Raw genomic sequence first — 72,089 nt, 5'->3', positions numbered from 1 at the left:
TTTTTATTTAACATTATCAACATATTTTAATGTAATGTATTTAATAACATTTATCAATATATTTTAATATAATGTATTTAATAACATTATAAATAAATAATCTGTTCTTACAAAAAAAAAATTAATCAAATTGTATAATTTGTAAACAAAGATTGATTACATGTTTGCTATGATAAAAAAAAGTAAAATTAAATTTACTTGCATATTATATTAAAGGATAATAATTATTGCCGACACAACTAAAAAATATACTTTTTGTTATAAATAAATTACATCTATTTAGCTATACACTATTTTGAAAATATTGAGGTTGAAGATTTTAACAGATATATTAATACGAGAATTATTAATACAATTAATAAATAGAATAAAAATACATAAGATTATTATGAATCATAAAAATGTAATTATATAATATAATTATATAGATTAAATACTTTAAAATAAACATAGAAATATAATCTGTCACTTGATTTGTATATAAGTATATATATATATATATATATATATATATATATATGTTTGATAAGATATTGAAAAATATTCTAAAATACATATCACGTAATAATAAAAGATTCATACTTTTTTTATATAATTAAATATCATTTAGTATATATTAATATATAGATATATATAAATAATTATTATAAAATAATTTAAATATTGTTTTTAAAAGTGAAAAATGAAACGGAAATTTACAGTATAAACTTCAATTTATTATCGAATAAAATAGATATTTTGAGAAATAAATTAACTCATTAATAGTAAGCGATTGAATTATATAGCACTAATAAAATTGTTTTTAATTTTATTTAAGTTTCAATGTATTTTTTAACTTATATTTAGAGAAAAATTTAGAGATAAAATATTAGTACATATGTAACTAATATACATAATTTAAATATTCTGCTAATTATATGATAAATAAAAAATATAATAAAATTTCAATAACTATTATGTGTCTATTAATATAATATAGAATAAAATATGTACTATGTTTAATATTAAGTTTACATTCATTCAGTATATTGATTAAACAGAAACTTTTTAACATTTTTAAAACTGAAGTTGAAGTACGATTTACCTTTTCGTTATAAAAGTAATAGGAATACTTATACATTCAAGTAGAATTAACCCGGCGCGGTAAGACTTGGAAACACGTGATAACACGTGGACGTACTCATACGCGTCCACTGGCACTGAGCTATTTCAAAATATTTTCCTTTCATACTTACCCACAATAAACAGGATACATTCTTTGTATACAGCTATTATAGAACACTTGCATGCATAACAACAGTTATATGTCAATTTTATTCTTACTTTCGAATGCACGCACTGAGTACACACATATACATTAGGTAACAAGCAAGAGTCTCTGATGGATAATACACTATAAAACAAACTGTTTTACTTGAACTGTTATCTAATTCCATGCACTATAAAAAATTTCAACCAATATTTAAAGATATAGGATGTCAAAAGTATAGTCTTAGCGATTTATTTCGATGTGGATGCACATGTGGTACAGTTACCTACGTCGCGCGCACCTCTTTAATTATCAGACATTGACGTGAACGATGGCGAAGCGGAGTAATAACTAGCACTGGAAGTGGAATCCTAACTCGAAATCATGTTCTCCCCGTACACCTCTCTTTACGTCTCTTTCGCAACGTCGTCTATCCCTACTCTGGTACCCAGTGAGAACACAATCCTCTCTCTTCCCGTTATATCTTTAAGAGTCTACTCGTTTTGTCAGTATATCTGCATTCTACAATTATTTTATTGTAATTTTTTAAAAACAATTAATATTAATAAAATAATAAATATCGTTTCATAATTACTATGTATAGTCTCTCGCATCACCTACACTTATTTCTTATAAGAATAATGTATAAACAATAAATATAAATAATAATATATTGAAAATCTAATATGTTAAAAGAGTCACATAAAACAAGTAATAAATTTTAAGAAAAAAGATCATTTTTACGAATACATGATAATTAGAAAGATATCAATACAATAATTTCCTACTATAGTATATGAAGTTCGTTAAAGAAAAAAAAAATTTTATATATATATATATATATATATATATATATATAAATTTTATTTATTCTTTATTTTAAAAAATTAATAAATAAACAATTTGTTTAAAACTATTTGAAACATCTATTCAATCAAAAGCAAATTTATTTGAAAAAATATTTTTAATAAATAAAAATATGAAAATATACAATGAAATTCTTATAAAATTCATAGAATAAACGATTTAGTATTTTATTTCAAACATAAAAGTAGTAAAATTCAATATTATGAATACTTTTCGTAAAGTCCAAATTGAGAGAGATTGGAGATTTTGTTCACTATAGTTTTTCTTTCAAACATAACATTAAGACATTATATAAAAACAAAAAATGAATTTATTTTATAGACTAAACTATAGGCCAATTATGTAATTAGGAATGTCTATGTTATTCATCTGTTACGCGTAATATATGGGCACATAATTTCAGAGAAAAGGAGAAATATCATTCGATTGTTGGTAAGATTCCACGCACTTTATCTACATAAATTCGATTAAGTCTCTGTTGTATTTTTATCATTGATAGCTAGGAAATTAAATAATATTTACATAGCTAGTTAACTCTGTCAGAAAAACGTCTATAATGACAGACATGGACTTGAATTTTTTATAAAAAAATTTGACCGCTTATTATTCTGATCATTTTGAAAATGTAATAATATAAATTAATATACTCATGTAATATTATATTAATTCATAAAATTATTTCATATATACCAAGAAAATAAATGAGACAATCAATTATAACATTTATTATTTTTTTTATTTTATTTTCTCGCTAATAATAAAAAAATGATAAAAAGGGTAAAAGTAGTTTAAAAAAATGTATGTCACCAAAATTTTACTAATTATCGAATTATCATTTATTACTTTTAAAGAAATGAAATTTTATATAAATTTTATTCAAAATTTTAACGAAATTTTTAATACATAAAAATTATTATTTTAATTTGTATGCTAATGTCGTTGGGAAATATATAAATTTCATTAGGTTTTCAAACTATTAATCTTTTTGATCATTAAATTCATTAATTAATTAAAATATTATAGAGTTAATGCGCGTTATTTAAGCTACTTTTAAAAATCAACTAATTTTTCTTGAAATGATCTTCGTAAAAAAATTTAACTTTTAAGAATATTTTAGGAAATAATGAAAAATCAAATCTTATTTAAAAATAATAAATATAAAAATTATAATAAAAATTCATTATTTTATATAATAATTAGAATTAATTATTCATTTTATATCTTTGGAAACTTTCACACAATAAAAAGAAAATATATTTTCTATATTAGTTTTATTATACATATAATTCAAATAATATCTTTCTAAGATAAAAATTAAATTGGCTGAATTCAATTTTTCTTCGTGAGATAATATTAAAATTCTTAGGGATTATGAGTGTATTTAATAGATTTTATGTACAATTAATTACTTGAGTAATTTTATCTGAAATTAACTAAATTCTTATCTTATTCTTATCCTTAATATCAATTTGAATGAAAGTATCGTTACTGGAATTAAGATATATTTAATTATATTTGAAGAAAAAATCAAATATCTTGTATCGTATTACATGTAATGTAATGAAAAATATGTGACAATTAAATATTAAAAATTTGAAAACATTCTTCAGTATAAAATTGATTATATTTCAAACCACTTTTATCGTTGATGCATATCTATAATTATATTTTACATTATTTGTACGTAATAAAATTTTTCGTTTAAAACGTAATTATCACTTTAATATAATGAAAAAAAAAAACAAAGAAAATAATGTAAAGTAATTGGACTGTTCAAAATGATACCGAAAAATTAAACGTAATCTGATAATTATTTGCAGTGAATTCAATAGTTACTGTGGCACATATGCGACCTAATCAGGATACGCAGACAGAATTTGATTTCTTGTCAGTTAAGCTAGAGAGTTAAGACATATCAGAAATGTAAAATACTTCTGTTACATCATATTTCGTTTGACCTTCTCGCAGTAACCTCGTTTATATGCTTGCACGATGAATAATGAACTGATACGAATGAGTAAGAATAAGGACGGATAACTATTTTTTCCGTGTAATTGTGACTGACACTGGAAAATTGCAGGGCTTGTATATTTCTACTTGCACCATGAGCATTAAACTAAGACGGAATTATCACCTTGAATACTCTAATAGATCAAATATTTTACAAGAATGTTAAGTATAACATTCTGTTTACATATGAATTTGTATTTCCATCAGTTCGTATAACATTATATCTATCATTTCAACAAAAAGCACACTTTAACACTAAAATAATTGAATAAAATTAATATTTAAAAAATTCTAAGAAAAATATTGTACATAGGATCAATTATCACTTAATTACTTAATTAATTAACCATGTATTATTAGAAAAACAATGTATTTTAACCAAAAAAAGAAAAAGGCTATTAAACTAATAAACTTCAACTGTACAACTATATACATCGTAGAAGCAATGTATATTAAGTGCAAAAATGAAAAATAAGCCGAATGAGTATAGAGTACAGTTATAATTTTAAAACATTGATACTTTGATTGAAATATATGCATATGCCAGTGAATTACATGAATAAAGGCAACTTTAACTATTTAAGAACCGGGTAAAATAGCACACCACAAAATATTTTTTTTATTTAACCGGAGTTTCCATAGTAGCGACAATTTTGAGTGAAAAATGCGCACCTCTAATTTACACTCAAAGGATTCGAGAAACTTGAGAGAAACTCATAAGATAGGGCAAGAGTTAAATAAACGTCGAGAACCCATCTGCTGTCAAAAAAAAAACGCAGATTATACGCTTTTTTTCAAGCACCGTACTTTCCATAAAAATTTCCAACCTGAAAATTAGACGAATGTACTACGACGAGCTGCTTCTTATGTAAAATTTGTTATGTAATAGTTATATAATAAATAACAATAAATATAATACAAAACAAAGATTTAATAATTCATTGTCTACAAGAGAAATTTGGATATGCTTACACAAATAATCTAACATCTTCAAGAAATATTTTATTCAGATAATTATTTTATCAGAAAAAGAACATATAATACATACATTATTAGATTTTGTTATAAATTATGGTTTGGTTTAATATTAATTTAAAAAACAATAACATTAACAATCTAATATAAGCTTAAGTATTATATAGTAAATGTAAATAAAACGAATTGCCACATTAAACATGAGAGTAGTGAGGTTTATTCGAATAATTTATTTGTGAATAAAAAAAAACAAATCTTGAACAAGGCACTAAAAATATTAATAATAAAAATTTTTAAGTTTATCAGTAAAATATGAGCAAAGGTATAAATAAAATTTTCTTCAATTGACTATTTGTCGTGCAATATTTAAAATTAATCATAATATATTATTACAGACTTTAAAAACTTGCACTTTATGTTTTCTTCAACGAAGCATGAATTAAAAGAAAAAATGAATATAATTTTTTCAAATAATAGTTATTGTAGTCGTATTTTAATTGCTTCAAGAATTAAAGAAGACATCAACTAATATTGGTATTTATAATATATAAACAAAATTTCTATATGAAGTAATAATTTTACTTTAATGACATTTAAACTCAATCAAAGCTTTAATACTCCAGTCATACAATATAAAAAACAAGTGTGGAAATTTTTAGAACCAATATTTATTTAAAATTGAAGTTTATAAAGTTTTTAAAGGAGTACATTGTTAATTTATCATTTTTATATTAAACTTTTCCTACTAAGATTTCAATTAAAATTCAAATTAATTCCATTAACAAAAGTCTTCGTATCATAACAAATGTATCCGTATTATCCTTTTAATAGTGAATAAAATTTGTATAAAATTTTATTCTCAATATCAGAGATTTAATATCAATTTAATAATTAATTCTGTTGTTAATTATCTATAAATCTATAATTCTCCATAAGTTTCTTTATTGAAACTAAATTAATTATTAAAATAATTAATTTTAATTTGTCAGAATATTTTAAGATCTATTACAATTTTATTGAATAACAGTAAGAATATAAAGATAATTAGTAATAAATTGGTAATCAACATTACAGCATTCTCTAAGCTGTTCAAAGAAAAATAATGATAAATTAAATGAAATTGTAGCTCAATAGGTTAATCACAAAGATATATGTCAGTGGATGAGCAAATACGCGCGCGCATATTACGTGAGATTAACTCTCAAGAGGAATCCTATTGTTGCATGTATTACTCATACATATATATGACTGCGCAAATATAATTCGATATATTTTACGATATACTTCGCATACGAATTCCCGAACATTAAAAGCATATTTTGTAGAAAATTAAGACAAACTTATGGAAAATTCACACTGATAGCCATAAATCATACTCATCTAAAAATAGTATAATATTAAATCAATTTATTTTTTAATTGGCTCAAAAATCTTTTTTACATTCTCTTACAATATATTAAGCTTATAAATATTAAGCTAATTCACATAGAGTTTTAATTACATTTTGAATTTCACAAATACTCACAATTTCATTAAATTTGATTCAAGTTTATTTTAGTTCATTAAATAACAGTAACCCTTTGATTTTTTTTAAATTTTTGAATTATTTTATATTACTTTATTAAATAAATTAAAAATAATACTAATACTAATTCAAAAGTTCACCTAATACAATTGTCGACCTAATAAAATGAATCGTTTATTTTCTAAAATGAAAATTATATAAATTCAAATAAAGTGTTGAATCGTTATTGCAATATAAAATAAAATTAGATTAAAACTTAGGTTACGTTAAGCAGATAGTTAGTAACATAAAGTATTAAAAGTGTAGCAAAGTAACGATACGTGTAAAAAATTAATTCAACTACCAATGCATTTATTTTAAAAATTAATTTTAAAAACAAAAACTAATAAATGAATGAACTGATAATGATAATATTTTTGTATTGAATAATAAATTATGATCGAATAATTTATAACAGAGAAATTATCTACTATAAATTATTAATTATACTATAATTAATAAAATCAAACTTTTGACTCTTACCGTTACAAATAAATACAATAATGCATACAATGATATATATATATATACATGCCATGACTCGGATATCTTGTTAGTTTTATTAATTTCATAAAACTGTTGCTATACACATACAAAATATTTATAACATTTACATTTTTCTTCTTTTGCATATATACCTAAATCGACATACTACAATTTTAAATTGATAATATTGCTATATTCGTATTTACTTTATTCTATATATATATATATATATATATTAATGATTATTGTTTCAAATTATTACTGAAATAATACGCTATAAGAATTGTTTAATGTTATTTAATCAACTATGTAAAACGAAAACAAATGCTTACAAAATGTGAATTAACCTTACATTTTGAGATTTTAGAATGAGAAGTTAATTATTTTGTGTCGGTATATAATTTCTTCAGTCCTTTACTAAATACTTTCGAACCTATATAAACAGTTACATTAAGAAAGCGTAATATTCTAAATATTCAGAACTTCTCGAATTATTAAATTATATATCTAGTGTGCAAATTATTTAATATATTATTTTATTATATCACTGTTACTTATCAATTGATACTTATGCTATTAATATAAAAAATCATTTTAATCTAAAGAAAAGTACATTGATGATTTGCATTTTTTAATTATAACATTAATTTTTCTATTACACTTTATATATAGATTTGAACATTATTTTTTTTAAAATATTAATCTTAACTTTATGAAAAGTAAATGGAGATAATTAAAATAATAATATTTTCAAACTGCATAGAGAATAAATAATATAATGATTTACTATTGAGTACTTTTAAAATTAAATGAAACTATTAAACTCACGATTATTATTATCATTATTTTTTTACCTTACTCGTACAACAAAGGCAATTTAATCATTTAGTTTTATAGAATAATTTTTACTAATTATTTAATGAAACATAAATTTATCTAATCAAATGTTTTAAACATTTTATTAACACATTGATTTTAGTAAATTACCAAATTTTAGTAATTCAAATAGTACTTATTTCAATTTATTTAAAATTAAAAAATATTTCTTATATAAATTTTAATTTTAACTAATTAAAATGTTATTAGTAAAGACATATCATTTAATAATTTATAAAAGTTTAATTCTGTTTTAAAAATTAATTCTTTTGTGCCATATATATATATATATATATATATATATATAATGCTTAGTTATATGAATTAAAATATAATTATTTTTATGTATTCTTTTCATGATTAATAATAATACCTTCCGTTAGGATAAATATAAATAGTAAATATTGGATACTATACTTTTCACTTTTAAAAACAAAGAATTACAGAAGAATAGAACACAGTTCAGCATCGAAAATATATAAATATTTTTATATGCATGTAAAAGGTATTAATGATACGAAATGATATTTCAATTTTCATAAATCCTAAAATTTTGTTAACAATAATTAAATATGTAAATAATTATATTTAAATTGTTATAAGTTAAAAATTCACACCTAATTCATAAGTATAAATATAAAACATTATTCAAACAGACTTAGTATTTAATTTCTTGTCGAGTACTGCGTAAACTCCTACCTACATACAAGTCATATACATAATAGAATGTCATTGAATATCGGTTTAGTAAGAAACATTTAAAAAAAATATTAAGTCTAGTTTAGAAATTGAAAAACATAAATCGATGATTATTCTTGTACCATTGATTGCTATACACTTTTCATTAAATATAATAAATGTTTTGAATTTTTAGAAATATATTTTTTACCTTTTTACTTAAAAGCCATTATTTAAAACATTCATAAAAATATTATTTAAAATATAACTGACTAATTATTATTCACTATTATTAATCAAATAATTTAATAAATTATACTAAAGTGCATTTTAATATATTTTCAATTAAAATCCACCTCTGCTTTAAAATATCTTCAACTTTCTATATTATTTTAATTTATAAAAATAATATAAAATTTCAAGAAAACATCATATATTACGTATTAATAATTTATATTCTAAATATAAAAATATTAGTATAAAATTTTAAATATTCATTAATTTCATTTTTCATTATTATATTCAAATAAAATAGAGAAGTATAATATATAACTTATTTAGTCATTTATCAGAAATTAAAATATAATTACCGGCAAAATTATTACAAAATATTATTTGTAAATAATAAAAATTAAAAATTATTAAATTATTAAATAAATAGCAACATAAAATTGTGTTTCTATAATTTAATAAACAAAATGAAATAATTATTATATTATTTTCTGCATCTTGAAAATTTTTAGAAATATACTTGAACTATAATCAAATTCAATGAATAATTTATTTTCAGAGTTAACACTATTATTAAATTATTCTAAATTTGTATGCATATATTCTGTACTTCAAATTTAAGTCTGTTTACATTAATAAATAAAGCCGAATATTTTAAACAAATAGTAAATGTAAAATTTAAATAGAAAAAAATTTTAAATGAAACCAAAAATGCCGTATTCGTAAATTTACTGATCGACGCAATGGACAAAATAAATGATTGAATAAAATATCTGATTTAAGTCATTTATAACCAATAATTTGTGATTGTATTAATTTTTTTATTAGGATTCTATGTTACGTATAAGGTCGATACCTTAAAAAAAACTCGACTGATAAATAACTACTCTTATTAATAAAAGAGTATCTATTTGCGCAAATATTTTCTATACACTTCTAGTTCTTTCTATTATCATCAATTTCTTTTCCAGAAATTTTTCGTGCCATTGTATATTTTAATTTTTTTCTTGTATTAATTCGATGCGGTTAAAACTTGGGCAGTTAAAATCTGCGAAGTGAGGCAATGCCTTTACTATTATTTAATATTTAGAATATAATCCGCCACTTAATTTTAATTTTTATTAGTACCGATAGATGTACATTGATATGGAATAGATAGATACCTGCACATATCAGAAAGGAAAGATTAAATTTCCCTTGTGGATTTTTAGACATCGACCTAATAGACTTTTCTTGTAGAACTTGTATTTTAAAGAATGTTTAAAAGATAATGACATAAAATTTTAACTGAAAACAATTAAATATGTTCGTTAAATTTGATGTCCCTTAGACAAATAATCTCTTTCACATGCGGTAAATTTTATTTATTTATATATTTGCGTCTTATTAATATCATTGTAATAACTATTTGTTGCTTTATTTTACATACTAGAAAATATTATATATAGAATTAAATACTGATCATAGAGACTCAATTTTCTGCTTCAACAGCTTAACATTAATTTTTATAATTTCTCTTTTTCTACCTAATCTACAAACTAATAAGCTTAATGTACCTAATTTATTTATATTTATCTTTTAAGATTATAAATGTTTAATTAAATAAAACAATTTGTATTCCTATATCATCATGCAAACCAATGATTATTTCATTAATTTTGTTTTCATTTAGTATGATATATAATAACTCATCATTGTATACAAATCATTCAAAACCTGTTGCAATTAAATCGTAGCTCTTATATGCCTGTGCATTTTATTAAATATTAAAATTAATTTTTATATTATCAATCACTAATTAAGTATTAATACTAATCAACTAGTTAATTACAAGAAAAATTGTATAAATAATATAGTAATTTAGATTGCATTAGTTTGTAGAGTAATAAATTATAATTCAAATTATGCTTCATCATAAAATTACTGAATTTTTTCTATTTATGATACTTATAACATGACAATGATTTTTTGAAAGATTAAGGGCAATTCTTCTTTCTTTGTCAGTTTTACTTTTAGTGCATGCTTAGTTTATGCACTTTTCTACTTACAAACCATTACTACATACAAACATTTTATAACTTATTACTCCTACTTATTCTAACATATTCGATTTTCATTAATTTTATAAAAAATATAAGAAAAAAATTAACTAAAATAATCAAACTTATGTTCTGGATAATACAAAATAATTAAATATATATAAAAATATAAATATATATAATTTAAATATAAATATATATAATTTAAATATAAATATAAATAAAATATAATATAAATAAAAAAATAATATAAATATAAAAAAAAATTATAAGTATTAAATGATGTGATTATAAAAAGTATACAATAAAAGCTTGCATTTTATATTTATAAGAATAGCTTTAAATTATTCTTACATACTTTACTTATAAATGGGAATGTAATATAATAGGACATATGAAATAATAAAATCAACCATTATAATTAAAAAAGTCTTCGTGTAAATACATAAAGTATATTAAAACCTATTAATTTCCATATTTAAGTGTAGGTGAATTTGATAGTTTTTAATTGAGCTTATTTCACTTCACACTTCCAACTACATTTAAACGTGAATTTAATATATTAAATTTAATTCAATTATTTATTTTCATTATCTTCAATTAATCCTTGAATAATAATAAATGTTATAATAGTTTTTAAAAATATTTATTCCATTATTTGACTCTTCATAAAGATAAATATTAAAAATTAATTGAATATTAGTCATTTATATGGAACATTATAAATATATATATATATATATATTCATTTATTTATTTATGTCAGTTCATATTTATTAAAATGTATAGTCAAAACCGTTATTACATTTAATATTTTTCATGAAATTATTAGCATTGTTATTTAGTGTGCATTAATTTAAATAATGAAAGGTTTTTTTATTACATATAATTTCTATGTTAATGCCAAGCTAAAATGTCATTAAATAAAACTATGCATCAATCAAATTTATTACAAGTTGGAAAATTCATTTATATGTTTTGATATCTCTGTCGCGAATATATTTATAATACAGAGAGGCTTATATCTTCAGCATAATTGAAAAGGTTGTAACATCTTCTATTCTACTGTTATAATAATCTTCATATTTCAAGTATTGATCTTGGTTAAGAGAAATACTTATATATATATATATTGTATATCATAAAACTTTTAAAATTACATAAATAATTCAATTTATTAATACATTATTAATAAAGTAGATACAAGAAGAAGAAAAAAATAGATTTGTATTGAAAATTTTTGTTATTACTGTAAAGAAACAAATTAATATCAAATACTAAATTATTTTTATTAATTAAAATATAATTTATCAATTTTCACATTGAATTTAATAAAATATGATTTTAATTTATTGGCCATTAAATTTTACAATTTATTTATGCCAAATCTGAAAAATAGTTCGATTATAAACAAGTGTCATACTTCAAGGCATAGTAAATATAAAAACATGCCTTTAAAACAAATTGCAAAATATAGAATGTTGTAACGAAAAATAAATTACATGCTAATCATTTAGTTTAATATTATATATTTTTTTATTATAATAGGAAAATATTTGATCATAGTTTTAACGACAAATTTTCATTAATTTCTTGTAATTAACTATCTATATAAAAATGTAATACGCTTTTTTAAATTATAAATTAGGTAATAACAATATATATTTAAAATATAATTTAATATTGATAAACAATGTATTATTAATATAACATTAAATTGTTAAAGAAAGTTATCGCAGAATAAAGACTAAGTTCTAAATACATATGCGTGTGTACATGTCCAGATTTATATATATATATATATATATATATATATATATATATATACACGCAATTAATAATAAATGCTCAAAATTATCTGTAAATAATTATTAACGATGTATATAAAGTTATTACATAAGCCTTATCTGGATTTATTTTATGAAAATTTTAGTCTGTTAAAATGAATGAAATTTTAATTACAAACAATTCCAACATTACAGAATCTTCAAAAATAAAAATATGGGAAATTTAGGATTTTCATTATCAATAAAAGAATAATTTCAATATATATCATTTACACAATATCTACAGCAATAAAATTTATTGATTTGGACTAAACAAAATATAAAATCATAAAACAGTAATAACATCTAGTCCAGTAATTCTTTTAAATAGGTTTTAATTTTAAATAATGAAATATATTACAAGCTTCCAATGTATATGTTTGAAAAATCAATCTTAAAAATTTGTATTAAATTAAATTTAAGGCCAGTATTTATTTCAATAACTATTAAGATTAAAGTATTAAATAACTATCAAATAACTATTAAGATACATGATATTAAATTAAAGTACCTTATATTAATAATTTTTAATTTATAAAATCAGTCGCTTAATACACAATAATAAGATACAAAATTTATAATTTCTACAAAAAACTTGAAAAAAGAACCATATATTGCATTTTAAAGCAACCAATTTTATATTTATTTATAAAACGTAAGATGCTAATTTAAATTATCGAATTTCTTTTTTGATATAATAGATATAATATATAATTATCTTTATATAGAATCATATAAATACAGAAATTATAATGCATTATATGTGAAACGATATTCTATGGTTTCTCTTATTTATGTAATTTATATGATTATTATTTTTTTTTTTATTGTTTATATTATATTTTATTAGATTAATATTATTTATACAGCTTATTGATTAACAAAGTACATGACTTCAAAATGATTTATAAGGTCATTACTCTTTGAGTTGAGTTGCATATATTTAAAAAATATTATCTGTTTATTTATTAGCTGGTATATTTAACTTCATAAAATATTATAATTAAACTATATTACATTATATACAGCCGTATATAAGTAAACTTGTTCAACTACTTATGAATTATTTAATATATATTATAAAATTGATGTTATATGATTCAATTCAATACTATATTTTTCATTTATAATTTGAAGATGGTTCAGAAAGTATTATTATAACGTTTTATTAACCTATTAGAAAGCACGAAATAAGATGAAAAAAGAAAAGGTTAATTCAATATTTTATTAAATATATATTATGGTTACTTTAATTGATTTTCATAAACTATAATTTATAAAAATAATGTGTTAATAAAATAAGTATAAATAAGTAAATACTTGAGCAATTTATATAATACAAATGTGTTTAAAAGTATGGTATTTTTATTGATTAGATTTTTAAATCAAATTGAATGTTTTCAGAATGAATTTGGTAATTTCTGAGATGATAAAAATTATGAAAGTTATATATTTTAATTAATTAATTTTGGAAAATTATATAAAAAATAAATTGAGTTTCTGTAGAATTTAATAATATAACTTATTTTCAAATTACGAGAATTAAAAATATAAAGCTTTTATTATATTAGCTATGAAATTTTATTATTTTATTTATATTAATAATTTCAAAGTATGCAAATAATTATACTTGTGATAAATTTTATATGAATTGCTATTGTGAATTGTATTTGTTTATATCATTGTAAAAGCTATAAAAAATCTATAAAAACATTAATTTTATATGTCGAATTAATGAGCATAAAATTAAGTTAATAATAAAGTACCGAATATAAAATTGAGAAAGTAATAAAAGTATTTAATATTATTTAAATAAATAAAAATTCAATTTACAGGAAAGTTTATATAAACAATAAAATCCTTGTATTTTAATAAAAAATTAACTAAAGCAAAATAATCACTATAATTTTACATCTATATTTATCAGATGCTTATTCTAAAAATAATTAATCGTACTATTTCTATTTCTACTATTCTATACGAGTTCTAAATAATATAATGAATTTTGCTTAATATATTCAAAAAATGAGTTTATGAAACATTGTAAATTTAAAGCTTTATAAGGATCTGAATTTTCATTTCCCATTACGGTATCAATTCAATAGCAACCATTAATTATGTTTTTTATCAATATTTTATGTATCAGTTTCAAACTAACTTTTACAATATTTATTATTCATTTACAAATCGGATTTTACAACCATTACTAATTAGATCATTACTACATACAATGTTCTTAAAACACTTCTGCCACTTTGAGAAATATATACACAATTTATTTAAAACAATCAACTCTTCTTAACTTCAATTATTTTATTTGATTTATCCCTGTACGTTACGTTTTTGGAAATGTATTTCCCTAAACCATAATTCTAATTAGTAATAGACATTTGTTCATCATGTTTATATATTATTATTATATTTTTTAAATAAATGAGTATAATATATTAATTTTTTTTCAATAATAGCAATAAATAATAATCAGTATTAAAGTTTCTATATTTAATATGAAATATTAAGATTTTCAAAAATGTTGATATTATTTCAATTAAAAATAAATCTTTTGTAATCCTCTTATATGCATTAATAATGAAAATTAATATTCAATAATTATTTTGAATATAACAGTATTTAAAAATCTAATTATTAATTGGTTTATTTAAATCACTACTGTTTACTGTTTAATTATTAATAACGTCAGTAAAATATGTTTCGTATTTATACTTACACATATAATAAGAGAAATATATAATTTAATATTAATTATTAGTCATTTTTAATAAAAATAGATAAATATATATTTAGTTTAAAAGTGAGGATAATGATTTTCATAATAAATAAAGAGTTATAACTTAAATTATTAATTAATAATTATTTGATTTACACTTCACTTAATGGCACTTAATTTTTCACGTAAATACTTAAAATAACTCCTCGATATTTTTCAAAGAAAACAAATCTTTGCTCCCTTTTCCTACATATGTAACAAAATTTTCGTTTCACATAAGTACTATTGCGCATGCAATCCCCCCTCTCCATTCCTCTCTTTTTCGATCCTTCTTTCCCATACTACAATCCTCTATTAATGCAGATACAGTCAGTCGCTAGAGTTTCATAAATCTTTCATTATCATTTGTTTTATATATTTTTAATATAATTTTTCTTACCTTAATACAGAATACACCTTTGCTTTTAATAAAAATTTGAAATTATATAATACTTGAAACATACAATATTGTTATGATTTTATTACATGATATAAGTTGAATAATATATATATATATATATATATATATATATAAATGAATGATTTATGTATTCATGAGTACTTGTGTAGAAAAGGATCACAGGTTACATTGGATTTAATAATTCTGAAAATCTATATCAGAAAAGCAGTTTCACAATGTAAATATATTTGTATGCGCGCGCATATGCGTGTCTATGTACTGTACATTTAAAGGACCGAAGGATTAAGTGACAATGTTTGCCTTGTGGAAAATATGATTATAAATTTTATAAACAAACTTTAAAGCGTTTTTATAGAATTATATAGCTATATAAATACGATTATTCAATAAATGAACGAAATTTAATCATGTAATAAATATTTTCAAATTCAAAATGTTCATCTAGTTAGTTCAATTTGCTTGTCAACGCGATTTTATTCATACTATTAGTAGATAGCAATAAATTTCCAATGCTCGTCAAAATTCTCCGTACGATATACATTTATTTTAAGCTAAAAAAAGTCCATCATATTGTTCATTTATATTTGTAATTGTAAAATCTATCAATAGGATTCAGATTTAGAAGACATATTGAAGAAATCATTTTTCTTAAATTAAATACACCTTGCACATTAATTCGCAAAATCTAATAATTATTACTTAGGATGTAAAAATACTTTTCAGCTTTTTCCATAGTTTTAGTCAGCCTTGCACAAGATTCTTAGTAAAAATCTTTATCGTGAACTTATTTTTATAATACAATAAGTATAATACAATAAGATTATTCGTTATAATAACTTATATAACATATATCTGCATACTGTTGAAGTCGTGTACTGCACTATAAAAATGTGTATTCCGACTATTAATTACTTTATTTTTTATATTAATGACATTTTCGTTCTTGCTTCAGTTCATAATACAGTCAAGGTATCATGTCGAAGCAATATTTTTAGCCTTAATTTTTCTCTCTATAGCTCGTTTATGTAATTATTTTCTTTGACTATTGGTTGGTTTTCGACAATTCATTGTTTTATTCTTTAGTTGAGGGCGAACTGTACATGCATTTTCTTTTCTTGCCTCTAATATTACCACCAAGTTATATGACTTGATCAATAATTTTACGAACTGTCTTGATATTTTTAATACCTTGTAGTGAATTAATCAAATGCACATATTAAATTCCACAGCAACTTTAATTGATGCATATCGAGATAATAATTAAAACTTTAATATTTTCGATGCATCCCGCCAATCATTTTCAAATAGCATGTCTCATTACTTCATATATGTTTATAGTGCACGACGTGTCTTATAACCAGTTCATGTTTCAATTGTTATATTTTACATCTTAAATATATATACATATAAATACAAATAAATTAAATATTTTAAATATTTGCTAAATTTATTACTATCAATGAATATCATTATTCATTGCATCTTCTTTTATTTCATTCTTAATATAACGTACCCTTACCCTCATATATTTATTCTGTATATATTATTACGTAATTCGAACCTTAGTCAATTTTAAGAGTTTATAAAAATATAGGTTCCATATTATTTATAATAAAACATCAAAAAAAGAATCATGTTTTAACATTCACAATTAACTATTATATTCAGTAAATTATATAAATTATATGAATTTTTCTAAGTATAAAAAATTTAAATGGTGAAAAATGAGTCGGTTTTATGAATAAATTATACTGAATGACTTATGCATCAATAACTAAATTATAAATTTTGTATCTGATAAAGTATGTTTCTCATAATTATCCAAAAATATTAAGAAATATAAAATACATATTTTTAAATTATATCTAAAGAAATATTAAAAAACCGTAGATCTACTTGATAGATCTGGAAAATTCATAATTTTCCTGAATCACAATATATTTAATTCTTAAATTATCTTCTTTCAAAATGATGAAAGCTTAATCAATAAATTTAATATTAAAAAAAATTAAGCAAAGTTTATTCATGATTTCTGATTAAGGATCAATAATAAAATAATATTTTGAAGGTGAAAATATTGATTCGCAAAACCTCTATTTGAAATTAATTTTTTATGTAAAAACTAATTGATTTGAAATAAATTAAAATAGATTTTCTCCTTTTTCTATCATTCTATCTCTGCTATCTTACTTCCCTTCCTTGATAGCGTCAGACCGTTAGACGAACATCGTGACATGGTCTTTTCCTTACTCATTCATACATATAAACACTTATGTATATATGTGCATACATTCCCATTCCAATCTCTCTTGTGCGGGCAAAAACAATCATATTCTTTCTCTTATCTCTCTCTCTCTCTCTCTCTCTCTCTCTATATATATATATATATATATATATACGCCTATATGAGTTTGAAATCTGATGCACTACTTTGACCTATTTAAATATAAAAAAAGAAACATGGCAAGGGAAAGAATAGAAAGAAAAAAACAAAAAATATATATAGGCCCTATATTGTTTATATAGTAATTAGAGATGGTAAAGGCATAAAGATAGGCAAGTTGATTTTACCGTCCACTTCTTAATATTCATCAATTAAACTCTTCATTTGAGAGTAGGCAACATTTAGATCTTTATATTGCAATTAAGTCTTATGCAAATATTATAAAATAATTAATTTTATTTAATTCTTTGTACTATAATTTAAAATTTTTACGCATCACAATCAATAGTGGTTTAAATAAAGAAATACAAAATAATATGTTGCACAATGATAATAAAATGAGTCGATTTACATATAAAAGATTCAAATCAAGATTAATTTCAGAAAATCTAGATTACAAGTTTCATTCACAGGTTCGGATATTAAATACAGTATTTTACAAATCAATAATATTTGTAAAGTAGCTATCAAATAAATATATAAATATATATTAAAAAAAAAAAAAAAAAAACAATTATAAGTTCGATTTTTACATATATTATTCCAAAGACTACAAAACAATATAAATAAGAATATTAGAATAATAATTTATAATATCTAAAAACATGAAATGATCATAAAAAATATTTAATATTAATTATTGAGTTATAAATATTATTAAAAAGAATCAGTGTCTATGTATTTTTTATACTATTTTTTAATAGGTAATATGGTAATAGGTATTTCATATTCAATTAAATACTTTAAATTACGACAAAATTTTTTTGGATTGAATAGTATTTTCAACACCAACTCAAAATAATTTCAACAAAGAAGTAACAGCAAAAAATTTTAAACGTAAAATAACTTATTTATTACAATAGTTTTACAATAAAAATTTTAAAATAACATTTTTAGAAGTAAATATATATAAATTAATCTTTTTTAATGTAATTAATAAACAATGTGTCAAGTTTTGTATTTTATAACTTTCTTTTGTAATATATAAGTAAAAAAAAAAAATAAAAAATGTATAGTCATTTAGTGAAAATGTTTAAAAGCCCATATAATCGATTTTTATGAAAGTAATGCAGTATGAAATATTAGAATAAATTATAATGAACACAACTCCAGTAATTTATTTTAAACCATATAAATTCAAGTTTCATAATCAATGATTGTAAGTACACGGTCAATAGGAATATATTCAGCCTCGTTTATACTATTCTGCTAGAACACTGAAAGGTTGTACTTTGGTAAATATTGCATGCTACTGTACTTTGATATATACATTCATATTCATATTTAAGCTTTAAAAAATGTTTGTTCTATTCTTTACGTTATTCTTCCACTTTATTAATATTTAATTATAATAAGAATATATTTACTAAATTACAGTCATTTAAAGAATTATAATACTTTTAAATAAAAGACTAAAATAAATTCTATGCTGCAGATATGTGCATGTAGATAAAATCATAAAATATACTGTAATCAGCAATATTAAAATATTAAATACAATTGTTTATAAAATAATAAATGCCCATTATTATTCAAGATATAGAAAAATAAATATGACTCTGAGAGTTTAATTGATTTTGCTGTCGATTACGTTTGATTTTTAATAAACAATTATTGTAATAATTTTTTTTTTGTATTTATTTACATTATTTTTTTTTATTAAATTATTTATATATAAATATTATTTACATTATTAAATACAAACTATGATAGTATTATAAAATAAATAATTAAAATCCTTAATTAATGAACAATAAATAAAATAGAATATTACAAATTATTATTAAGTGTTTGTTATAATTATTGGAATTATTATTGTTGTTTTTTTTCTTATAATTTTTAATATTATTATGCGTAGTATATCTTATACCTATATTCATATACATACACCTATACTGTATATAACTTTTATCAAACTCTTTGAACTAACTTTATGAATTAAATTATTTAACATCAAAAGTCATATTCTTAAATTTGAAAACGTGAAATACTATTTACTCTGTATTGAACATTATTTAACATACATGAGCGCGTGCGCACAGGTAGATATATACTAAAAGCATCTGTACTATACATTTATAATTTCAGAAAAAGATGTAGTCAATATTGCAGATTTATCTTTGCAATTACAGGACTGATACTGCTAACTGATTCTTTAAAAAATCATAATTAATTTTACATCTTAAAAATTTGATTTAATTTCTTATTAAAAAGCTGTAACACGCTCACACATGCACAAACATATACATACACGCGCGCGCACTCGCACATACTATTTGAGTTTTTCGCTCGATTTAAAAAGAAATTTATAGGATATATCAATATTGATAATTATTTTATAATATGTTACTTAATTAAAAAACAATGAAACATTAGGTGTAAATAAATTTAGAAAGATTTTTTTATATTCACTAAAATTGTATAATTCTAATAATATGATGAATTAATTAATGTCGATTTCATTATATAGAAGATGTCTTAACTTTCTTTATTCAACATATACGAGACTTTGTAACGACAAAAATCTTGCACACATACAACGCAAAATAAAATGAAAAATGCAGGGCTATTAATTTCTACATCGCTAATACAGGTACACTTATTCCAACTGTATCATTAAAATACCGAATACACAAATGCATGCTCGCATAGATACACAGCAAACTCACCGAATTTTACCTTAGCGCTTTAAGGTCAGGAATTCCTGAATAACGTTCCGCCTCCCTTCTCTTGTTTCTCTATCTATATATCTCGTGTCATGCAGGACTCATATATGCACCGGCCCAGAACTGATTTCTACTACTGCCTTCAACACTGGCTCGATAAATAATCAAGATTATCAAATAACTCATTTTGTGCTCATTTCTTTGACTTTTATATACCTTTAGGCAGCATAAATCGAAATATATAATATCCTTCCACTTGAGAATAAATATTAGTGGCACTCCAAACTTTATCACACTTTTTCGCGCGAACTCATAGGCAGTGCTATTGAAAGACAGTCCTATTCATTTAACTCACACAGACAAGTGGAAAAAAATAACTAACGAAGCTAGGAAGGTAGAAAGGGAAGAAGAATGGATTGAAGGATGGAAGGAAGGTAGAAAAGAAAGAAAGAAGGAAGGAAGAAAGAAAGAAAGAAAGAAAGAAAGAAAGAAAGAAAGAAAGAAGGAAAGAAAGAAAGAAAGAAAGAAAGGAAGGAAGGAAGGATGGAAGGAAGGAAGGAAGGAAGGAAGGAAGGAAGGAAGGAAGGAAGGAAGGAAGGAAGGAAGGAAGGAAGGAAGGAAGGAAGGAAGGAAGGAAGGAAGGAAGGAAGGAAGGAAGGAAGGAAGGAAGGAAGGAAGGAAGGAAGGAAGGAAGGAAGGAAGGAAGGAAGGAAGGAAGGAAGGAAGGAAGGAAGGAAGGAAGGAAGGAAGGAAGGAAGGAAGGAAGGAAGGAAGGAAGGAAGGAAGGAAGGAAGGAAGGAAGGAAGGAAGGAAGGAAGGAAGGAAGGAAGGAAGGAAGGAAGGAAGGAAGGAAGGAAGGAAGGAAGGAAGGAAGGAAGGAAGGAAGGAAGGAAGGAAGGAAGGAAGGAAGGAAGGAAGGAAGGAAGGAAGGAAGGAAGGAAGGAAGGAAGGAAGGAAGGAAGGAAGGAAGGAAGGAAGGAAGGAAGGAAGGAAGGAAGGAAGGAAGGAAGGAAGGAAGGAAGGAAGGAAGGAAGGAAGGAAGGAAGGAAGGAAGGAAGGAAGGAAGGAAGGAAGGAAGGAAGGAAGGAAGGAAGGAAGGAAGGAAGGAAGGAAGGAAGGAAGGAAGGAAAGAAGGAAGGAAGGGAGGAAAAAAGGAAGAAAGAAAAGAAGGAAAGTGGTAAATTTTGAAGTTTCACACACAGAACTCTTTGTATACATAAAAAAATTAAATGCAATGAACGAATCAGTAGCAATAATAACGGCAGCAATAACAGCAGTAGCAACACCTCTGAACGACGTCCTCGAGGCTCGTCGATCGAGTCTTCCTCACGAACATCGAGGCTCTCCAAAGGCGGTGGTCCTCTCCCCGTTACTTTCTCTCTCTTTCTTACACACGTCTGTCCGTGCGCTCTCTTCTTTATCTACTAGTCGCAAAACGCAGAAGCGCCTGCGCGCATACGAGTATATCCTCGTCGTCTGCCGTTACCCGTCCTCGTTCTACTCGTCAGCGATCATGCAAGGGAGTGTATTGCCCCAGTGCTGCTGCAGCGCAGCGTCGCCGCGGGCTCGTTCAGAATGTAGCAAAGCGCGTGTGCGCGCAGGGGATACATAGGAGACGCCCCTCAACGGAATAGCCGCCAACTCCGTCACTGCTCCTGTAAGCGTATACGTACGTACGGATGACGTAAGCCGCACGTAAAAGTGCTTAAAAAGTGTAAATGAACACGCGTGCTTAGATGAGTATGAGCGTGCGTTTTTCTTGTAAATCTGTACGAATTTTCGTACATGCACGTGCGCATAATTATGTGATGGTGCATAGGCAAGTATACGTGTGCGAAACCCTGTGCCAATACATGTATATATAAAAGGTAGTACGAAAGCAAGTTACCCAGTGCCGTGTTAAGGCTCGATTTTTATTTTTATTTGCTTTTTAGGATGCATCATTAACGACTCAAATTGTCGAATATAAAAATAATAAATTAAACTGTTAAACTCTTATGTTATTATTTGTGTGTTTTCTAATACTAAATTGGTACTGTCAATACTAATAGTCTTGCTGCGCTGTATTAACTTTTTCCTATTTAAAAAATGTAGTTGGCTCGTCTAGCTCGCAATTTTAAAACATAAATTATTATTTTTCTTCTATTAAAGTAAAGGGAAGTACTAACCCTGATAAATACAAATTTGTGATAATACACATTGCAACAAATGATTGTTATGTGCGTACGTTAATGTAGTACGTGTATACATGTATATATTTAAATGTATATCCTTTCAATCATACTAAAATCATAATATTCCTTTAATATAAAGAAATATTTCTTTTACATATTTTGAGTATTGATTTTTAAAATATTCCATATAATATTAAATATATTAAAAACGCAAATTATTTGTTAATTGTGACATTAATATTATTGTAATCATAGCATTCATAAACAATCTCGAATAAATAATTTTATTATAAAATGACTCACTGATATTTGCGATCTCAAGTTCATGCTAATAATAATTCGAATGATACATTTATATCATTTAAAAATTTTAATTTACAATAATTTTTTAGATGTTGGATAAAGTAATGTAATTAATTATCCTTCGGGCTACCGAAAATATTATTTCACAAAAAAAATCAAGCGTAATTATCGTTTACAAAACAAAATATTTTCATAAAAAATATAACACGATGACGTCACCAGTAACTATATAGTCAAATTTATTCGATAGTTCTTCCTTTCTCTGGAATTATTCTTTATTTTTTTACTTTTTTTTTCTTTCTAATCCATACTCTTAAATACCCCTGCATTTTATGAATAAGCTAAACTTACTTTTTATTTGTGAAAGCATTAAGTAAATTAAGACCCTCCAAATAGAATCACTTATTTATATGTATCTGGCTAATTTGCATATTAAAATTTTGCTTTCACTTTAACTCGAAACTACTGATCAGGCTATACTGCGAATAGTTTGTCGACAGAAAGTAATTAAAGGAAATTAGAAAAATTAATAAGACAAACATTTAACGTGAATAAAAACTGAATACAGTTCGTTTCTCAATGACAAAGCAGTATGAACTTGTTCCATATGTTAACGATATAATAGATAAATTATGACGCCTAAGGCAGAAATCTTAACTTAATTTAATGAATTGCAGATTAAGTAGACCAAAAGAAATGTAATATTATAAAATAGAAAAGGAAAATGATATAGACGGAGAGTGCTGCTGAGGCACTGAAAACCCTTTAGGATGACCTGGAGACGACGGCTGATGCAGTGGAAAGGCGGAGTACAGTGGCAACACATGAAGAGGGGTAAAAGACTAAGAAAGCCCTTGAAATCAATAGCCAGCCGCTACTGCCACCGCCAATGCCACCGCTTGCTTGCCTATTTGCTTCTTCCCCTCTCCTCGTCGACCAAATCCCACTTCTCTCCAACTCTCTTTTACATTTATTATTCCTAGATAATAAAATTTTCTTTTTATACTATTATCACGTATTTCTGTGCTTCGTTTTTGTAATTTTCAATTGATCTTATATAGGAATATAAGCTAAAGTTATCGTTAATTCTACACTTCTCTTTATCTGTCTACCATCTAATTTTTCTCCGTAGATATTAACATGTTCACATTAATCTTGAAATGATTTAGAAGTCATAATTAGATAAATCATTCATTCTAAAGGGTTAATATAGGCTTCTTATCTATTTTCACTGTTGTAACATATAATAGACAATATATGAAAACTTATTATTGCCAAATAACGAAAATAATACATCAATTTGATGATATATACACAGTCGGTTGATGAAAATTATTAAATACCGAGCGTCATTAAACTAATATCAAATTAACAAATCAAAATTGACCATAAACTATAGTTTACCACTAGCAACATTGAAACTCTGATATTTAATATTCGAGTTCACAATATAAATATTAAATATATTTTTAATATACATATTTTTATATTTAAAAAAAAATAGGTTAACTTATTCATAAGAAGTAATTTATTAATTAAATTAAAATTATAATAAAAGAAATTGCTTCAGTCTTCAATGTCAACATTTTTATTAGTACGGATTCATTTGATTTTAATCATTTAATTAAAAAATCTTGATCTTTAATTTCAATTTTAGTAACCTAGTCAACTATAAAAATATAAGATACTTACATAGTCAATTATAAAAATATAGTAAATATAGATGGGATCATATTTTGATCGCACCTGATAAGTTTTCCAATAAACACAACAGTTTTATTTCACGATTCATGCGTTGATTGTAAGATTTGTGTTTCTATGAAACTTTCACAATGCGGATAATTTGGAATTGAAATCAGTGGCGTTTATGAAGATTTTAACTCATTAGCGTGCCCGTGTTTGTCTGTATAGTAGAGAACTTTTAAATTTATTAAAATTATAATAATATATTTATTTATTTGTAGATAACCATTTTTGATTGTTTGCAATTATTCTCCATGAATACATGTCTAAAAAATATATAATCGTATTTATAGAAAAAATCTGTTATTAAATTTTGAATTGAATGATTTATAGTAAATATTTTCAAACAAACTGTTTTAATTATTTTTTAACTGACTCACTGGATATTTTAATTAAAAAAAATGTATTCCAAAAATTTTATTTAGAGTTCGTAATTTTTATTCGGTTTCAATAATACTTTAATTTCAAAACTATTTAAAAAAAAATACTTATTAAAAATATTTATTCACAAATTGTCATTAGCGTAAACTATACATCCTTCATCAAGTTATTTCATCAGTTTCAAGAAATCAAAAATTTATCGTATAATATAAAATAAAATAATTAAAGTGAATAATTAGAATAATTATAAAAGTATTAAAAAGTGTAATTTTTGTGATTAATGAGATAAAAAATAGAATTAATACTGATTATGCGAAATTTCATAAAAAAATTAATATTTCAAGATTACGCATAAAATTACCCTAGAAATTTTTAATAAAAGTGTTCAAACAAGACATTATTTTATTATTGAAAGAAATATATAAAAAATGTAGACGTAAAATCGAATTCTTATACAATTTTATACAATACTTTATTATTTTTATAAAATGTATTTTATTATAAAATATAATTTATTATATTTATAAAAAATATAATAAAAAATATAATAAATTTGAGAAATGCTGAACTTTTATATTGAATATTATGAATTTAATAGATCAGAATACAACATTTTGTATAATCTACTAAATATTGAATAAAAATATATGAAAAAATAAAATTTTTTATCAAATTTAAAAACCAACTTCCAATTTCGATAATCCAATTAAAATAAAATAAAATTAAATTAAAGAAAACATTAATACACCAATTTTGAAAGATATTTATCCGTTAAACAAATGTTTTTATAATGTAAATCATGACGAAAATATACGCATTATATATATATGGAATTCATATTTATAATCACTACCGAATTATTCTACAATCATTATTAAATGTAAGATGGAGAAGTAATTATCAATGAAATAAGAAAAGGTATCATAGATAACTAAACAAAGAATTATTCAATAAAAAATTTCAGGAAAAAAGCACTAATAGTGAATTAACAAAAAAGTCGCGATAAGCTTCACTATTGACCAAAAAGATTATAAGTCGTTAGACCGGTTCATTAAGCAGTATAAACCTTCAATATTATTCAATTAACTAATGAATATTGCATTGTGTTAAAAGTAATTCATAAATAAACAAGTTTATTAGTAAAATATTACGAATAGCGTGGACTACGAATATACATTGAATTAACATTATATTTAGATATAATAAACACTCATTAATGAATTAACCATTTTGATAAAAATAAGTATATTTAATCTTGAAAATTTCAATAAAACTAAGAGTCGAAGTAAATAAAAATAACGGGAATAACAATTTCATATTGATCTGAGACATTAATTATACTTATTCTGAACTATTAATAGAGTAAATCGTTAAATAAAATCAAATGGTCTATTATACTTCATATAATAAACATATAAAAATATAATCAAGATATGGCAATATTAATAATTAGTGTAAATAAATAAATACTAAAATAAGAATAATGCAAAGTACTCGTGCCTCATATTTCCTAAACAAACTCAATATATTTGAAGAATTAAATTATTTAAAATAAATATTGTAAATTCGGATGCTGCATCCAAGCTAAGTTTCATTGGTGTTTAGTTTAACAGCGATCATTGACTAACATCGATTAATAACATTCAGTGCATTATGGTTGTAACATAAACTTGCATGATTTATTATTTGCACTCTTTCATTAAAAGCTCTGAATAACTCAAAAACTACATGAATCCTATTCCTGTTCGTTAACTTTAATATTAAAAGAAAAGTATTGTATGACTATAATTTTTAATTACGATACACAATGTTTTGCAATATTTTATTCTAAAATATAAGTTAAAATTTTACATAAGTCACAAATAACTCAAATATCATAGAAATATAATCATAAAAATTCTAAAATATTATAAAAGATGCAAAATAGAAAATAGATATCACTGAGTTTTAAGTTATAAATATTACTTTCTTAAAAGACGACATTCCATTATTTTATAATTATTCTAGTCTGCTTAAAAAATATTCATTTTTGAAATTATAAAAATTTAAGTCAATATTTACTATAAAAAAAAAAAAAAAAAAAAATGTTAAATGAAAATATAATTTAATAAAAGATTAGAACTTAATATAAATGTTGACAAAAATTTCAAAATAAATTTAAATGAATAATTAATTATATATAGTCGATAGTACTTTATAATTACATCATTAACAATACATAAATACTCTTACTTTAATTATAAAATGACTTTATTTTATTAATTGTATGAATAAGAGATTTCCACCACTACTTGTATTCATTTATACAATTTTAATTCCAGTGGTTCAAATTTTCACTCAAGACTTCACATAAGAAGTATTTAAAGGATATCTTCTATTGATTTTTTCATTTATAACGATCAAAATAACTCTCAACTTGATATTGTTTTTATTAATAAATATCATGTTTATCGTCTTATTAAATAGATATATAAAATCAATTACTCAGCACTGAACAAACAAATGTAATAAGTAGTAAGTGTACATACATGAAGCTCACTAAATTAATTATTTTAAACATTTTCTTCATGATTACTTGTTATATCGTTTTTTTAATAATACTTGCACAAACTTTTTCTTTTTATAATACAACATAAATTAAAAGTACATTGAAAAGCATTGATTCGTAAAATCAAGCTGTTAATTGCAATGAAACAGTGTCATGTTATGGCGAAACAGTTGGAGATATTTATTCATGAATAATCAATTAAAACTTTACTGAACTTTTACCCTCCCTTCTATAAATGTATGTGTACAAATAAACTAATTTTAATTATTACTTCAAAAGTTTTTTTATTCGCTCTCTTATTCTATCACTCTCATTTGCTGTTCTTCCCGTTCTTTCTCCATGTACCCTTCCTTCTTCTCTTTTATTTTCATATTCATTCTCTATCTCTTTCTATTTTATCCTTTTTATCATTACTAAAAAATTATTCACATTTCCAAAGCTCTTCATGTGTTCAATAAAAAAAACTTACGGCAAGACAATGCATAAAACAAAGAAAAATAATATAAAGGTAGACTACTTATCGTTCTCCTTTCCGCTCCTTCCCTTATCTCTCTATTCTACAACCTATCCAGCCACTATAGCAAGCTTCAATCGATATCATATGCCTTTGAATTACACTTTGCACGCTCGTACAAACTAATCACAAGAACGTAAGTGAGTAAAATCACCATATCCGCTTTTACTGTTGTTGATATACATGTTATCAGTTTTTACGTATACAGTATGATCAAGCCCATATTTATGGAGCTGCAGTTCATTTTATCACTTTGGTCTATGAACTTCATTTTTGCATGCGTGATGTAGTATGGTTCGATTCTACATCCAGGTACGATCAAATTGCGATCAAGGTCAAAGTTGTCATTGGAGTTGTTACATGTATATTCTTTGTAAAACTGCCCAGTAGTAAAAGAATAACTACATAGCTCTTGCACTCACTTGTCAAATCAACGTCTCAATTATATTCTCATTAAGTTTTTACATTATTTGCATCTCATCGACCAATATATAATAAACAAAAATTTAATAATTTGAATCATATTTTTATGTACATTATTGATTCATAAAAATTAGAAATTTACCAGATTCAATTATCAGATTTGACTTAAGGTCTATCCTAAATATAAAACAGTTTAAAATATAAAAACTTCTATAATAAAAAATAATAATTAAGAAACATCTTAAAATTTTTTAGTACTAATTTTCAACTCAGTGATAATTGTACGAGGACTAAATGTTAATCCAAGAGCAATTTATAATATTAGAGGCATTGTCGTTCAAAATCTACTTCCAAAGAAATTGAATAAGCCTTATTGCACACTAATAGCGACCAGACAGATTCCATTTAGTCAAGTCTAGTTTATTTAATTCTAAATTACCGATGAAATATATCGTTTTCATTTTTATATAGTGATGAATTACTGGATTTGAGACAAACTCAAGACAAATCAACATCTTTTGAAATAATACAATTTAAATTTTTGAAATTAAAGTCATTTTAATAAGCCTAATATATTAATGACACGATTTATTATTATTTTTTTATTTTTAAAATCTTTTTCATTAAAGACACTGACGCGTGGCACAACACAAAAATCCTTTCGTAAGAAAACGAAGCCAATGAAAATATACAGAAAAACATTATTATAAAATAAGGGTAAAAATAATCATAGGAAGTGCAACCGTGAATTCGTACACCCAGGTTTTTGCTCTTTTCAAAATTATATTACAATGGAAAGTGATATTTACACCTCTAACCAAAATCATTTACAACTATTCAATCTGATAAAATGAGAAAACTAATAAAATAAATTAAATTATAACGACTTTATGATGCTTCAAGATTCTTAAAAAAGGATTTTACTTCCGCTTGCCTTTATTCCATTAAGCACACTGGCCTAATAAACGACTCTAATTATTTTTATGGGCTGTACTACAAGTTGATAATAACTATTTATTATAAACAACGGAGTGACTGATTCCGTAAATTGTTTTTGCTGTCTCTTTTCGCATTTATAATAGTAGTAATAGTAGTAATAATAGTAATAATAGGAGTAGTAGTAGTGTCAATGACATATCAAGTGGCAGGAAGGGTAGGCTAAGAAAAGAGGGAGTGGTGTACCAAAAGTGGTTACAACAAGACGAAATCTCTTCAAATGAATTTCCCCAAGATATAACCAATTACAACCATAATCACGGCGATGATAATGCTGTTGGTAGACATAACCAATGGATTACGGGGATGCGAAGTCAGACCTGGTATTGAAGTCAGGAGTGTGTCATTATCCATTGCTGCATGTTTCCACTTCATTACATCTTCCTAATTTAAAAAATATGTGTTCATATATCTAAGTCGATTTTTCAATTTCAAGATTAAATTAAACACCAATAAATTACTTCTATAGTTATATAAAATAAAGGCATATTACATATTCTGCAAGCTATTAGAATTATTTGTCTATTTTATTCTATTCAAATCATTATTAAAGTGTATCATACATACTTTATTTATATAAAATATAAATACAAATATTTATTTACCTTGTTAGTTAAAAAAAATTGCAAATTAATAAAATTGTTACTTAATAACATTAATATACTTAAATTATTAAACTTTATAAATTTTTTGTCAAATAGCTTTCTCTAAATTTCTATTGATTTTTCTTTTAATTATAATAATTTTATATCCAATAAAAAATTCTTTCAAAATAATACAATTATTTTTTGTATTTAAATTAGCTTTAAATACTTATATAAAATAAAAATAAATTACAGCAAAATTTTAAAACTTTTTATATTAAAACTAGATATTATATACAAATTTCATTTGATATCCAATAAAATTATAAATTGGAAATTAAAAATATAAATAGTTGTTATAACACTATTTTGAAATATTTACAATTGTCCATTATTCTTGCTTACAGTCAATGTGTTATAATATGATTATATCTACATTTCAGTATAGACAACATATACAACTAATATGAAAATATATTCAAACAAACATAGATTCATATACCCTGAAAATATTCTATTTATATGAATCACACGTAACTAATAGATTTGTTCAAATACGTGTAAAAATGTATAGAAATTAATAATAAATATATGTTTGTATATACTAATAATATATGAGAAATTAATAATTATTATTTATTATTTATTTAAAAAACATAAATTGATTCAATATAACATTTTACCTTTAAAAACAGATTTTCCTCCCTAAGATTGTTTTCTTCCAACCTTAATCGATTAACTTCTTGTGATGCTTGCAAGAACTTTTCTTCAACTTCATTCATAGCCTAAAAAATAATCAACATTCAGTTACAATCACAAGGAATGTGGTTTTTAGAATATAAAAACAATTTTATACCTTTGGTGATGATTTCAAACCATCGTCGTTAATCTTACTTTTACCATCAGTAGAATTCAAATCAGGTTTACTTGTTCTTTTAGCTTTAGATATAGTAGAAGTACTACCAGAATTTTCAAAAATACATTTAAGTTTTGTATCCACAAATTTGTCAGATTTAATATCTTTCCACTATAAATAAAAATAATGCATATTATTTTATCATCAATGATTTCTTAAACCTTAAACAATTATCCATACAATAAAATTATTTAGCATAATTTGGCAACTGCCTAGTTAAGCATTAGTTTTAAAGTAAATGTGAAAGTAATTTTAAAAAGGCATTGGATATTTGCCCAAACTTTTTGAACTAATATATATTTTTGGTATTTCGAATCTCCAAGGTTTCTTTCAATTTTAACGTATTTTCAAAGTTTGATTTAATACTTATGTATTTTCATAACCTAAATAGTACTCATTTCTAAATACCTAATATATACAAATGTAATCTAATTAGTATATTTAAAAATTGTATGCATACTATTTCTTGTACATTCTCATCTGGATCATCTTCTGGAACAGTATAAGTTTGAACCATGAACTTATGCTTACTCTTTTCTTTTGGATCAAAGTTGTATGGTTGTAAACAAACTACAGGATCAAACAATTTGTTAGTTATTATTTCAATAGATGTATTAACTAGTAATTTAATAAAATGTATTTTAGTATAATAATTATATTTTATACCTGCAACTTCACATTCTTCTTTTGCTTTTATCAGACCAGAATTTGGTCTAACACAATATTTTCTAGGAACAGTAGTTTTTATTTTAAAATAAATTTTTTGATCGCTTGTTTGATTTTTAAGCTTCAAATATGAAGCTATTGGAGTTCCTGTAAATGGACCTAAAAATAAAATTTTTTTAAATAAATACATTCAATAAAAATAATTATTTGTTAAACATAATTTTTAATATCACAATAATATTTCATTGGTCACAAAATTAATTCTTATTTTTCTAAATAACATTTTTAACTCCCTATTTTAGAAGATTAATAAAATTCTTCAAAATTGCATGTTGAAAAAATATTGTAATGAAAATAGTCAATTATACATATGGGTGTTACATATGTCTATTTATACGAGGAGATATATAAAGTAAGATATATAAACCAAAATAAATAAAAAATTTTAAATTATGCATAAATGAATGTATACCAGTACAATTCGAAAATATAATACACTAATTCAAAATCCTATTAAAAATTTTTCAAAAAGTGCTGAGTCATAGATGATTATTTCCTGTTCATAAAAAAAATTATTGTAATTAATCCACAGACATGTATAGATTATCTAATAATTTAAAATACAATATAAGTCCTTTATTTGTATTTTATAGTTATAATTTCGAAATAATAATAATCAAATTAAACCTAAAATAAAATAATGACTATATATTTAAAGATTATCTTATTCACTTTATTATGAATTTATTAAATATTTAATAAATTATTTAACTTTAAATTAATTATTGTAATATATCAGAAATATATCTAATAAACCATCTTCTTTAAAAGATATACTACAAATAAAAATGCAAATTAAAACAGTATCAACAAAAAATTAATTATTGATCTAAAATATATTAAAAAAAAGTTTTTTGATTGCGTTTAAATAAACTAAACTGTTCCTTTCCGAAATTCATATTTCTGAGAAAAAGTAATTACAATATCAACAAAATAGCACATATTTTTTTTAAATATATAAAACTTTTTTATTGGAACACTCATGAATTTTGAAAGGGCACACATGAGAATTATCGTTATTGCTGTGCATGGCGCAATATATACATTTCCATGCACATAAGTATAGGTCTACACAATATATACATACATATATATATATATATATATATATATATTATACGTGGTCTTCTATATACATATGCATATATATTTGTCCATACATTTGTCTCCACACATTCATATGCACAAAGCCAAGAAAAAGTTCGAAGTAACTTATAAAGAATAAATAAAAGCATGTATAGAAATACATCGAATAATTAAAATAGCAAATATATTATCTATAATGCATCCATTAATTTTATACAAAGTACAAATGAAATGATCAATTAACCATCTAGGCTTATGCATATAGAACTCTTGTATATTAGCCACATCTTATTTGTACTCACCCCGAAATCGTAGCTCATTTTGCGGTTCTATAATTAAGACTTGTTTTGGCTTATTCGACATCCTGACCTATGATGTAGAGCTGCTGCAATGGCAAACGGCTTTTCAAAAGAGCTACTAAGTATTACAGGATATATAAGGAGTGATTTACTGATGTAGTGCAAGAGCACGCGCCTTCAAAAAACACTCATCGTCGTCGAGACACACACACACGTCATACACGTAAGCATAAAAATGAGACAATCAACGTAGTCCGATGTCACAGTGTACGTCGTCTTCGTTGCTATCGCTTTATATTTCTAGGTTCCTACGTATGTCAATTCGCCTTGGTTTTTTACACGCTGACGAGTTCGCGCGAACACACTTCAGGTGGTTCGTACCTATGGCCGTTAAATTATAAAAAATTCAAAAAATGGAGTAACAATTCTTCTTTCGGCATGTACTTATAATACTATACTATCTCTGACTTCGTCTCTAGAAGACTCTTCGTGAATCCGTTGGACTAAATTTTACGATTTTCGATAGTAAGTATGTAAATGTGTCGCCGTAGTCGCAAAAGCCTCAAATACGCATGCGTTACAGCGGAAATTATAAAGCAATATAAGTAACTACGTGTTCTATACAATCTATTGCAGCCTTATTAAATATATATATATATATATATATATATACAACATAAGAAATAGAGAAAGAGTAGAGAGAGAGAGAGAGAGAGAGAGAGAGAGAGAGAGAGAATGAATGAGCATAGGTAACTTTGTACGTTATCATACATATGCGTGTACACAAATAACAAAACTATTTTTAAAATTGCATTACTCCATACCCCTCGTGTATGTGTATGAATGATTATTTTAAAGGTGTGAACATTTAAAGTGTTACGTCATGATACTACGGTAATCAAGTTAAAGATTATATTTCTTAAATGACATACAATATTATAATGTATACTAAATTATAATGTAAAATTGTAATGAAAATTTAAATTCTACTTTATTTGATTCAAGCAAAATGTATTTTATTATATATATATATATATATATATATATATATTTATATATATAAGGATATATAATAATATATAAAGGATATATAATTTATATATAATTATAAATTTATAGATATATATATATATATATATATATATATATATATATATATATACATATATACAAATACTATCTATTAAATTTTTTTTTTAATTGCCTGTAATTTTTTTTTAATTTAATTTTTTTTTTAATCAAAGAAAGAGTATAAATTATTCGAAAATAGATAGAATTTTATATTCTTAAAAAAAACATCATTAATAATGCCCTAGTAAATCAAGAATTCAAATAAAAATTATTTAAATTTTTTTCTTTACGCGAACATTTATTTTATATAGTCAATTTTTTCATTTTTTGTAAACAATCACTTATTTTATAGTGTTTCAGATAAAACTGAATTCGCCACTATTTTTTTTTTGGTTTGGTTAAAGCTTGAAGTTCCTATTAAATCTTATTATATGAATTACAATACCGTATTATTTTTGTATGTCAATTATATAAAATTAAAAAATTATATGTTTTAACAAATTATGTGTTTTATATTTATTATATTATATACTTATAATATTTACGTGTGAACAAAGAAGGCACCACAACTTTTTTGAATTCTTAGGTAAATAAATACCATTGATTTACATAAACTGCTTAAGCAGGGTCATTTATGACCGTGACCTTCATCAACAAATTGATGAATATATCACATCGTAGATTGAAACAGATGTCTGTCAAGTGTAAGCCTTGGAAAACTTTAGCTAATTATGCTAGTTATTGGCTCAATAATTGGAAAAATTGTTCTATTTTATACATTCATAAAGTAAACTCTTCGTTTACTACAGTAACTAACTCAATATATTGTCTTTCTCCAGTGCTCAAAAATTACTATTATTTTGATATTCTTTATAAGAATCTTTAAAAAATCCCGCACTTACGTATTCTGATTATAGCGAGAAATAAATCGTGAAACACGAATCCTAACTGGACTTCCGTCATTATATATAATACTTATTGTTCAAATTAAGGAGTACAATACAAGTTAGGGAATACAATACAAATTAAGGAGTACAATATAAGTTATGGAGTACAACACCTAAACATGAAAATATCAAAACAGATAATATATTTACCTTAATTGGTCAATTTATACAAAATTATTTTTCCTTGGGTATAAGGTATTCTTCCTAATTCAAACTTGAGGAATAAGTCTTAAGAGGATTAAAAAAAGTGATACTAATTGATTATATTAATATATATATATATATATATATATATATATATATATATGTTCATGCATTATAAGTAAATTTTTCTTAAAAAATTTGGAATAATTATAGTATCTATTATATCTAATTTCAAGTTTTATAATAATATTGAATAATATATTATTTAATTATATAGTTGACAAGAACAATAGTTAAATTATCAAATTACTTTCAAATATACATGAAATTCAATTAAATTTTTTGACGTCTTTTTTCATTTTTATTTCCTGATTTTTATATAAATAAATTCTATAAATAATTTTTACTTTATTTTATGAGTAACTATATTTCAATAAATATGTATCGCTTTATTTTACTATCAACTGTATATTGTAATATATCAAATTATTTACATTACTATTTACTACTTAAGAAAAAAATTTCTACTAAATGACTTATGTATTTATTAGATAATTAATATATAATAAAATATATAATTCATAACATAATAAGCATTAAAATAAATTATTATAAATATTGATAACTATAATTCATTTTAAAATTGTTGTTAATTCATTGTACGATATATTTACCATTTCAATCATTAAATTCAATCCATTTTATAGGTTAAAACAATACTACTGACAAATTTTGAAATCAATTTTCTATATATTTCAAATTACTTAAAGTAAAAAATTAAATGATAAATTATATTATCTTGTTATTAATTTAATTCGTTGCAATATTTAATTCTATATAATTTATTTCTATCTTTATGATTTTTAAAATTTTTATTTATGCTAAAATTTATATTTACCAAACCATTCGAAGTTACAAATTCAGTAATTAATAGTGAAAATATAGATTATTTATTTAATTTGACTATAGAAAAAATCAATTTGATGCTGAGAATCTACAAATTTATAAAAATAAAATATTGCACGTACGGTTAACCAATCATAAAACAATGGTATTTAATGATGTAAATATCATTTCTTAACTTGTAAAATAATATCAATGCTAATAATATTGTACAGAGAAGTTAGTATTTCGTACATTTTTATCATTTTTAAAATTCTGGTTCTTCTAAATTTCCTAGTTTTTAATAGAAAAGCAAAAATAATCTTTTCAAAATAATCTAGGCAAGATATCTTTAATCAGAGAAAAGATTAAAAATATTAAATTTGAAGTGTATTAGGTGAGATGTTAAAAAAATCGATAATTATAAGATATGTTAGAAAAATTCATCCAAGATGTTAAACAAAAGATGTTTATGCAATATTATAAAAGTAGTGCCAAATATGTAAAAAGATCATACATTCTTTAGTTCGTTTATCATAAATTGATTAAAATGCAATAATCAAATAGTGTTACTATTTTAACAAAATTGTACTTTTCTTAATTTAAAGATCAATATAGTTTTTCAGTCGCTGTTATATAATAATCTCCGCTGAAACAATTTTAATAAATTAAAAAGTTATTTTGGTATGTTCGATATACGTTTAGACAATACAATAAGTTTTATGCCTAATTAGAATGATTATAATTACCATTAGGTAACTAATAATAATTTAAAAGCATAAATTGAAAAAGTATTCATGCGCACTTGTATTATTGCCTGTCATTCTAAAAGCTGTGTTATTTTGAAATCAGGTAGCATCATTCAAAACATTAACTGTCGGCATTATAATAAGGAACTCTTTTATTTTTATGCTTATTAAGAATATTGCTAAAAAAAGTATAGTGTTGATAAAGGATGACGATATATTTTTCTCAACTCGCCACTATATATATAGAGAATATCACTATTGAATTTTATAATATCCTTTAGAATATCATTGATAGATTTTGAAGCATTTTTTTTTTTTTTTTTTTGAGGTCTATGCACCTACACGCGGTTGATTTTTTAATTACTTTTTTAACAATTATAATGACGATTACAATAATTAACTAATCTTTTATTTATCCTCTTACCAATTACAAAGTAATTTTAATCACGATTCCTACATTTCTCACCTTCCTCGAATCTTACCTTCTTTTTCTTTTAGATTCTCTTTCCTTCATCTTATGTATAGCTTCATTTAATTTTACTATCTTCTTTTTAGTAACATTATCGGACTTCAGTCTATTAATTAAGTATCAGCCATATTTTTTCAATCTTGGCAAAAATAAAAAAAAATGAAATCTATTGTACAAAATAATGTATAAAGCATTGAAATATTCAAAGCCAAATAAATACCGAATAAGTTAAAATTTAAACAGAAAAATTCTTATAGTAAAAGATATAAAATCGTAAAAGAAGGTAAAAAAAACTGAAATAATACAAGTTAAATATATCATGAATAAAGTATTTGACTAAGTAAAGAAAAAAATGTATAAGGTAAATATTAATATATAAAATTTGAATGACAGATATAAAACACAATTAGCCGAATTCTAGAACATATTATATTATAAAAAAATTTCTTTAGATACAAAAAAAAAAACAGAAATTTTATTAGTGAAAAAATGAAAATTTTCATTTTCAGTGATTCAGTGATCAATTCAATGATGAAATTTTTGTATTGGATAATCAATATATAATATTAATATTGATAAAAATTAATATGTACATTAATTTGAAATTCATTTTAAAAATTTAAGTAGGTTAATAATGCACAAAATTAGAAATGCTTAAATAAAAAAAGAATAAAAGGAGATCATGATGAAATGAAACAATTATCAAAGATACAAAATCGTAAATAATAAGTCAATCTAATAAGCTTTATACATGTAATCAATTGAAAATCAGCAATCTTGTAATAATTAATCTTCATAAGAAAGCATAGCTTTTCCATGTATAGTTCCGATATTTTATATAATCGAACGTAGAGCGTAATTGACAAGTTTAAATTTGGAGTGAGCAATAAAAGGAAGAATCTAACATGAAGAATATACTAGTGTGCAAAGGCACGTGCCTTATATTTTATTAATTTGAATATGAAACAAACGAAAAAAAAAAAATATCATAGCAGATTTCTTAATGTTCACTACCTAATGATAAGGTAAATATGGATAACTAATTGTAGCGATTTAAGAAATGCGAAATGGGTGTTTTTTTTTTTTTTTTTTTTTTTTTTTTTTTTTTTTTTTTTTTTTTTTTTTTGTTAAATTAGGTACTTAAAGATTATTAGATAACAACAAAAAGTATCAAATATAATATATTTTTCAATAATTCTTTTTTATAATTATATGTTGAATGCTGCATAATTTGCACAATACCTTGTTTAATTTAACATTATTATTAAACATCATTATAACTTACAATTAAAAATCATTTTTTATCTGCATATAATCGAAAAGAACCGGCACGCACACGTGACTTGTTTACTTTATCAATGAATATACATTAGTGTTTTTTCACGTTCATGCGTCACACCGCAAGCGCGCGTGTGCCTTTGAACAAGTACCGTTCGCCAATGCGTTTTATGAAATTCTGATAATTTTTAAAAATTAATTTTTATATTTATGCAGTAATAATTAATAATGGAATTGCAAGATGAACAAATTGATCCAAACTTAAATGCAGATGTTTATAGAAATATGACAGCATCAAATCGACCAATGATTCAGGATAAGCAATTGGAGGTTGTACTCGTTTATAAAGGTAAATTTTAAAAATACTATTAGAAATTATTTCATTCTTTTTAAATTTCTAGTTTTGGTTATTTTTCTAAAATTTAATCAATATAATTTTTTCATTTTTACAATCCATAATTCTTCTAAATGACCATTCTATTAAATTAAAATACTTATATAGAAATAATGAATTCATTTAAGTGAAAACTGTTAGCAATTTGAATAATATTTCTTAAGTGTAATGCATAATAAATTTCTAAATATATTTAATGGTAAATAAATAATAAAGACAAATTATATCAATTTTCATATTTTATTATAGATGACAGCTTAATATTGGGAGCTAGTAATATGGTAGATCGATATTGGAATGGTACAGTTTGGTTTTATAGCGAAATTAATAATTTTGATCGTAATCAGTATATCGCAGCCACACGAACTGAAAGTGGCGTACGTGTAGCTACTTATTTAGGAAAATATGATAGGTTTGTTATTGGAGAAGACAGTGGTCTTATTCAGATTTTTGAATTAGTTTTAAAATCAGAATTAAAATGTATGGGTTATACGTGTCAACACGACGACAGTTTAACATCTATGTCAACGTTTAATAATAATACTCATATTGTAACTGCTGGAATGGATTCATGGTAATAATTTTTGAATCTACAAAATAATAGTAATTAAAATAATTATATCTCTATTTTTAGTATAAAAGTATGGGATATGACTGAAATAATAGCAATATACTCATTTAATCAGGCTCAAACAGATATAATAACAAGCACTGAAGTTCAAGTGGATAGTGATGCAGTATTTTTATCTACATCCATGGATTGTGAAGCTTTACTTTGGGACATTAGAAAATCAAAGCCTGCTCTTGGTTAGTAAATAACACTACATTTTATGAGAAAATATATAATTTTTTTCAACAATATATACAATATTATATTTGTATTATACGCCTATATGATGACTGAAAATATAAAATCGACTTATCATATAATTCTAAATTTGTTGTCAAAATAAAACAATTGTTATTAAATAATATATTTATTTCAATCAATTAATTTACTAAGAAAGCCATCAATATGTTATTTTTTTATAAAAATATACAAAATTTCAAAAATTATTTTACACAATGTTATTATTTTATTTAAGGATTGTGGAAAAATGAATGTGGTTTAACAGCTTCATCATGGCAACCTAATAATGAGAATATAGTTGCAGTAGGAGGTCTTGATGGAATCATTTCAATTCTTGATATTCGTAGAATTGGTGAAACCCCTCTTTATGAAACCCCAGAAAGTTCCCGTGGAATACGTAATTTGTTATTTGATCCTGATCAGCCATCTAAACTGGCGAGTTGTTATGATAATACAGAAGTTAAGATTTTTGATATATCCAATGATTGTAAAAATATATTTACTAATGATGAACATGCAGACTTTGTCAGAGGTTTAGCATGGCACAAAAGTGATTTAATAACATGTTCATGGGATAATACAGTTGTAAGACATATAGTATCTGATATATGTACGTAATACTTAATAGAAACAACATTATATTACTTATAATTCATATAAAAGTTACATTCTGTAATAAAATATGAGAATGATACATTCCATATTTTTTCATTATTGTACTTAGTCATATTATACCATATTTACATAATCAAAAATACAGCTTTTAATGCTTTTTGGAACTTCTTTTCATCTGCTTTCATCAGTTAAATAAACAGTATTAATTTATTTAATATTTTTCCACTATAAATATGAATAAATATTATTTTATAATCAATGAATTTATAATATGAAATAATTATATCCATTTAATAAAATTTAGAATAGTTTGGCAACTGCCCAGTTAAGCGTTAGTTTTAAAGTAAATGTGACAATAATTGTAGATAGGCATTAGATATTTGCCCAAATGATTGAACTAATATATATTTTTGGTATTTCGAATATCCGGGGTTTCCTTTAAGTATAACGTATTTTCCAAAGTTGATTTAATATGTATGTTTTTTCATACACCTGATACTGATTTCTTAAATATACAAATCTAATCTAATTAGTATGTTTAAAAATTATATGCATACTATTTCTTGCATATTTTCATCTGGATCATTTTCTGGAATAGTTTAAGTTTGAACCATGAACTTATGCTTATGCTTTTCTTTTTGATCAAAGTTGTATGGTTGTAACCAATCTATAAGATCAAACAATTTATGTTAGTTATTACCTCAATACATGTATAAACTAATAATTTGTTAAAATATATTTTAGTATAATAATTATATTTTATATCTGCAATTTTACATTCTTCCTTTGCATTTCTTAGACCAGCATTCGATTTCACACAATCTTTTCTAGGAACAGTAGTTTTTAGTAGTAGTATTTAGTTCCATTAAAAGATCTTATAAATACAAATTTTTCTAATAAATACTTTCAATAAAAATAAGTAATATTTTGTAAGCAGCATTAATAATATAATAAAATTTCATTGATCACAAAATTAATTTTTATCTTTTTAAAAATAACATTTTTAATTCCCTATTTATGAAAATTGATGAAATTATTAAAAATTGCACATCAAAAATTTATACTAATATAATACATAAGCCTTTATGTACTTTATACAATTTTTAAAAATTCATTTTCAATTCATTATATATAAAGAATAATTTTATACATAATCAACTTAATTTAAATAAACAATTAATTAAAATTAGTTTCTATAAAATCTGTAGTTTAATTACAAAAAAATGAGTTGTACACTTAAAACTTGTAAAGTAAAAATATACAGTTATGTTAAAAATGATTTTATGAGATTTACAATAAAAATTTATAAAAACTTTACTACACTTATACTACTTTTCGAAATGTTCATAATCATTGAAGTTAAAATTTCAATAACAAAGCAAAATATATTTTCATTTTTTTTTTATTAGAACTATATTAAAAAAATACATTTATTAAAATATACTTAGATTATGAAATTTGCATTTCTCTAGGTTTTTGAAAAGTAGCGACAAGAGAATTCAACTGTACAGCTTCATTACATCCGCTAATAACTCTTTTTTCAATTTCAGCCATTTTTATTATGAGATCAATCAATATATCATCCGGAAATTCAACTGAGATATACAAAAATATTTAATTATAATAAATTTATTTAATACTTTAATATATATTATTGAATAAAAATTATTATTTACTTTTATTGACGAAAACTTGAATTTCTGTTAATATATCCTGCAATGCTAATCCTTTTTTTGTTTTTAGGTCTTGAATTTCTAATTATTTGTATAGAAAATAATATGAACATTTTATAATATAAATTTAAAATGAACATTAAAAAGGATACTATTATAAGCAAATTCATAACTTTCGTTTAATAACCAATTGATTATATTTTTGATATCTATTGGCAGTGGATGAGCAACGCAAGAATATACATTCACTTCATTGACACATCCAAATGCTAACCATGTGCTTTGTAAAACATTTATTACTCTTCTCATATCACCACCACTTAATGTTATTAATGCTTGTTTACCATCTTCAGTTACAGTAACACTAGAAATTATTGTTTACTTAAAATTTCGAATATAATCTTATAAATTAAGAAAAAATGAATGTTGTTTTCACTAACTTTTCTTCTTTAATAACATATTCTAAACGTGGTAAAATTTGTAATGAAGCAAGAGGGCCAAACCTAAACTTAGTGCAACGTGATTGAAGAGCAGGTATAATTTTACTTAAATAATTACATATGATACAAAATCGTGCATTATCTGTATATTTTTCAATAACTGTAATAAATAAAGGCATATTAAAACTTTTATATAAAAAAAACAGCTATTGTCTATTTTATAAAAAAACACTAACTCCTTCTAAGTGCATTTTGTGCATCTGTAGTCATGGCATCGGCTTCATCTAGTATGATTAATTTAAATCCTGATTTATAAATAGTTTTTGTACTAGCAAAACTTAATATTTGCCCTCTGACAATGCCAATTCCTCTATCATCCGAAGCATTAAGTTCTAAAACCTATTAAGTTTCAATAATTTTTTATTATATTTATTTTATAAATATTCCTACAATGTAAAATGGTGTCAAATTTTTACCATAGAATTAAATTGCTGTGGAGTATAGAGTTTTTTGGCACATGCAAGTATTGTAGTCGTTTTTCCAGTACCTGGTGGTCCATATAGCAATAAATGTGGAAACTGATCTTCATCAATAAATTTATTAACTAAAATATACATTTAATAAAATATTTTGAGTTAATTGAATGTGTAAGATTAATTTTTTTTAAGACTATACAAAACTTACTCGTTTGTAAAATTTCTTCATGAGAAATTAAGTCACATAACTTACTTGGACGATACTTTTCAACCCTACAATCATTGAAAATTTGTTATTACTTGAAAAAAAAGCCAGATGAGATTTAAAAAAATTATACAAAATTATTTACCAAGGTAAATTAGACGTAACTTGCATCGCATCTGAAGACATTATTATTTTTTAAAAGTTACAATTTAGGATAAAGAAAGCGCGCGAATAGCATAATACCTAATGAATACTCAGTACCTATCAACACTTCTGTTACGAACTATACGACGACTCCGATTACGAATGGTTATTACTCTTAAAATTTTTTTTTTTTTCTGAAAAAATTTACATCATACGAACGATCACCAGGTGGCTGCTTCTGTATTTCCGGATCCCCGGAACTGCATGGTTCATCATATTTATCACTTGTGCGCTTAGTACTTTCTATGTAACCCGATTGTCCAACCACAGTCAACTTAGCCGTTATCTTGACTCCTCGTAATGTAGTCAATTTTGTCGATTAACCGCCAACCTTGATTATACTGTATAGAAGGATTTTATCCGACCCGGGACGAAATCCATTCAAAATAAGAAAAACATTCGTTTCGTATACCTCGACAATCACATGGAGTCTGAGAGTGGAGCACATTTTTAAAAAGTTATAGTTAAGCTGCACAAAATGTATTATTACACTCGCTTAAATAGAATTTATTCTCAGTAAGAAAATCGTATTATCATTAAATTTAATTTATTAGACAGATGTATTTTTATTTTTATAATTGCGAAAATGTCCACTTTCGTGGATCGACTTTCACAAATTTTCTCATTAGCAAAAAGTAAAAAAGTTACTGACTATAAGGTATAAATAAAATTTTTTATTAAAATATATTAATTATAAAAATTTATTATATTTATATGTTTATATATATATATATATATATATATTCTGGTTTTTTTTTTTTTTTTATAGAAAGCAATAAAACTCTTATTAGAATTTTTGGATGATAATTCAGAGATAGCTTTTGAACAAATAACTGAATATTCTAAAAATCCTGGATCAAATGTTAAATACAATTCATATTCCTGGAATAACATTTTTAACATTGTACACGAACTATTTATAATTGTAATTTTTACATATTATTAATATTTTTTTTTCAATTTAATTAATATTATAATTATACTTTAATTTTTCTTTAATAAAGGAAATCGATCGAATTAGTAAACTTAGTGGAAATTCTGGAAAACTTGACAAAGACAGAATTATAAAACTTATTTATTCAATCACAGATAAAGCCAACTATTATTTAAAGGCTAAAGATGTCATTCTATCAAATTTACAAGTATTAGAAATTAAAAAGACCCATATTTATTCTGAGTTTTATGAATTGTATTTAGGAATTTTGAGAAAACATGTACTTCAAGAGAGATCACAGAGAATATTAGTTGATCCTAATCTATGGCAAGACTTATTAAATGCTTGTATTTCTATTTTAAAAAATATTATTCCAAATATTGATTATGTAAAACTTCTTCAAGTTGTAGAACTCATTGTTCAATATGGATGTTCTTTGTCTACTTTATTATTTGAAATAAGAAATCTACTACCAATAATTGGTATATGGGATTATTTTTATATTTTATCAAATAAGTTATATTAAACAGATCAATAATAATAATGCGTTGTTGTTTTAGCTAATCTTTTAGAAAACTATGAATTATATCATATTAAATCGACTGATATTTTATTTAAATTAACTTACACAGTATGTCAACAAATTGCAATAGATAGTAGATATATTTTGTCTAGATTTTCAGAGAATATGCCATTAACACTAATAAATCTTAAGGGACCAGAAGAAAAATATAAATTATATCTTCTATTAATACAAATTCATCATCCTAATGGTGCTACTTTAGGTGATGATGTCTGTTATATTCATGATCAAGATAAATGGAAAGCAATTTTGAATCTATTATACAAAATGATAATAAACGATATAAGATCTACAATGTTAACAAAGAGTTTTATTGCTTTGTCTTGTGAAGGTAAATATTTTTCAATATTTATTACTTTTTTTCTATTTTACTTTCTTATTGATAACTATTGATTTTTCATTAAAATTTTAATAAAAAAGATATTTTTATAAAAGAAAGATTATTATAAACTATTTTTAAAAAAGTTTATAAAATAGAAAGATAATTAAAAATTAACTTCTAAATGAATACATTTATTATAAATTAAGCTGAGAGATAGTTGATAAAAATAAAATTGTAATTCTACATTCATAGAGAGTTGATAACAATTATTGTATTATTTTATATATTATACATTTTTGTGTAAAATTATTGATTTCGTATTTAAATCGATAAAAAATAAATTAACATAAAATTTAAATAATATTATTCAGTATGAGTAATAAAATATTAACTTAAAGTATTTTATTTATAAATATTTTTATAATATAAGTATACTATTTTTAGTTCTAAATATTTTTTAGTTTTCAGACAAAAAATTTTTATGAAATTACCAAATTTATCTCAATCAAGTACCCTTCATGACAGTATATACATTCAACCAAAAAAAAGAAGACGTACATCAGATAATATAGAAAGATTAGTTGATTTTATTAATGGGAATGATCCTGAAAGAGCATGGCCTATAATTCAAATAGCCGCAATGTTATACAAAAAATATCCTGACTGTTTAAAATTTGATGAATATATGGAATTTTTAGATGTTATAATTAAACTATTGAGACAAGCATGTAAAAATTTTTATATCATGGAAAATCTTTGTAACCTTGCTACAGTATTTCTTCAAAATGAAAAAAGATACAAAGAAATTGTTTTAATAACTTACTGGAATAAAGTGTGGGATAGTGTATTAAGGTAATGCATTTAAATTATATCTTCTTACATTTTAATTTTTATATAATATTTTAATAAAAGTTGTTTTATAACTTGTTTTAAGTTGAATTTAAAAATTAATTTAAAATCTTTATCTTGGATTACTTATTCAGAAATTATATTTATTTTATATAAAATAATAATCAATAAATATAAAACATAGTCGATTACATTTTCTTGTGTAATTGAAATTATTATTGTTATTCACATGTATATACACAGTTTAAAATATCATTTTTAATATGGTTTTTGATTATTTTAGATATTTAAGTATGAATCATCAAGAAATTATAAAAGAAGGATATATTTTAGTCCAAAATCTTATTATTTATGAAAAAATATCCAACCCAAACACATTTTTAAAATTGTATTTAACAAAATCAATTCAGTGGTCAAATTTTAGTATACAGACTTTAAGAATATTTTGTGAAAATATTGTTTTACCAAATGAGATTGAAGATTTCAATAAGAATTTCACATTATCAACAAATAATTCTTTAAAAATACAGTTATTAGAGTGGACTTTAAATATGACAATTAGAAGATTAACAATACCTTTACCAATTGAAGCATATAGTAAAATTTTAATTGGTTTTACATTAAAAAGTTGGTATAAGATACTTAAGAATGATTCCCAAAATAATTTTTACAATAGTTGCAATATGAATTTCAAGCATAAATTTGATAATGTTGAAACAATAGCTACAGAAGATATTGAACGCTGTTATCTATCACTTAAATTTCAAACGGGCTTATTTGTTGTTCAAACTAATAATGAGGATATGCAAATATTAAATGAAAATAATACAGAAAATCCATACATTATAGAAGATTTAAATTTTTTAATCAAAAGCTTAATACAAAGTGTTCAAGTAAATGATCGAGATAAAGATTTTAATTCATTTATAACGAAAACTACATTAATGGCTAAAGTTATTTCAGATTTGAAGGCAATGAAAATGATCGAATGTAATTTTGATGAATTTTGTCTTGTCAATGAATTAAAAATATGTTTAACAAAAATTGTTGATCATATTACAAATATTAATTGGTCAAAAGCAACACGATTAACATTAGAAATAACAAAATCATTAATTTTACTATGTGACACAAACTATGATGTAGTAATTAATGATATTATATTAAGATCAATAAATTTTCAAATGTTAAAAAAAATATACAATATTTGCAAAATTGAAGATGATGAATTTGAACCAGATTCGAATACAGATGAATGTAAAATAAATGCCATTACTATATTAGCATTATATTGTTGTATAGATGCTGGAAGTGAAATGTCAGAATTACAAATTAAAATAAGTAGCACCCTTTTAAAACTTAAAAAATACAGTTTATCTATACAAAGTGATGTAATATGTGTTACTACAATTCTAAACATATTTGTCAATATGTCAAATAATTTAATCAGGGAAGAATTTATAGAGCTATTAGTTAATTTTATAATAGAATTATTTGAAGAATGGCGGAAAGATAATATAATCACCCATTGTTTGTTACAACATTTGCCAAAAATTTTAGAAAAAATTACATATACAGAAGATAAAGATAATATTAATATACACAATATTTTACTAATTTGTAAACTTTATCATGATTGTTTTGCCAAAGGTGTATATGGACAATTAACTCATCTATCATTCATAAATTGTTTAAATAACATTATTAAAGACAAAAAAATTTTTAATACCAAAATTGATATTTTAAATGACCAAATGTTTATAACTTTTATAAATAGTCCTTATTATCTTGTACGGTTTGAAAATTTAAAATGTTTGAACTCTATATTTTCTTCATCAAAATTTGAGCATTCTTGGAAATCTAATTTTTTTGATAAATTGGAAGATGCTATTTATAAACTTTTTCTAATTCAAAGAGAATTAAATATTCAAGAGTTACAGGAAGAACGATTATTAAGAAGTACTAGTGCTCTGCAAACTTTAGCTGTTGTGATTTGTAGTAAAAGTACTTTTCAAAGTTCTGCATTATTTACTTTATTAAAAATCGTCGTTGACAAAGGTAATGTATAATTTTAAACGTTAAATATTCTTTGAAGTAAATAAATTCTTGTACTACTTCTTGTAGTAGTTTTACAAAATACTACAATCATTATTAAAGATCTGAAATCATATGAGCGTTTCAACTGGTAAAACTTATCAAATTAAAAATATTAAAAAATTAAATGATTAAACAAATATAATTACCGAGCATGTATATAAAATATTTGAAGATTTGTAATTAACTTTAAAAATTGCGATTTCAAGAAAAATGGATTTAATTTTCGTAAAAAGTAGTAGGTAGTAAGCTAGATTCATAGTAAACTAACGTGAAAAAATAACGTTTATCCTAAACTAAAATTTACGTATGACTTTTGAAAGATATTAAAAAAAAGATATTGAAAATTTTTTTAAATGGTAAAGAAATAATAAAAAACAGAAAAATATGTAAAAAAAGAAAAAAAAGGACGATAAGTTGATAAATGAATATATAAATGTCAATATTAATAAATACAAAATTATTTAAATTGTGTATTATTTTTAAAAATATTGTATTAAACATTACATATATTCATTAATTATTACTATTTGCAGATATCGACATAAATATAGCTAAGCACGTTTTACATGTAATTGAAAATCTCAACACTTCTTGCAAATGCATAGTCATACAAAATTTTAATTATCTATTTTCACGTTGGTGCCGTGAGAAAAGTCTTGATTCATTTCCATATCTTCTTTTTAATTGTACAAGTGAAACGGATTTTTACAAACGTTATATTGACATAATTTTTCCTGTACTGATTCGTGAAGGCCAAATAAACGATACTCAAAGCATATGCCACAAACTTGGTGTTCCATTTGAGCAGACTCTTAAAAATTGCTGTTCCAAGATTATACCCTGGATGTTAACAGACGAATCTTCAGAAATACGAAGCAATCCATCTATCTTTGAAGAAATGCAAAATTGTTTGGTTCTCGAAAGAATAAATCTTCAGGAAGTTATTATACATTTAGGTAAACAATGTTGCCTTTATTTCTATAAATTCCCAGTAGTTTCTGAAATATAAAACAATGTATGAAACAATAAATAATTTGTTTTCATTGTCTCGACCATTTGGTTTATGCTTTTTACTTTAGTTCTTTTATATAACATTTTGTTAAAAAGCCCAGCAATTTGAAGTTATATAAATTGTATTTCTCGTTTCCTTAATTTTATTAAACTTGATAAAGAATTTATTACGCTGTACGTTATAATTTCATATTATTACGATGAATATAAAATAATTTTAAATATTATTAAGAAATATAATTTTTCAATAAAATGCATTCAATTTTTATATCAGAAATAATGTTTAATATTTTTCAAAAGTATCGCACTAATCAATTAGATCATTGCCGTATGTGTAAAACACTATGTTTGTAAATCATTAGATTAAAACATCGTTTTAATGTTATACATTATCGATATAAAAATATTTTGAAGTTGTATATGCATTATAATTATTAAGTAATAAAAAATTATAATTAGGAATCGAGTTATATAATATAATTTTTACCAATAAAAAAATTGAAGAAGTAATTTTTTTTATCTTTTTAGTGGAGCGATTACACGACGTCGATGACTTCTATATTACATTCAATAAATCTATAATTTTGCCCGCCTTTGATCCTCCCCACTATAAGAAGGACGTAATTAATTGTTGCTTCGATCGATTAACAACGATAATTTGTGGAGAAAACTATCAATCTGTGTTATTATTTATAATGACACGACATTCGTGTACGGTGCAAAAAATCTTACTACAATTAACATGCAATATATATGCTAATAATATAATAGAATATAAGGCAAAAAGCTTACATCAGTATGTTTATTTTTGCTCAAAAATCGCTGAGGTACTAAAAGAGAGCTACTGTGACCCAGTCGCAACTTATTTCATTAAAGATATTGGATGTACTTTATTGAATTTAATAAAAGAAAATAATGATATTACACAATTAGCATGTAAATATTTGCACATATTCTTAAAAACTATCCTTCCAAAAAGATTCGCAGAAGTAGGCAATATCTTGAATTTATGTGTTAAAACGCTTTCGCCCTTCATTCTTGATAAAACTGATTGTTTGATTGCTAACGACATATTAAATTTTTTATTAAAAGAGCAAAGTCATTGTCTCGTTACTCCGATAGAAAATTTAGATAGTCTACCTAACATCTTAAGATCAACAAATGACCAGGATACCGAATCACAGGTAAAAACTAAAATGATCAAATGAAATTGTAATTTAAAAATCATTTATGTAAGAACTATAAGTATAGTATAATTAATGTTACTTATAAATTATCAAGAATTTCATTTCTTCTTATTTTATTTATTTATTTTTTTTTTTTTTTAATAATGATTTTATTAATTATACTATTGCAGCTTTGGAGATTATTAAGCTTCATTAATTATATGTGAATCAATGTTGGCATTAATCCAAATTGACTTATCCTAAAAATTAATTAATTTAAAAATAATATCAAAATTTATGTTTATAAATAGCTTTAAAAATAATATAACAACTCCTAAAGTTATAAACTTTAAATACTTTAACAAGTGTTTAATAAAAAAATAAACAAAAAAACTTCTATTAAAAGTTTTTTAAAAAGGATTCTTATTGATATTATATATTTTTTCATTGTTATATTTTTTTAGTATAAATACTATTAAAGTATTTTAATTATATTAATTTTATACTATTTATACTATATTTAATTTTTATATTATGTTTAATGACATTATCATTAAATTTTTATTAATATCAACACTAAAGTCAAATTTATTTTATATATTAGCTTTTACGAGAGAATATGGAACACTTTTTAAATGTAAGTGAAGACGAAAACTGCAGCCTTAATAGTCTTTTAATATTGAAGAATCAACTGATTATAAAGAAATGCCAACTCGAGGAATTATACGAAGAATTGGAATCTAGTCAAGGCTTTGATGAATATTCTACCCCAAGTGTATTACATCGGCTCATTTATCGACTCATACGTCTTACCGAATACAAAAATACAACGATTGTACTTGAAGCTGCAAAATGCCTGGGGATCCTTGGACCTGCTAATCTTTCTACTATGATACTTCATCCACAAGAGATGCAAATGAGAGAATCGATAGATAAAGTGGATCTTCTAACACGCGATATTTGCCGAATGTTAGCAGATTTTGTTGTGAGTAGCGACATTAACTTGCGAATAGTTAGCAGTGAGGCACTTTATGCAGTACTGGATACACCATGGGGAACTCGTTTAATTGAACGAGAATTCGATAATGACAAGACTTCTACATTCTTCAAAGATTTTTTATATCCGTTTAGAAGTCTCCACAATTTTCTGGCCTCCAGGTAAGCTTAATTAAAATTACAATTATATAAATTTCAATACGTAATTTTGAGCATAAAATAATTGTACTTAAAGAATAATTAGAAATTTACCAAAGTAATGAAGTAGTTGTAAAACGTTCGATATTTCATACGTGATTTTCAAATATAAATTAAAAAAAAAAAAATAAATAAATTCCTAAAGGAAATATTAATGGTTCATTTTAATTTTTCATTTCCTATGTAATTATTAAAATAAAATTCAATATATTATTTAATCATATTTTTCATTCAAATTTGATTAGTTACATAATTTATAGAAATTGTGTGTTTTAACCGATCATAAAATTACCGACTTATTCATATGTTAAATTAAAATTACATCCAAACATTATTGTTATATGGCATCAAATATATAATTTCAATAAATCCTTATTAATTTTGAAAAAGTAATATATACTTTATTAATAGTTATTTCATAAGTATTCTGTATATATAAATTTCCCATGTGTACGATTGTATAGTTATCTAAACATTTTTGCTATCATCTCTGATTTAACCACACATTGTATTTTATTATTATAAAGTATTTGTTTTAATTAATTTTTAAAACTATCTTTTATTTATCACGATTAAAATCATAGTTATTATAAAATATACTGATTTTAATAATAAACTAAACTAAGTATACAAAAAGTCTCATATTTACTTTACTCTAAACTTATTACAAAGTTATTAATAATAGACAACTAAATACAATAAATACAATATATATATATATATATATATATATATATATATACAAATACAATATATAATGCGTTATATACATATATAAATATTTTTTAATTCTCACTTATAATTTATTTTTTATATGTGCTTATACAATTTATGTTTTGCTAGGACGCTATAAGTATATTATCTATATTGTATTTTAACTGAAAAATAATAAATATTAATTTTCTTCGTAAAAAATATAACAAATAGGATAAATTTATTAGCCACATTATATATTCAATTTGAATATTGAGATTTATAAATAAAAACAAGTTCATAGTTATTAATAATAAATATACATCATATAATATATTGATTTAATTGAATTCACGTAGGCGTCTAATACTTCTATTTTAAGTATAAATATTATTAGAATAATGGTGGAATATTGTTTTATGAAATATGGAAAATAACCTTCAGTTCATTTATTGATCACTTTTTTTAACAAAAATTCTTATTTTGATTTATTTTATTGCTGATTATATACTTTTCTTACATATGAACAGAATTAAAGTTCAAATTGACATTACTGAATACAATCAAGTTTTTTGCGAAGATAATCCTTTATGGACTGAAAAATCTAACGAATCTTATGGTACTTGGATAGCAAATATAACATCTGCAGTGGCAAATTGTCTCACCAACTTTTACAGTAAAAATCTTGTCCCACTTTTTAATTTGCATGTCCAATTTTGTGAGCTAACATTACCTCGCTTAATTAGCCTCATCATCCATGATAATTTAAAATTAACGAAAAAAGTGTGTCAATGCATTAATCAGTTTTTCAAATTTTATTTTTATAAAAATGACGAAACCAATGAAATTTTCTGCTCTTCATCACAGGTAATTATGGACTCGCACACTTTTATAACTAATTAGTTTTTATATTATTATAATTTTTGTCTTCGATATATTACATTGGCAATAAAGTAAAATAAAGTTTTATAATTTAATGAATTAAATAAATAAATTGATAAATTAATAACGTTTAATAATACAATTTTTTTAATTTTTCCTCTAATAAGAAAATATCGACATCCATAGCACACGATGCAATACGGTGTATGTTGAACGTTGTTAGTCATCTAAGGATACAAACAAAGGAACAGATGCACCTAGAATTTGATTATCTACCAATAGCTCTAGCAGCACAATTTTGTTCTGCATATTTTTCTTCGATACTATATGCTGAATTATGGTGTCGAGTTAATTTAAAAATATCTAGAGACTTTGACAGTATTCCAATCATTGATCAAATTTACGAACAAGAGAACAAGCAGGGAAAACTTGTACAAGATATATTGAAGGAAGCGTACATAAAAATCGGAGATGTAGATTCCATTTATGGCTGTGGGTCCTCGCATCTGCAAAATCGGAAATCCAGAATCCCATATTACATGAATTTTAAAAAACTGGATAAACTCATACTATCACAAGACGTTGAATTGAGTGTTGTTAGCAACTCATCCACTAGAGGTATAAATATTCACTAAATTTCTTTCATAGTATAAATTAATAATATTCTCATATGAAAAATATTTAACAATTAATGAAGTATGGATAATAAGCAAGTATAACTTGTAACAAATACGTGAAAAATTATAAAATAATAAAAACGTGAAAAATTGTAAAATAATAAAACATTATATTTTACGCTATAAATGTTCAGGCCTTTGAACTCTAAGAATTAGGTATTAGAAAATATAATTTTACTCACACCTAATTTTTTAAAATTAGAATTATATATACTGTAATATATAGAATAGATTGTTATAGAAATTGCAAATTAATTAAAAATTAATGACACTCGAAATTTTATATCATCTTCATTATTACAAGTTTGAAAACAGAATGAAATATTTTTTAAAAACTCAATATATATGTAATTAACATGAAATATATTTATTTGAATTATTTTAAGGAATGATCAATGCTTTAAAAGAATCTAGTCTTCACTATTTAGCAAAGTGTTTATTAAGTAAAACATCAGGAAAACCGGATTTCATGGATGATCTATGCTATGATTCTTTATGGAGATTAAGTGATTGGAATCGAATTACAAATTTAAAAACATCTCGGACATCCAAAAATATTTGCGATTTTTCAATGTACCATTATGAAGCTTTAAAGTGTCTGCATAAAAACGATAATAGCTCATTAAAATCTTGTCTTGAACAAGCTTATTTTTGTATTATTAAAGATCTTAGCAATATCAGCTTAGGTAAGCTTTTTTTTTTATTTTATGGTGGACTTTTATGCAAAAAATTATATTATAAATAAAATTTATTTCTAAAAACTATGTAATTACAAAATAATTGATAAATATATTTTATAAAAGAATTAATGCGTATTTCACAAATTTCATAAAATGTAATTAGATTTAAAACATTTGTGTAATATTTATTATTTTTATGTTTGTTAATAAACATATTTCAGAATACGCGTCTCATATTAGAATTGAAAAATATAAGAATGCATTTAAATTTTTTATTGAAAATGAAAAGTGATACTATTTTATTAAAATTTTTTATTACTTAATATTTAAATTAAAAATATTAAAAAATATATAATTTAGTTTTTGCGATAATATAATTACAATGTGAATGTTTTAATATAATTTATTGACATTATTTTTTACACGATTTATTTAGAAAGTTGCAAGGCAGTATATCCAAAACTTTCTCAATTACAAATGCTTCGAGAAATTGAAGAATTTAGCTCAACAAAGTCTGACGATTATGAAATTCTTTTCGTCCGTTGGAATAACCAAAAATATATTTGCAATAACAGTTTTCAATACATTGAGCCTATCCTCTCTCAAAGGTTAGTAATGTTTCAAATTCAAGAATCTTTGAAAAATAGTACGATTGTCAAGAATGCTTTAATTAATGTTCAATTGGAAATCGCACAATTAGCACAGCAACAAGGATATCTTAATGTAGCTGCTCGCGCTTTAGGTAAGAAATAAATAAAATTAACTATGTGTATCATAATAATATTCAAATTATATATTCAAATAAATGATGAATAGCGAATAATAAGTGATAAAATAAGCACATTTTTCTTTAAAAAAAGAGCAATAACCAGTTTTATAAATTATGTATAAAAAATTTATATATTAAAACTATTTTCAAAAAATAATCATTTATATTCAGTTAAAAAATAAAGAAGTAAGTAAAATATATTAATAATTTTAAATTAATTCTTTTTTTTTGTTAGAGAAGTCTATCCCTTCTTCTTACCAACTCCTCTCTCTCTCTCTCTCTCTCTCTCTCTCTCACACACACACACACACACTTCTTCCTCTCCCTCCTACCTTGTCGGTCCTCTATGTGCCTATCTTCGAATTTATGGTAACGAGTATGCTAATGAGTGGTTTTGGTAACTATTATTGTACCTTGAAAAATCTACATTTTTTATTATAATTTACAATATTGTTTAAATAAAATTCAGTTAATTTTTATAATAAAAATTCGCGATTTGTTTTTATGCTTTACAGTTTCAATAAGAACAATAATGTAAAAAATATTGTAAATTACAATAAAACATTTTGACAAAAAAGAACTTTGTAAGTTCAAAAAAGTATTCCTTAATTACATAGTCTTGTATAAAAAAGGAATAAAATATATTTACATTTAAATGTTCGATTTGCAGAAAGTCTATCAAAACAAATAGATTTAGATGAAGAAACTGAGAATCAAATTCTTTATTATGAAGCTTGTTTAGCGTGGATGAGAAATGATGAAGATATGGCACGGTTCAACCTTCGAAGTCTCTTAAGAAAGGACTCTATAAATTTAAGTTTATTAGCACGAACTCTACGTATTTATGGCAATTGGATAGCTGAAAATAAATCTGAGAATCCACAGGTAAAAATGTCAATCATTAAATATATTACATTTTGAATAATATCTGTTAAAATTAATAAATCTCTTATTGTCATATTTTGTATATATTTTATGAAATAAAATAACAAAACTTATTCCACTGTTTTAACACTATTTAGTTGTATAAAATTATGTAAAATATGAGCTTATTATTAATTTGTACACTATAAAAACATATATAAAAAAATTTATATTAAAATTTTTTTAATTTTGCTTAAAAAAGTATTAAAATATATACTAAGAACTGTATTTGACTAGACTAAATTAGAATTATATAATATTGTTTCTTATTGTATGCAATTGTTATTTATCATTACGTAGGCTATTATCAGTAAGTATTATAAAAAAGCAATTAATACTTACTCAGCAATATCTAAACTCACTGTAGATGACTTAAAAAATAAATGTAAGTCGTGCGCGGCTTTAGCCCAATTTGCACACGAGCAATACTTAATTATCACAGACTACATGAAATCTCCACAATTTGAGAGCCTAAAGGAGTGTATAGATTATTCGCGAAATGTTGTACCGAAAAGTATTAAAATGAATGACGTTGACGTTCTTCGGGCAGTGAAGATTAATTCAAAACAGAGTTCCAATGATTGCATTGAATTGGAGAATATACAAAAAGACAAAATTACGTATTTATCCCTAGCAATAAAGTAAGTAAAATTCCTTATATTTTCAAAAGTTATTAAAAGTTTATAAAACCTAATTTTAGAAAATATTACAAATTTAAATTTGTTTATAAATTTGTTTACATTTCAATGAATTACGATGATCCAAGGCCATTCCCTCGCAATGGATTAAATTTTCTTAAGAATGAATTTGATTTTTTAAATAACGAAGTTTTGTATGCAAAAAGTTTTTAATTTTATATAAACTTCTTCAAAAATTTCAAATATTTATAATACAGTTATTCGTGAAGCTATTGAATGCGAATTCAAAGTACATAGGTGGTAATTCCAAGACGCATCGAGGATGGATTATTATTATACATTACAATACTAAGTCTTGATTTATATGTTTAATTATATTAAAATAAATTCGTTTTATATATTTTCATAATGATTATAATTAACTTCAAGTTCATTAAGATATTCTTTTAATTTCGAGATGATGTATCTTATTATTTATCATTTAATATTACTTCAAGAATTAAATTTAATTGTTTAATATTTTGTATAATTTATTATAATTTTAATTAATTTATTAATAATTTTTTATAAATAGTTCATTCTCTTTTTTTTCTTATCGCCGTATAAATTTAATGAATAAATTTATTGAAGATTTTAATTGCAGTACCATGAACAATTTAAACACAATATTTCTCAACGTGATTTTGTTTACGCTCCATTTTTGATAAGCATATTTTAAAAATCGATGTAATTTTTTTTTTCCAATAATATTTGTATTCCAATAACTAGTATTCCGTTAAATATTGATTAAAAATTTAGTTAAATGATTTATTATTATGTCATAAAAATTTATAAAGCTTCATATTAATTTTGAACTGTTAAATTATATCTCAAAATATAAATTTTCAGAAACTATTTATCGATTCTGCAAGATAGCGACGAATACGATCTTTTGGTATTCCGTTTAATTTCTCTTTGGCTCGATAATATGTATGACGAAGAAGTGAACAAACTCATAGAAAAGCAACTTGAACAAATTCCATCTTATAAATTTATAGTGTTAGTACCACAACTAGCACCACACATGAGTAACATAAGTGATATTTTCACGCGTAAGATATTTCAATTACTCGAGCGATGTGCCAAGGAACATCCACACCATACGTTACCAACATTATTAGCTTTAAAGAATCTTCATAATGATTCAAAATTCTGCAGTAGAAAAGTAGCTAGGCAAGAACCTCGAGTACTTGGTGCTCAGCAACTTATTCAGCAACTACTATGCACAAATATCAGACCAATAATACAAGAAATGGATCGATTGTCGGATGCTTTAGTGATGTTGGCATACTTTGATTTAGATAAGAAAAATAGTGAGATTGATTCTTTTTTATGCTCATTTTATTCAATATTTTTTGTTTAAAAATCATTATAAAATACGTGTACTTTGGAAGGGTGAGATAAGTATGTAATACATTTAACAAAGATACAATATTTACTATAATCACGCCACATATCTTTTTGACTGTTTATTTTAAAATATCATCAATTCAAGAAACTATTTATTCGTATAATGCTAATGAAATATATTGGGAAGTCTTTTTAAGAATATATTAAAAAGAGCACTTCAAAATTTATTTATATTTCATTTTTTATTTCATTTATTTGCCTTTTGTTGGATGAACGTATTTAGTTTTCTATATTGATCAAGTCCATTTTAATATAGAATAACCATTTATTAGTGTATAATAGTTATGTTATAAGAAATAAATAATTTATTATATTACATACTGTTAAAGTTGTTGTCTTTTAAAATATTTAATGTCTCAATACATAATAAATACATATTCAACAACAACAACAACAACAACAACAACAACAATCACAAAATATAAATATATATATAAATTATATAAATTGTTATTTTTTCAATTTTCAATTTTCTTTGTATTTAATTAAATATTGAAATTCGCAGCTACAATTTCTAAGATTTCTATTCCGAAAAATGTAACTTTACACGATATTAGAGACTTTGAGCATTCGATTATACCAACGGTAATTATTGATGTTAAAAAAAATGGAAATTACAGAAATATTATTAGTGTAAAAAAGTATGAATCAATGTATAGTAACGTTGGTGGTATAAATGCTCCTAAAAGAATTATTTGTATTGGAACTGATGGAGTTGAAAGACGACAATTAGTAAAGGTAATAAATACATTGTTATTGTATTAATGCATTTTAAGATTAGAGTTCAAATACAACTATATTTAAAAAAATAATAACCGTATGTTTTAATATATTCTAAACGTACACTTTTAGAATTTTCGTATAATATATATAGATACTATTAAATATTAATTCATACTAACATGAGTATATATTATTAAATAGTAATAAATGATTTTTTAAATAACGAAGTTATTAATAAGTATAAATCTTGTACAGGGAAAAGATGATTTACGCCAAGATGCGGTGATGCAACAAGTTTTTACAGTAATGAATTCCTTATTAAAGAGTAATAAAAATGCTAAGCAACGAAAGCTTTATATTCGCACATATAAAGTTGTTCCACTTACTCAACGATCTGGTGTATTGCAGTGGTGCGAAAATACACTGCCCCTTAGTTGTATACTTACCGGTGATGGAACTAGTCAAATTGGACTTCATCAAAAGTATTTTCCAAATGACTATGCGCCAAATGATTGTAGAAAAAGACTACATGTAACCATAATTGCCAAAATGTATAGTTTTGTTTGTTTATGTTTAATTAATGAAAATAATATTTCTGTGTGATTATAGGTCGCTAAAACTATTCAACAAAAATATAATATTTTTATGGATTGTTGTAATAATTTACATCCAGCATTTCATCATTTCTTCACTGAAAATTATTTATCACCTGAAATATGGTTCGAACGAAGATTAGCTTATACAAGAAGGTAGTCTATTAGTTATATTTATTTATATTATCTTCAATGAAATTTCAGATTTGATTGTTTAATATTATTTTTTAATATTTTAGCGTGGCAACGACTTCAATTATTGGATATATTCTAGGTTTGGGAGATAGACATGTATCAAATATTTTAATTGATAAATCTACAGCAGAAGTAATTCATATAGATTTTGGTAAGGAATTTTATATTATGTGTGTTTTTACATATGTGTGTGTGTGGGGGGAGGGTGCATAGAGTAATAAATATCCGAAATATGTACTTAAAAATTGAATAAATATACTTATTTCAAATTAAATCGATAATTTAACTAAATTTGGACACTGATATTTTAGATATTTTACATAAATTTATTTTACAATTAAAATAATTTTTTTAATATTGTTCTCTTCTTTAATATGCATCTATTAAGTTCATTGTTAATATATTGACAAGTAAATGTTATATTTAATATTTTATACTGTTTGTATATTTCTTATACAAAAAATCAATTTTACAATCAGACTAATTAAATAGGTTTTTAATAAAAGTATATGTATTTGTGTTTATGCATACACATTGACATTTGCTAGCAGATCCTTATATCTATGTGACATTATGGATTAATGGATTTATTGATATTTATTTTTATATTATATAAATAAAAATATATTTGGCAATGATAATAATGAGAAGAATATTAAAAATTTTAAGATATGAAAAGTAATGATCCATAGATCTTTTATTTTCATAGGGATAGCTTTTGAACAAGGAAAATTATTACCAACTCCAGAAACGGTACCATTCAGATTGACTAGAGATATTGAAATAGCGATGGGAGTTTCGGGTATTGAAGGAACTATGCGAAAGTGCTGTGAACAAACTATGACTGTTTTACGAGAACAAAAAGAAATTATTGTAACTTTATTAAGAGTATTATTATATGATCCTCTTTATTCTTGGGCTATAACTCCAGCTAAAGCAGCAACATACCAAAGTGAACATTCTACTCGATCTAGTCAAAACAAAGAAAGCAATAGTCCAGGTACTTATGTTATAGATGATTCAATCAAAATATAAAATCAAAATATCATTTAAGAATTTTAAAGGTTTACAAATTAGAATTTAAAATCATGATATTTTATTTTGCCTATGAAAATCAAATTTGTGCACTTTTGTTAATATTTAACTTTATTAATGCCAATTTAATCTTGTAATGTATTGCCATTTCTTAAATTAATATCACAATTACTATATAAAATATAATTAAAAAAAAAAGACTTTAAATTAAATATATAAAAAATAATTAATTTATCCTACAGCTGGAGTTATAGAAACAAATAAATTAGCAGAAAGAGCTCTTTTACGTGTCCAACAAAAATTACAAGGAATAGAGGATGGGGTACCTTCTAGCATTGCAGGTCAAGTAGAAAGATTAATACAACAAGCCCGTGATCCAACAAATTTAAGCCGACTATTTGAAGGTTGGCAAGCCTATTTGTAGGATAATTGTATTTATACCATTTTATTGCATCTATAATACTCATTTTTAAATTAATAATTATTTAATCTTCTGTTTATATTTATATGCATTATACACTTTAAATAATATAGAAATTACTAAAAATAGGTAAATAAAGTGAAAAAATGTAAGATAATAAATATAAATATATTTTTTTGTTTACTTTAAATCTTGTTCATTCTTTTATCTAAAAAAAGAAAAAACAAAATGTTCATATTGAATTATATAAAAATATATGTTCAAATACAATTGTTTGTTATATATGTATTTTTAAATAAATTGTATTGTTCGAGATTGTGTCAACCTTTCCTTGCCATAAAACATCCCACGGTCGTTGGAGGCTCGAAAAGGTCAGTACATCTGAAAAACACTTGTGAATAGTCATTTTTATTTATTTTCGTATTTCAAACGCACTCATTGTTTTTTGTAGCGTTAAATGATCTCGTTATTTACTGGCAAGAAAGCGACGAGTCTGTTTAATATTGCCTCTCGCACGAGCTAAGCGACGACGCTTGACCATGGACCCCCCATTTTATTTATTTATTTTTGTTCCATAATCCAATTTGGTTAGTAAATTGTATTAAGTACAATATTAAATACCACTTAAATATATATCATTGTCATCATAAGGAGTAATTCAATTATTTTCTTAAAATGCAACAATTCAAATAATTTATTTGAGATTCGATAAATAAATTTTTTTAAATAATTCAATGTATATTAAAAAATAAATTTATTATTTTATAAAATTTAATATTTAATATATTTAGAAATTCGTAAAATATTGTCTTCATATTACTATTGAATTTTTTTCTAACCAGTACTACATTATTAGTAAATAGCATTATATAATTTTCATTATACGAAAATGTTTCATACAATATGAGTCATTAATGTTTAAATAATGAAAATAAAAAGTTAAATAAATATGCAAATTTATTTTTAGTCTAAATTTAATATAAATTAAACTTAAAAATTATATTAGTATAAGGTGCCATATGCATGCACATATAATATAAAAGTCAAACACAGTGATAAATTATCAATTTTAATATTTATAAATATAATTTGTTTCATAACTACAATGTATGGTACAGAAACAAGATTGATCGTCAATGTTCAAGAGAGAATTGTATTACAGTTCATTTTTTGTTTACTTAATTTAAGCATATTATAATTTAAATTGTAATAGTAATTTGTTACAATTTAAAGCAAATTAATGGAGCATATATTATTTCTGCGTCGTATTATTTATTATATCGATTAATGTGCAATCAATATGTGTACATAATATAATACAATATAACATAGTTATTATATTGATTCTTAATGTAAACCAAAAATAATGTTAATATTAGTTTAAAAAATAATTTTTTTCACATTGAATCAAACAGAATCGCGTGAATGAAATTTTAAAAATGAAAAGAACCAATCATTACCAGTAATTATTACGCTCACATTTATAAAGTTAAGAGAAAATTCGTAAAAAAAAATGTAAATACATTTATTTATGCTTATAGTCATATTTCTGAACTATTGACTTCTCGCACATAAAAATAACAAGAAAGCAATAAATACAAACTAAATCTAAGTTAATTATTAGAAATTATTGCAAATTACTTTAAAAAGAACACTCCTAATTTTTTAAAAACATTCAGAAAAAATTTCATTTATTTCAACCCTTTTAATATCAAATCGTAATTTTATTATTTGCAATATAAAAAATGCTAGACAATTTTTAAGAAATACAAACAAATTATGTTTATTATAACAATGATGATTTTTATTCCCTATAAGGTTATAAATTCAGTAATATGTTTAATTTATGTTCATAGTTTAACTGGCTTATTTTAAAATTTAATTATACATATATGCGCGTGTGTGGGTGCGTTGTGTGTTTGTAATCCATTAACAAATATTTGTTGAATAAAATTTATATAAGATAACCAAATGTTAAAACTGTGATTGTAAAGATTATGAAATTACTCAAAAATTTTTATATATACAAGAAATATCAAGCTAAAAGTAAGACATTTTATGGATAATTTTAAAATAATTAAACATAATATGTTTCGATATTTTTCAGGATTTTCATGAAAATGGACAATTTTTCGCGATTCCAGTCTTCAACGACAGAACTTTGTTTATTGGTTTACTGTCTTAATTGAGCAATCATTTAATATGAAAATTGATATGGTATTAAAAGGGTTTTTAGCATTCTATTTAGTTTAAATATTTAATAATTTTGATGATTAATTAATGGTTTCTACCAAACAAATTATATTAACTTTATACACATAAACTGATTTTCATTTTCTTTTCTTTTTTGATTCAAGAATAAAACAAAACCTAAATCATTTAATATTTTCGTTTTCCTTTTCTTTAAGAAATGATAGTTAACTAATTTAATACTGAAAGTACACCTCAGTATAAATTCAGTTCTGTTCAAATCATGTAGAATGTACATGTATTTTAAGTGCCTTCTCTTTTCTTGGACTGGAAGTCATTGGAGTAAATATTCCCATGCGTCCCCGTTCCAACAAATTTTTCTTGTCTACATGTATTTTATTTGTTTCTCTTTCAGTTAATCTTTTTGGTGTTTGTTTGGAATCCCTAAAAATTACAAATTTAAATAAAATTTAATACAATATATAATTTTCCAGAGATCAAAATAACACTTAAAAATCGTTATATTTTTATATTTTTAAATAATATCTGATTAAAATTTAAGAAAAAAAAAGAAGTTTTATTTAAATCAATAATAAAATAAAAAATATAGTTACAATTTCATTTATATGCTGGTTTAAATACTAACACTAAATATATTTTAATTTTATTATAACATTAATTGAATACACATTTATTATTAAATATTTAATAAATTATTCTAACATATTTTTTAAAAATTACAATAAAATTACACAAGAAAATTTACAAAAATATTTTTAAATACAAAAATTATATACCTGCATAAGATGTAAGAATTTGATACATCTACATCTTTAAAATTTATATCTGAAGTCCAGTCGTATAAATCTGGATTTTCTGATGCCATATTTTTTTTAACAGTTAATATAGAAAATTCCAAATTTTCAATTGAGATGTTGAACCTTGAATTTATCTGAAATAAATGTTTTCATTAATATTAAAATTCATAATTTTTTGTACTTAATTTAGAAACATGCAATTTCTATAAAATTTAATATTTAATTAATGTAATTAATATTTATTTATTTAATTTTCGTTCAGGGGAAATTTTACAATATTATAACTAACTTTTGTATAGTTATTTGTGAATTTATGAATTAAAATAACGGTAAATAAAGTTATTATTTAACTAAAAATAATCAAATTAATTTACATTATTTTTTAACTGATCATTGAAGTTATCAGTATTGATAATTATTCTCTGAACAACATCTAATTGCATTTCTGAACGATTCCACCTTCTTAAGAAGACTTGCAGTGATGATTTATCAACATTTATTTCTTTTTCTTGAATACATATTTCATCACACGTAAGGTGGAAACTTTGTTCATCATAGAACCTACTTAATAATTTACCATCGCATATTCCCATGAAATTACATTGTTCATAACGCAATTCTATACCATTTATTCTTTTCAACTCAGCTAGTATTTGTTCTTTTGCACTATCAATTTGTATGTTCTTTTTAAGATTTATAGTGAACAATTTTTGTAGCGGCTAAAACAATAATAAATTTTATTTTATTTTATTATATACAAATATCATTAATTACTTACTATATATATATATATATTAAATATGTAAAAGCATATTAATTTATAATTATATTAATGTAATAATATTTTATACTTACTTCAGAAGATGCCATTTTCAAAATATAAATATCTACTTTTCTTTCATCACAATTAGGTACTCTTCCTAAATGAATACGATATTGATTACCTCTTGTAAATGTAGTGTTATATTTAAATAGTTTACTTTCCTCTTTTCCTAATTCAAATATTCTGAAACAATCTTTAGGGATATGTAACTTAGTTTGTAACCTTTCCCTCAAATCATCTTCTGTAATTCCAGCACTGATTGATACTTTTACACCTAAAATAGCAGAACAATTATGTTTAAGCCATAATTTGAACTTTGTAATGTTATTAAACAAATTTAAGGATACAATGGCTATTTAATTTAATAATAAAATATTTTAGAATTCAATAGAATATATTCCAAAATTTTGAATAATTAAAAAATTATGTTTTAAAAATGTCCACTTACATCTTGAATTTGGTATATCTGTAATTTTAATACACTTCTTAATTTCAATATCTTCATTTTTGATACCGGTACCTGCTATTTCACAATCGAAATCCGAATCCTCAGGTACGTCACCCACTAACGTTCTATCACTATCACTTAAACTGCTGTCTTCACTGTTACTTGTTTCCTGTAAATCAATCCCTTTCGTAGTACTATTACATTTATATTTTTTGAACGAAGACATATTAAGCTTTGATATCTCATCTATGGGACAGTGATAAGTACTGGAATTATGTTCTTCATGTTTTTCTTCGTTATTTTCAATTAGAGGTGGAATATTCAAAAATTCACGTTCATCTGAATTAGTAAACATAATATATTATAATTAATAATTAAACATTATAATATAATATTTTATAAAGTTAACATTTTAACTAATTGAAAAACATATAATTCTAAATCATTGATGAGTGAAAAAATAAAATAAAACAAAATCTAAAACTTATCAAGTATTACTGTATAAAAATTTTTTCTTTTTCTTTTATAAAAATATCAATGAAAAATATATTAATGTTTTATTATTTATCAATCATATTAAATATAAAAATGTTCTTAAAAATTACCTATTATACAAAATATCTAATTAATTTATTCAATTAAATTTTTTAGTGCAGTGTACTGAGAAATTTTAATATATGTTAATTATAACCAGGCTAAATACTTAATATTAAGTATTTTGATAAGAAATAATAAATTTCTGCCAATATTATAATCATAGTAAAGTTAATAAAAATTGTTACGTAGTTGTGTTAAATTACATATTATTCAGTGGGACAAATATTTAACTGAATAACTGTTTACTTATACAAGATGATATTAATAATGATTTAAGTTATAAATGAAAAATTAAAACAATTTTTTATTCCAATATTCAAGTTTTATGCTGTCACTCTATTTTGAAATGATAATAAATTTATGCCCTACCGGTGTCAATACACATACACAGAGAAATATATATATATAAATGTAAAAAAAAATTGTAGTACGAACAAACTTTATATCCATGAATACCCAATATATTTTATGAAACAGATAAACTCTATGATAAATAAAAAATTATATTTAATCGATAATACAAGACAATACTTGTCAAATACTTAGAAATATTACTTATTTTATTTTAGTTAAAAATCAATTATTGAAAACAGTTTAATATGCTACAATATTACCTTTGTATAAGGATTAACTTTAAATAAACTGAATGCACTTTATGATGTATGTACACGTACCTCTATCAATATCAACCAAATCTAAATCAAATGTAAAAATATTGTTCAAGTACTCTTTTTCGCTCATTTTAAAAAACACTGGCTCCGCTTCGGATATCTCTGTAGCACAGATGTTAAAATTACAATTTGAGTACTGCATTTCGAATACAAAGTCGTCCTCCAATTTTTTTGGTTGTATGTCTGGGCATAATAGTTGTATGATATTTGGATCTATATCAAAATACTTTTTAAGTTCCTGCTTATATTCTTTGATGGTTTGATTCACATGCGCTCTCACATACTTAGGAAAATCAATCAAATCCTGTTTTACAGGGTCGACTAGAAATACCTAAATAAAATATTTTTTATTGTACAATATATTAAATATAATAAAAATGATCGATGAATTAACTACTATAAATTCTAAAACATTTATTAATATCAACAAGATTTAATCAATTGATTAATTTTTTTATTAAGTATTTTTTATTAAATATTTTTATTTTTAGTATATTTTAATGTTTATTCATTAGTTTTTATAATAAAATAAAAAATAAGTATTAATTAAATTTTTTCTTCAAACTTTAGTGAAGATAAATAAAACATTTGTTATTGTGAATTTTTTAATTCTAATGAATTAAATTATTCTTCCTTTCATTTGCATATTTCATATCACTGTAAAATATAGTGTTTTATGTATCTATATATGAATAGTGTAAGAAATATTAAAATAGATTTATTATTAGTTTTAATATTTTAATATAATCTATAAAATGTGTTATTTTTTATTAATAAACTCTATATACAGTGTATAAAACTAATCCATTTAAAATAAAAATACTACGACTAAATCATAAAATTTAAAGTAAACATTTTCTTTAAAGGGTAAAATGTAATATTCTTAATTATTATTAAGTTTAACTTATTACAAACATGAAAAATTATTTACAATTATTTTGATAATATTTAATAATACCTGAGTAATAATAGGTTCGGACGGACAGAGCTCAAAATTGTTTGAATAGCGTATATCTAATAGTAAGTTATTAATCTTTGATCGATCCTTAAAAATGGTATCTAGTGTTGTATTATCATCGTAAGTTCGATCGATAAGACAAAATTTAGTAAAATAGCTCACTATACGACATTGATTAAGCTCAACTTTAATTTCAAATTTGATTTTCTTATAAACAGCTTCTGTTAATTGGGCCAATGTATAGTTTATATTAACTGGTACAGTGACCGATTGAAGAGTACCATTTGCTGGATAACGATAATTAACATTGATGACTTCTGTATTAAATTGTTCCTCGTGATAATTTCGTACTCTTTCGCTCCCTTTTACCTTCTCAAGAAGATCCTGCCAAATCATAAAACAATGTATTCTACGAAATGTATTTTACGAAAGTTATGTTAAATACAAATGTAACTGTGATAATTACAATGAATTAATACATGAATAACTTATTTAGAATATCAAAAAAAATCATTATGAACTTAATAAATAATTTAATTTATTTAACTAAACTATTTTACAGTAATGTTATTCATTGTACTGAATATAATCTACATTTAAATAAATATCTATAAATATTTCCATATATACAATTCATTTACTAATTATATGCAGAATAATAAATTTTTATACCTAACTTTACATCAGAATTGTAATAATACTTTTTTTTAAATTTAAGCTTAAATTACATAGAAATTTTTAAATAAATCAACTAACACATAAATTCTCCTATGTAAAAACATAAGACTACGTGTCAAAATTTAATGAATGTCATGTAAATATAAATTATTATTGAAATAATAAACAAATTTATGCAAAAGAATACTGAACTTTAAAGAAGGGTCAATGAAAATAGTTAAATTTAAATTTAACAAATCTAAAATTAAAAAAAAAAAAGAAATATTAAAACTTACTTCGAAATATATAATAAATGGAATTTTAAATTATAAGATAATTTATATAATATTATCAACGAATTCCTATATGATAAATCAGTTTTAATGTATGAAAGGTAATTGAAGAAACAATTGTCATTACTGTGAATTAAAAGCATAAATAATTGTTAAAGAACTTGATGTTCAATACACTTAAATATTAGATATTTGGAATATTAAAATTGTATAAAAAAAGTATCAAAAATATTTCAATACATATGGAATAAAGTTATTATTTACCAAATAATTATGTTATGAGTAGAAAATTAAGATAGATACTCACACAGAAAGATTTTAAAACCTTTATTTATATATATTATTTTTTTCATATATTCTTATATTTATATATTATATATCAAAACAACTTGAAAAATAATTGTTTTTATACAAAAAAAAATGTATTAACAATATACCTTAATATGAGGTGGAAAATCTTCCGTTTTTAAAGGTAAGACGTTGCGAGCCAAATCAATTTGTCTGTACATAAGCATGTACGCATTTGTACTACTGCGATATGCTCCAGTATAAAATGGTGGCCTTGTACTACCTCCATAGATTTTTGGAATATCAGAAGAATCGATCTGAAATGATTTTTTGTATTAAATGTGAATTCAATAATTTATTAACGTTTCTTATTTCTGTCTCTCCCCTTTCGTCAATTATAATAACTTAACAAATAGTTTATAGCATATTTCTTAATTTTATATTCAAAAGATTTTACAAATTGTCACAAATGTTTCTAAAATTGTTTATAAAAATACATAAAATTTAAATTAATTAGCTAAATATACATACAGGTGTAACATTTTGATCATTAAAACACTGCCATTTCTTATTTCTGAAGTCTTTTATATAAGCGTAATAATGTCCTCCACTAGCACTACCACTGTGAATCATAATCGAAAACAGTTCATAGATATATGGTCCTTTTGTTGATGCATATTCCTTCCGTAATTTTTGGATACAATAATTATATGCGTTGCATGACACCATACCAGGTCTCATATCAATACCTACATATTTAAAATAAAAATTACACAAAAAAATCAAAATAAACTTTAAATAATATCTGTTATATGCACGAAATAAAAGATTCTTTAAATAAAAAAAATAAAAGAAAATAAGAGAAATGTGTATCTAAATAAAAATATAATATAATGCGCAACCTTCGTCATCATCTTGATTAGGATTATTTAAATAATTACTGTTTGACATTTTCACATCATTTAATACACATTCTTCATCCACTGTACTATGAGTAGTAGAACTATCATCACCTTTGATACCAGCATCATCTTCGTGACTTGAAGACTCCTGATTAGACTTTGAATCAATAAAAGAATTCAAATTTAAAAAATCAGGAAATGCTACCCTATAAAAATAGTAAATTTGTTTAATTCAAGATTAAATATATAGACACTTTTATAATACTTTAATAGTAAAAGATTTATTATATAAAACACTTATTATATAAAACATAATTTTACATCAAATGGCACCTTTAAATTATCTTTAAAGTATTTATTTTATCAATATTTTCATTGTAAAATTAATTTTTCTTATTAATTCGACGTTTTAAATATACTTTTTAAAGATAGTTTTAGATATTAAATAATTTTTGAAAATTAAAAGAAAATATAAATATATGGTTTTTCTTATATGTGTGTGTGTGTGTGTGTGTGTGTGTGTAGAGTATTTACATTGACATACTTATCATTTAATTTGATTCTATGGAACGATTTTTGGTCAAAATCAAATCGTTTCAATTGTAAAGTAAGAATATATGGAAATTTAGTAAATTTCAATCCTTTGTGAGCATCGGACATTTGATTGCATTCTTCACAAAAATATTGATTGTTTCCTTCCAAAGTTTCATACTTCACAAATGCTTCTAATGCATCTTGCTGTAATAATTAAATAATATATTTATAATTAAAATATATTATAAATAATATATAAAAATATACAAAAATCTTGAAGCTGTATATTGTTATTCTGTTTAATCTTAATTAATACATGAGTATAAAAACAATCATTCTAATTTCAAATAATTATCATCTTCATAGAAATTTAAAAAATGAAATAAAATATGTTTGTACTTTGTAACATCATAGATTAATAATAAAAATGTATGTCATTTTATATTAGTTGAATAATTATATATAGAAAAATTGAAAAAAATGAAAATCTAAACATTTTCATTAATTTAATTTTTATTTAATAAGTAATTAAAATCTTACCACACATTTATATGCTACATTAGCATCAAAAGGTTTCACAGGTAATGGAATATCAAGAAAAGTATCTTCTCTAGATTTTTCCGTATGACATGTTAGGCACTTTACGTAATCATTTATCTTTCCTGAAAAGTAAGTAATATAAAATTATAGAACTATATTCTAATTAAATTTTTTTTAATATATATAGACACAACTAAATATAATATTTGAGTTATAAAATACCTTCGTAAAGTCCACTGATGAGGTCAGCTTGTTTTGTATTTTTAAATGTTTGTTCGAGTGCATCAAACATTACTCGACACAATTCTTGAATATCATGTTGGTCCCATGCGTCATGATAATTCCAT

At 23.2% G+C, this 72,089-nt stretch overlaps 6 protein-coding genes across 7 annotated transcripts in view; 2 read left to right on the top strand and 4 right to left on the bottom strand.

Moving 5' to 3' along the window:
• Glut1 (Glucose transporter 1) overlaps positions 1–1,573 on the bottom strand; it is a 50,922-nt gene extending 49,349 nt beyond the window's left edge. Inside the window, exon 1 of the mRNA XM_011496432.1 lies at positions 1,236–1,573. The gene's annotated coding sequence lies outside the window, so the exon portion shown is untranslated. The remainder of the gene's footprint in view (positions 1–1,235) is intronic.
• Positions 1,574–28,690: 27,117 nt separating this feature from the next.
• On the bottom strand, positions 28,691–34,386 carry Vap33 (VAMP-associated protein 33kDa). Its single transcript, XM_011496422.1, has 6 exons — positions 33,795–34,386; positions 32,347–32,505; positions 32,141–32,250; positions 31,621–31,791; positions 31,448–31,549; positions 28,691–30,564 (listed from the first exon to the last, which is right to left on the bottom strand). Exons 1-6 carry the CDS (start codon positions 33,853–33,855, stop codon positions 30,397–30,399), a joined length of 771 nt encoding a protein of 256 aa, XP_011494724.1. The 5' UTR covers positions 33,856–34,386; the 3' UTR covers positions 28,691–30,396.
• A 5,078-nt stretch (positions 34,387–39,464) lies between these two features.
• On the top strand, positions 39,465–41,243 carry LOC105359755 (methylosome protein 50). Its single transcript, XM_011496421.1, has 4 exons — positions 39,465–39,680; positions 39,975–40,299; positions 40,360–40,532; positions 40,811–41,243. The coding sequence occupies exons 1-4, from the start codon at positions 39,560–39,562 to the stop codon at positions 41,191–41,193; spliced, it is 1,002 nt and encodes a 333-aa protein (XP_011494723.1). The 5' UTR covers positions 39,465–39,559; the 3' UTR covers positions 41,194–41,243.
• Positions 41,244–41,489: 246 nt separating this feature from the next.
• RfC3 (replication factor C subunit RfC3) lies at positions 41,490–44,172 on the bottom strand. Of its 2 annotated transcripts, none has more exons than XM_011496419.1 (9): positions 44,130–44,172; positions 43,988–44,052; positions 43,780–43,907; positions 43,540–43,702; positions 43,304–43,463; positions 43,016–43,227; positions 42,867–42,944; positions 42,635–42,785; positions 41,490–41,857 (listed from the first exon to the last, which is right to left on the bottom strand). In XM_011496419.1, exons 1-8 carry the CDS (start codon positions 44,168–44,170, stop codon positions 42,640–42,642), a joined length of 993 nt encoding a protein of 330 aa, XP_011494721.1. In that variant the 5' UTR covers positions 44,171–44,172; the 3' UTR covers positions 41,490–41,857; positions 42,635–42,639. The 2 variants fall into 2 exon arrangements, with proteins under 2 accessions (XP_011494721.1, XP_011494722.1); XM_011496420.1 differs by having other exon boundaries at positions 42,867–42,935.
• A 586-nt stretch (positions 44,173–44,758) lies between these two features.
• tefu (Serine/threonine-protein kinase tefu) lies at positions 44,759–62,057 on the top strand. The gene is made up of 22 exons (XM_011496418.1): positions 44,759–44,846; positions 44,958–45,113; positions 45,193–45,604; positions 45,683–46,036; positions 46,489–46,879; positions 47,160–48,934; positions 49,507–49,929; positions 50,513–51,168; positions 51,755–52,292; positions 53,558–53,904; positions 54,087–54,537; positions 54,983–55,282; positions 55,713–56,018; positions 56,716–56,930; positions 57,270–57,610; positions 58,496–58,959; positions 59,562–59,794; positions 60,035–60,310; positions 60,389–60,528; positions 60,612–60,718; positions 61,277–61,567; positions 61,845–62,057. Exons 1-22 carry the CDS (start codon positions 44,775–44,777, stop codon positions 62,024–62,026), a joined length of 8,430 nt encoding a protein of 2,809 aa, XP_011494720.1. The 5' UTR covers positions 44,759–44,774; the 3' UTR covers positions 62,027–62,057.
• A 2,348-nt stretch (positions 62,058–64,405) lies between these two features.
• Positions 64,406–72,089, bottom strand: part of Usp47 (ubiquitin specific protease 47) — an 8,498-nt gene continuing 814 nt past the window's right edge. The window contains exons 3-15 of the mRNA XM_011496417.1: positions 71,965–72,089; positions 71,743–71,864; positions 71,213–71,406; positions 70,669–70,874; positions 70,298–70,515; positions 69,916–70,083; positions 68,529–68,912; positions 67,574–67,901; positions 66,303–66,641; positions 65,887–66,128; positions 65,406–65,750; positions 65,011–65,165; positions 64,406–64,657 (exon numbers count right to left, since the gene is read on the bottom strand). The exon at positions 71,965–72,089 is cut by the window's right edge and continues 50 nt beyond it. Of these exons, the coding sequence (XP_011494719.1) occupies positions 64,495–64,657; positions 65,011–65,165; positions 65,406–65,750; positions 65,887–66,128; positions 66,303–66,641; positions 67,574–67,901; positions 68,529–68,912; positions 69,916–70,083; positions 70,298–70,515; positions 70,669–70,874; positions 71,213–71,406; positions 71,743–71,864; positions 71,965–72,089 (2,989 nt within the window). The 3' untranslated portion in view covers positions 64,406–64,494. The remainder of the gene's footprint in view (positions 64,658–65,010; positions 65,166–65,405; positions 65,751–65,886; positions 66,129–66,302; positions 66,642–67,573; positions 67,902–68,528; positions 68,913–69,915; positions 70,084–70,297; positions 70,516–70,668; positions 70,875–71,212; positions 71,407–71,742; positions 71,865–71,964) is intronic.

This window comes from Ceratosolen solmsi, unplaced genomic scaffold, assembly GCF_000503995.2.
Source record: "Ceratosolen solmsi marchali unplaced genomic scaffold, CerSol_1.0 scaffold29, whole genome shotgun sequence".
NCBI lineage: Eukaryota > Metazoa > Arthropoda > Insecta > Hymenoptera > Agaonidae > Ceratosolen > Ceratosolen solmsi.
This window is presented reverse-complemented; position numbering and strand designations above follow the sequence as displayed.

Bases quoted from the DNA above. Each gene is read 5' to 3' on its own strand.
- LOC105359755 (XM_011496421.1), top strand. From the start codon at position 39,560: ATGGAATTGCAAGATGAACAAATTGATCCAAACTTAAATGCAGATGTT. The intron at 39,681-39,974 runs GTAAATTTTAAA...ATTTTATTATAG, and splicing joins GGTTGTACTCGTTTATAAAG to ATGACAGCTTAATATTGGGA. The intron at 40,533-40,810 runs GTTAGTAAATAA...ATTTTATTTAAG, and splicing joins AAAATCAAAGCCTGCTCTTG to GATTGTGGAAAAATGAATGT.
- RfC3 (XM_011496419.1), bottom strand. From the start codon at position 44,170: ATGTCTTCAGATGCGATGCAAGTTACGTCTAATTTACCTTG. The intron at 44,053-44,129 runs GTAAATAATTTT...CAATGATTGTAG, and splicing joins GTTACGTCTAATTTACCTTG to GGTTGAAAAGTATCGTCCAA. The intron at 43,908-43,987 runs GTAAGTTTTGTA...TGTATATTTTAG, and splicing joins TGAAGAAATTTTACAAACGA to TTAATAAATTTATTGATGAA.
- tefu (XM_011496418.1), top strand. From the start codon at position 44,775: ATGTCCACTTTCGTGGATCGACTTTCACAAATTTTCTCATTAGCAAAA. The intron at 57,611-58,495 runs GTAAGTAAAATT...ATAAATTTTCAG, and splicing joins TATTTATCCCTAGCAATAAA to AAACTATTTATCGATTCTGC. The intron at 60,719-61,276 runs GTAAGGAATTTT...TTATTTTCATAG, and splicing joins AGTAATTCATATAGATTTTG to GGATAGCTTTTGAACAAGGA.
- Vap33 (XM_011496422.1), bottom strand. From the start codon at position 33,855: ATGTCGAATAAGCCAAAACAAGTCTTAATTATAGAACCGCAAAATGAG. The intron at 32,506-33,794 runs GTGAGTACAAAT...TTTTATTTTTAG, and splicing joins AAATGAGCTACGATTTCGGG to GTCCATTTACAGGAACTCCA. The intron at 30,565-31,447 runs GTAAAATGTTAT...TTTTTAAATTAG, and splicing joins AGGAAAATCTGTTTTTAAAG to GAAGATGTAATGAAGTGGAA.